General features: G+C 40.5%; 10 protein-coding genes across 12 annotated transcripts; 5 read left to right on the top strand and 5 right to left on the bottom strand.

Annotated features, from left to right (window-relative positions):
* Positions 1-13,040: 13,040 nt before the first annotated feature.
* On the top strand, positions 13,041-25,191 carry LOC131259928 (homeotic protein labial-like). Its single transcript, XM_058261539.1, has 5 exons — positions 13,041-13,184; positions 13,233-14,391; positions 24,474-24,569; positions 24,705-24,886; positions 24,958-25,191. The coding sequence occupies exons 1-5, from the start codon at positions 13,041-13,043 to the stop codon at positions 25,189-25,191; spliced, it is 1,815 nt and encodes a 604-aa protein (XP_058117522.1).
* Positions 25,192-30,399: 5,208 nt separating this feature from the next.
* On the top strand, positions 30,400-33,807 carry LOC131259927 (zinc finger protein 235-like). Its single transcript, XM_058261538.1, has 2 exons — positions 30,400-30,615; positions 30,711-33,807. The coding sequence occupies exons 1-2, from the start codon at positions 30,511-30,513 to the stop codon at positions 33,240-33,242; spliced, it is 2,637 nt and encodes an 878-aa protein (XP_058117521.1). The 5' UTR covers positions 30,400-30,510; the 3' UTR covers positions 33,243-33,807.
* Positions 33,808-33,912: 105 nt separating this feature from the next.
* Positions 33,913-35,171, bottom strand: LOC131259929 (electron transfer flavoprotein subunit beta). Its single transcript, XM_058261540.1, has 2 exons — positions 35,001-35,171; positions 33,913-34,740 (listed from the first exon to the last, which is right to left on the bottom strand). The coding sequence occupies exons 1-2, from the start codon at positions 35,049-35,051 to the stop codon at positions 34,027-34,029; spliced, it is 765 nt and encodes a 254-aa protein (XP_058117523.1). The 5' UTR covers positions 35,052-35,171; the 3' UTR covers positions 33,913-34,026.
* Positions 35,172-38,290: 3,119 nt separating this feature from the next.
* LOC131260998 (3'(2'),5'-bisphosphate nucleotidase 1) lies at positions 38,291-39,693 on the top strand. Of its 2 annotated transcripts, XM_058262875.1 has the most exons (3): positions 38,291-38,310; positions 38,406-38,734; positions 38,802-39,693. In XM_058262875.1, exons 2-3 carry the CDS (start codon positions 38,495-38,497, stop codon positions 39,486-39,488), a joined length of 927 nt encoding a protein of 308 aa, XP_058118858.1. In that variant the 5' UTR covers positions 38,291-38,310; positions 38,406-38,494; the 3' UTR covers positions 39,489-39,693. The 2 variants fall into 2 exon arrangements, with proteins under 2 accessions (XP_058118858.1, XP_058118866.1); XM_058262883.1 differs by lacking the exon at positions 38,291-38,310 and having other exon boundaries at positions 38,352-38,734.
* LOC131260643 (uncharacterized) lies at positions 39,560-41,969 on the bottom strand. The gene is made up of 3 exons (XM_058262421.1): positions 41,735-41,969; positions 41,390-41,600; positions 39,560-41,141 (listed from the first exon to the last, which is right to left on the bottom strand). Exons 1-3 carry the CDS (start codon positions 41,858-41,860, stop codon positions 39,841-39,843), a joined length of 1,638 nt encoding a protein of 545 aa, XP_058118404.1. The 5' UTR covers positions 41,861-41,969; the 3' UTR covers positions 39,560-39,840.
* Positions 41,970-43,588: 1,619 nt separating this feature from the next.
* LOC131260838 (beclin-1-like protein) lies at positions 43,589-45,638 on the top strand. Of its 2 annotated transcripts, XM_058262683.1 has the most exons (3): positions 43,589-44,864; positions 44,940-45,051; positions 45,499-45,638. In XM_058262683.1, exons 1-2 carry the CDS (start codon positions 43,705-43,707, stop codon positions 45,049-45,051), a joined length of 1,272 nt encoding a protein of 423 aa, XP_058118666.1. In that variant the 5' UTR covers positions 43,589-43,704; the 3' UTR covers positions 45,499-45,638. The 2 variants fall into 2 exon arrangements, with proteins under 2 accessions (XP_058118666.1, XP_058118658.1); XM_058262675.1 differs by lacking the exon at positions 45,499-45,638 and having other exon boundaries at positions 44,940-45,437.
* A 14-nt stretch (positions 45,639-45,652) lies between these two features.
* On the bottom strand, positions 45,653-50,638 carry LOC131260475 (nuclear receptor binding SET domain protein-like). Its single transcript, XM_058262208.1, has 4 exons — positions 50,428-50,638; positions 50,058-50,134; positions 46,659-49,975; positions 45,653-46,573 (listed from the first exon to the last, which is right to left on the bottom strand). The coding sequence occupies exons 1-4, from the start codon at positions 50,457-50,459 to the stop codon at positions 46,205-46,207; spliced, it is 3,795 nt and encodes a 1,264-aa protein (XP_058118191.1). The 5' UTR covers positions 50,460-50,638; the 3' UTR covers positions 45,653-46,204.
* Positions 50,639-52,636: 1,998 nt separating this feature from the next.
* On the bottom strand, positions 52,637-53,927 carry LOC131261063 (uncharacterized). Its single transcript, XM_058262964.1, has 3 exons — positions 53,590-53,927; positions 53,403-53,520; positions 52,637-53,326 (listed from the first exon to the last, which is right to left on the bottom strand). Exons 1-3 carry the CDS (start codon positions 53,683-53,685, stop codon positions 52,683-52,685), a joined length of 858 nt encoding a protein of 285 aa, XP_058118947.1. The 5' UTR covers positions 53,686-53,927; the 3' UTR covers positions 52,637-52,682.
* Positions 53,928-54,640: 713 nt separating this feature from the next.
* Positions 54,641-56,176, top strand: LOC131261146 (mitochondrial import inner membrane translocase subunit Tim17-A-like). The gene is made up of 3 exons (XM_058263079.1): positions 54,641-54,759; positions 55,028-55,201; positions 55,278-56,176. Exons 2-3 carry the CDS (start codon positions 55,058-55,060, stop codon positions 55,677-55,679), a joined length of 546 nt encoding a protein of 181 aa, XP_058119062.1. The 5' UTR covers positions 54,641-54,759; positions 55,028-55,057; the 3' UTR covers positions 55,680-56,176.
* Positions 56,177-58,336: 2,160 nt separating this feature from the next.
* On the bottom strand, positions 58,337-62,960 carry LOC131263417 (uncharacterized). Its single transcript, XM_058265618.1, has 5 exons — positions 62,873-62,960; positions 60,116-60,151; positions 59,842-60,002; positions 59,596-59,750; positions 58,337-59,506 (listed from the first exon to the last, which is right to left on the bottom strand). Exons 1-5 carry the CDS (start codon positions 62,958-62,960, stop codon positions 59,152-59,154), a joined length of 795 nt encoding a protein of 264 aa, XP_058121601.1. The 3' UTR covers positions 58,337-59,151.
* Positions 62,961-69,288: the final 6,328 nt, after the last annotated feature.

Here is a 69,288-nt window from a genome sequence, read left to right as displayed (position 1 = left end):
AGACATCAAAAGATGTAAAATATGAGCGGGTATCAGGCGTGGAAATTGATGTTAAATATAGCAAAAGAGTTGTGTGCTATCTACACTCGCTTTAATTTAATTATCCTTTATATTACATCATTACAACTTGCTGATGCCAACGATTATGCCAATGAAGCATCGTTAAATCGTTACTAGTGTATCTAGCCAATATGTTCATCCATTTCGATTAATTATACAATTTACTATCTGTGAATATCACTTATCCTTTTATTTCCATCACTGAAAGCCAACTCAAACAATGATTTGAAATACTTGCAACCGATCGGGTGATCAACGCAAATCACTCCGAAGCTCAATAATCTGGTACTCTTGTTCAGATTTGCTGTTTGAGCTACAAAACAAAATTTAATCCAAACCTGGAAAACATACCTAATCCTAAAACCCAAACATTACCGTACGGTTGTGATAACAAGTTTAAAGCAAAACCCGGGGCACTCCAAATCGCTCAATTATGTTTATCTATACCTTTCCCCCACGAAGGTTCGCTGGTGAACTTATTGGCCTCACGGGATATGCCTCGCAGTGAGCTTAGAAGCCCTGCCTTATAGCACAGGCCTCTTCATCCACGCAGTATTTTACATTGTAAATAATGTGCATACTAATCCCTGTGTACTGTATCCAGCGTACTGATATCTATCTTCCAGGCTAAACTACGATAGGGTCTTCACAGTTCCAGTCGTTCTTTCCACAACAACGCTCCGTACTGAGACGGTTTTTCATTAATCCCCAAGCTAATAGATTTTGGAATTTTGAGATAATCGCAGTTGTCTACTCATCGCCAAGCAGGGTATAAAAAGCGTATATACATATAAAATGGGGGTCCGCGACAGCCGAGCGGTAGCGCCGGTTAGAAAATCGGCCCATGAGCGCCGGGGCTCACAACCTCGACGTCGTGGGTTCGAATCCCAACCGAGACCGGACCCTCCCCTGTACGAGAGGACTGACTATCCACGTACAACAGGGAAACAAGTCTCGTAAGCCCTTAACGGGCCGGCATGACCAAGAGGTCGTTACGACAAGAAGAGAATGCTAAATCAAACGCTTTAAAAAATGGGTAATGAGAAGCGAATAAAAATATGAAACTGCGGAAAACGAAAAACTTTGATAAATTTTTTTGGGAGTCCGTTTAATACGTATGAGAATTTCGTAGATTTTCGGAATTTTTACATAGTATGAGAATTTCAGTTCAAAACATTCTGCTGCTTCTGGTAAAATGTATGTTCAAATTCAGGTTTCCGCATCGTTACTCGTTCACAGGGAATATCATAAAATTGAGCGTTTTTCGAATGCTTTTTAGAAGAACATATGAAACGAAATAACGTTACAACTGCCATAACGCACCAAATTGTAGCACGAAGAAAATGCCACATACATCATACACTCCAGACTCTACGGGCATTTGCACACATACCCGAAAATTATTGATTTTGACAACAGCGATGAAAATCGAAGATTGATTATTTTTCGCCCCCATTGTGTATGACTGCAGAAAACCCCAGGTCCCATAGGGAAGTATGAGACGAATGGCGTACGGTAGTGAACGAAAAGCCAAAAGCGAATTCATAAGCTGACGAAGAAAATAGCGCGATAGGAGAGCCAGTAAGTAGCAAAAGCTACCGCCTCGCATGGACTAGCCACACTTTTCTCTCGCTCAAACAAATATGACCGAAAAAATGCCTCATCTTCCAGTGACCCTTGATGGAGAGCGGAGGGAGCGGCCGTATCTGCATGGAAGCTGACATACAGCACAAAAATGGCGCACGAGACAGTAAGGCAGCAGCCAGATCGAAACAGTACCTCGACCGTTTCCCTTGCCGTGTCCCGAAGACGAGAACAATGGGACGCACAAATCGGTCTCGTAACAGATAGCACGAGAAAAGCTATTCAGGAAAGATTTGCGCAAACATAAGTAAGCACGTGAGAGAAATGATAACGGGTAGGTCGAGATTGTGTCACACAAAAAAATAGATCTGTTGTTTAATGTCCCGGAGAACTTGGTCATCAACGATGGACAAGCATCTTGAGCCAATGTGGCGCGACCACCCAATTCACGCTTCTTACCTTGAAAAGATGGCTCTTGAGAGACGATCAGGAACGCGCTCAGACAGACAGCAGCGCCCTGATAGACTCTGTGTCGAGCCGCGTTGTCTCGTACCGTTTTGTCACTGAACTCCGTTCAGTTTCCTTAACCTAGATATCGGGAATTTGGATTGTTGCTCGTGTAATAATAAAAGAACGATAGCTTCTTGGGTCTTGCATAAAACTGCTAGAAAATCAGTATCGACATCATTCGAGGAGACGAGAAGCGAACGCAATAGAAAAGCAATCACTTTAGACGGTATTGTAAGTGTAAGTCGTTTTCGACGCATGTCGAAACCTACTATAGGGGTTTGCCGAAGCTGTCGGATTTAGGTAAAAAAATCGATCAATTGATAAATCGGGGGATCTTTTTCCTCTCCCCACAACAGGACGCCGTGATCCTCCGCCTAACTGGGTCTCTCCTAACGCGTTACGTGTAGACACATCCTGTCCACCACGCGGTTTCATGTTCCCCTCGCGTACGAACAAACCTGGAAGGCGCGAACTGACAATACTAACCGTGTAGTATTTTGTTATCAGCAGAAGCTAACAAGAAGATGATTAAGCACATTCGACCGGACTGATATCCAATCCCGAATTCCTGCACACCCTGTATACCTGGGTTTCCTCTGCACTGCATGGGTTAGCTCAGTACTTTACCCGAATTTTTTTTTTTTTTCTCAACAATCGACTCAGCCCACACTCCCTAGCCTGTATTCCTTGCAATGCTTATCTATGTTCACACTTTGTCCATCAAACGGACGTTGCAGGTCCCGCAGTGACTTATTCGTTTGTGTGTTTTTTGGTGTTCATTTACTTTTTTACCTTGACAGGCCGTGTCGATTTGCGTGAACTAATCAATCAGTTTGTCAAATGCATCTTCATTTGTTTCACTTGCGTACCTTTGCTCTTCCACACGGGCGTGTGTTTGCCATCACTTCAACTTTACATTACGTCGGTTTTCTAGCATTTTTTTCTCCGGACTCTTCTACCTTCGCCATAGAAATGGTACACCAAAGGGCGGAACTGAATACCTTACTGGACTGTACTGAATGGCCTTCTTCGGCTACGTTCATACTCGGTGGGTCAGAGTGGGAGGAGGAAAACGGGTTGATGGAACCATGGGATACAACGGGGTTTTTTTCTTTATCAGGTGGTTGAGTCTAAAGGTTACACGTAATCGACTATTGACCAATACGCCAAATTTCGAGAACATTTGTTAACGATCACCATGGCATATGACAAATCATTTCCACCTTCCCATTCTTTGGGTGTATGTTAGTTGGTTCGTTTATTGTTTCAGTCAAACATTTTAGTTGATACAGAATTTAATTCTTTTTTGTAATGTGAGTGAAATGATGAAATATTAATAAAAATTGCCAAAAAATACAAATTATGCTGCTAAAGAAAACCATTATCTACATACAAGATTTGTATCTTTAATTGATATATTCATAATTTAGCATAGTTGGTTACACAATCAAATGACTGTTATAGTTATATTTTATTTCTCATTCATTTTAACATCATTCTTATTCATCGGTTATCCCGCTTCTCTACAAAATTCATTCTTAAGCCGTGCCTCAGCTCGGGGTATTGAAACACATTCTTTAAAACATCTTCTCCTTCGAACATCCACCGCTGCTGGCACCTGCCTTGCCTACCCAACTCACATTGTTGCCCTTACCGATACCGGGTGGAGGAAGATTCCTTACCTCACTGTACTTACGACGCCACAGAAGATCGACAGTCGACGATACACTCGACATCACTTTTAGCTTACCGGGTATCGAGTTAATTCTTGGATAAAGATAAATGAATATCAATTCTTGTATCTGTTCTTCACTTTTCTTAACCGGTTGGACCAGCTCCGTCGCCAGCGCCAACCAAACGCCTCCAAGACCGCCACCTTAAGGTTAAGATTGTAACAGGAGGTGCACCTGATACCATCTAACGCCATCCAGCGTATACATCATAATGGGAAAGACAGTGGACTAAACCAAAAATGAGCTTGTGCAAAGGTCACGTGTTTGGTAGTCTGTAAAATCTAAATGTGTGCAAGAGTATTCATGCATGTTACCATCACCAAATTTGTCGCTTACACCAACATACCACTCTTAAATTATTTTGAATTTTACTTTTCCACAATTTAATCCAATCATGTGATCTAGTAATTCTCATAGTGCACGCTGGATAAAGACGAAAATGACATACATCAGAATCAGACAACAACATACCGGAGGAATGGATATCGCAGAAACGTGCGGAAGAAGGTTGGATGTTAGAGACACACCGTCATCCCCGGTACCGGTTCAACAGATTCGATGAATCCAACTGAGTCGAACGGAATCGAATTGAATGTGTCGACCGAGTGTGTAAACCGAAGATGGGTGCGCGCATATATTCCAACTTGTCACTTTGGATTCTGTGTCCGCTGGTGAGACGTGAGAATGACGTGATGTACCCATTGCTATCGCACCGGACAAGCGGACGTATCCACCGATTCTACCGTTCCCAAAAGGACCAGCTAATCACACGCAATCAAGACACAGCGGGAGAACCAGTTCGTTTTTTTAACAGTTTCTTGTTCGTCCCCTCAACCCTCTTTAAGTCCACGGATCGAGGTGCCCTACTATCACTCTCCTGGTAGTCTTCCGTTCGTAAGGCACTGGGAAGCTGCCGGTTTCAGTAGAGTTTACGGTGGTACCGGTTTTGTTTTCAGTCGTCATTCTATTGCTTGCACAACCATTGAATATGGGCGTTGTATTTTCGCTAATTGACCACTTCCAGATCCCATTCAGCTGGAAGGTTAATTTTTTCTTCGTTGCAACGCAACATCAGTTACGAGAAAAGTTCTGAAGAAACTTATTTGTTTTATGTTCGTTTGTTCTTTCGTTATTTCTTTCGTAAGCATACAAACACATCGTAACACACCGTTCCACTTCCAACCTTTCTCTTGTCCATCACCTTGTCAACCAGTTCGGCGAAGACATCGTGCCTGCCAATCTTCACGATAGCCATCCGAACGGCCAGCTACCAGCGAGTAACCGACGGATTATCATTCCTATTATCGTTCATATCTTCTTAATTGAATTTCGTCTGTTTTCATCTCACGTTGGACAGCTGACACACCACTTAGACTGTTAATTAGATATACCGGCGTGGCGTGGAGGAACACACCAGCAAGGTAACACCTCCGCACATCACCGTCTTTCGACAATTAGTATGTTTCAGGAAGCAATATTTCAATAATGTGCCGAAAGTATGAGACTATTTCAACCGAAAGCATAAAACCCGCCAGATAGTTCTAGTCAAGGACATGCGAGAAACAATGTAAGGTCCAAGGTAACGGTTACATGGCTTAGTAGATATAATCCGATTAGGATCAATCAACTCGGTGTTACTGTCCATACCGGGGTAGCCTTTAGCTACCGACAAGAAACTTGAAGCATGACCGGAACCTGTGATGATTATGCCTCCTTTGAAATGTTGGACAGGAAGTTAAGTTATATTGCAAGGACTTCAATTTTATGGAACATTTCCAGAATTTGAAAAGCAAAAAATCGCCAGAGAATTAAGCGAATATAAGCAGTATCATTATCAGTCAATATCTTACACCACAAGATCAGTTGTGGATGTTTCCCAAACAATGTGGTCCAAAACTACTACTGCTTTGAGACTTTTCCGATTTGGGACCATTATCTTCTCAATCAATCCATAGCTTCTATCCCTGAGTTTGTATTTTCGTTCTGAGCAAACACAAACTTTTTCATAACTTGAACATGACTTTCGGAAAAATTAGATCCGTCGACAGACTACGATCGCACAACTTTTCTACCACGGTTCTTTTTCCATATTCGCTGTGCTTGATCCATTGATACGGGGGAGTCAACAGCATACCAAGTGAGTGCGATACCGAGGATGCTGTTAAATGCACACTGAAAAACACGTCTACGTTCCCTTGCCATTCTCATTCTTCTTCCTCGGTCCCTCGTGCTCGTACTGTTTATTTTAAGCCAATCGTCTCGACAGTTGTACGACAGCTTGACGTGTTTATATGTTTAAGAGATTATCTTCGTCAATCTTTTCTTACCTTTTTTCTCTTTACTCCGTCCCATTTACCACCTACTCATTTCGTTTGACTCACTCTTGACTTCTCATAGAATAAAGGCTGGTAGGTATGTTCTGACTATCCTGTTGGCTTCTACTCTCCTTTGTTGAGAGACCTTCGTTTCAGCTGTACATGTGGTTCAATCTGCTGACCGTGCCTCTAATTGCTAGCAATTCCCTAATCGCACGTTCCGTACGCCCATTTGGGAAAAGCGAAAACCAGGAAAGGATTGACTCTATGGTTTCCGTGAAATTTATCAACAAAACTAAGCTAGTGACGTTCTTTCGTACCTTGTTTCTCGTTTCATGCACACACCCTTTTCGAATGCCCCCTGAGGATGGACAACGTAAGGATTATCCGATGACGACATGACTTTCGACCTCTCTTAGCCAACTATATACACGATACCAGCGGTGTTAGATTGTTGTAATGAAGAAATACTCACCAAAACATACAATACTTAGTACTATGAAAAGCTCAATACCGTGATAACATGAGAAAACGATTGAATTGAAAGAGAGAGGACATTAGGGTCGTTGTCAAGAAAGAACATTCTGCCCGTTGTATATCCATTTAACAGGAAACATATTGTGAAACAGCCACAAATAAGTCAATCAATTCAGGTAAGTCTCTTGAAATACCAAGAGGATGTAGATTGAATACGTTAGGGAATTTAGGATCATCTCTGTAGAGACACAGATCACGGACAGACACACAGCCCTTGCCTGGTCAGATACGGGAAATAGATGGATCAGAAACGCAGGAACCTGTCCATCAAATTGCCAACTGTCAAGACATCGTGGTACCAATTTCCGGATTTTTGGATGTCAACTCAGAAGAATTCTTTCTTGAACGAAAATGGTAATCAATTGCACATCCAAACATTTTCTACAACCTTCCACAGGTAGAAACATATCAGCACCCAGAAGTTTGAAACAAAGTCAGTCCTGGAAAATTATGTAATCTATTATCAATATATGTTGAATCAATATATTTTGAAAATTAAACAAATCTATAATTAATAGACACACATTAAGAAGTATAGATTAATAGTGAGGAAAGTTTGAAATATTTAGTGTCATTGAGCAATCTGTAAGGTTTATGTTATTTTCAATCTTATCGAGTTAATTATCGTGTGTGGAATGATAATCACGGCTGGTTGTTTGTTTAATATGGGTTATTCCTTTGCACATATCTATTGACACTTTCAAAGCCAGACTTCTTGCTGATCCGCATTTTTCGTTACATTAAGTTATGATTTTTGTAAATTAGTTCGTAAGACATTCACTGGGACCGCGTTGTCCGTTGAATTATTAATAAATACAAGTGAACGCCGATTATCCGGGGGTGTCGGGACCAGGAGGTCCCCGAATAATCGAATTCCACGGATAATCGAACATATATTAAAATACGTTTATAATACCTGTCTCGGCTAGTTCACTTTTGACCAGTTTCAGTTAGTTGATTAATCATAAAAATGTTTGAATTCTTTTTTATGGTAATTTTTATTGCTAATTTTGATCCGACAAATTTTATTTGGCACTATTCCTAAAAAAATGTTGTGAACCAACCTGATATTCATGGAAACATTTCAACCCGGTTGTGCAGTTGTCAGTTGCAAGACACCCAGATAATCCGCCTCCCGGTTAATCCGGCCCCGGATAATCGACGTTCGACTGTAATAATAAAAAAACTACATATCGGACGGACAAAAAAAGACTTTGTCGTTATCAATGAATCTTGATGACTTTATTGACAATATAGGGGAATTGTTGTTTTTCTAGCCAACTACGTACCTTGTACGGCCCCTGACATAAAATTTTTAAAAGCCGTTTCAATTTGATATATAATATATTTAAAACATTTGTTTTGTTTTACAATTCGCTAATGTACATTTCGTGTACAGCGTAATGTTTTTTTGTAAAACTCTCAAAACCGAAAAAGTTTTATTTTTGAAAAAGAAAATTATCCAAACATCAGCGCATAGCCATTTGCATGATTGCGTTTAAATAATTTCGTAGCTTCCACAAACTCTTTCCATTCCATCGTTCAGCACGAGCTGAAAAATTTTCACTCACCTATCATCAACCATAACCCGTACGCACTTCGAGAGCACACATTTCTTCGACAACATGTCAGTGCTGTCAGCGAAAAGAACACCAGAAGAAAGATTGCTGCTGCACGAGCATGGACTATAGCAGCAATAACAAAAACAACTAAAGCGGCAAAAAAGTGCGAGATCCCAGTAACAGCTATATTAATTCGATTCCCTTCTTGCCAGGGCTTCTTTGGGGGACGTGGTGTGTTGGGCATGCGAGAAGTTGCAACCGGAGCTCTGGCCAGCCTAAAATACAACCACACTATACCACAGGCATGTGCCGTGGACGTAAACTCCCATCTGTGTCCCAGCTCCATGTTCGGAGGTTTCTTTCACCATCCAATCTCGTGGTGGTGAAGTTTTCTTCCCGAATGGTTCAGCGCCTGAGCTGATTCGTCCTACATGGCCAAGATCAGACCGTGGTGCCTCTCCTTCGCTTATTCCTTGCCGCTAGGATCCTTACGATGATTGTCAGAATCGGAATCATAGAAGAAGCAGATTATAAGATTGGATACGGCACATTCGTCGTCCGTAAATACCATATTCTTTCTGCTCCCTACCCCTCACCACACCACATTTGCTTCAGGAACTACCAACTTTTCCAACTTTTACTACCATCTTTCTCCTGGCTGCCTATACTGACAAAAACCCTCTTTTCACAGCCTTCTCTCTTTCCCTCTCTCTCTCTCTCTCCCTCGCTTCTGTCGTCTATCGAGTTCAGATACACAGGCCCGCTACCATTGCGGCACTAGTTGGCGTCTCTGTTAGTGCTTCTGCTTCTGAAGCTACGCGGGGACACCACTGTGCACGAAACGTTCCATCCGGCAACTGGCAGGATTGAAATGGACATTTTCAGCGGGCATTGGATGGAAGAAACGGACAAAAAAATGGAGGAAAAACACCAATCCATCTTTTGCTGTCATGTCACCTTCATATTCAAAATGCGTACATATTCATGTTGCTGTTAAGGTTTGGTTCCCAGTTTCGCTCTCATTCTCTCTGTAGACATCTTTCCCTGTAGTTCTTTCTCCACGCCCGGCAGCAGATCACGCAGTTTCCTCTATTCCAATCTGCCACTAGTCTCAGTATTCGTACATTCCACACACAGCCGAATGGGTCGTGTTTTCAAGGGGGTTGCAATATCTCGCACGTTCACGTGTTCTACTCGCAGGCTCACTCGATCCCAACTCATCCTCTTTACACTTCGGATTTCGCCCTACACCATCATATTCGTTTCTCCCGAGTTTTAAGCAGCAGCTCTACATTGGCGCGCCGAATAAAGTTGTTATATTCGCACAATATACATAAATACTTGTTCACTCACTATCGATCCCTTCAGCTCAATTTATTGTTCGATACATTGGCAAATACACGTAGTAGCCGTCACAATGACAGCAAAAGCTGGGTGAAGCACGAATGGGGAGCGGGGAGTGGAATGGACCATCGATTGAATGAAATGCTTGCCGGTGCTCCACAAATGTGCCTGCGCGATTGACATAGGGTCTTAAAAGTTTGCATCCGATGACCAACGGTCAGCAGCTCTGAATTGCTCATGTCGTTGGTTTAAACGGCTTCTTTAAACATCCTATCTGTAAGTCCAGATCAGGCCGCTTGACAGGTTGTATGGTTGATTCAATTGGTTTAGCCTTCGAACGGAACAACTTCACCGATAACTCCAATTATTTTCTTCCATTTCGATTGCAACTGCTGATTGCGGCACCAAGCGGGCATTGGAAGTGCTACAGACTCGTTTTGAACATCTCGCTAGGTGCATCGTTCAAAGAAAGAAAACGGTTTCCTTATAGTCCGCTAGAAATAAGTTCAAAAATAAACACGCGAACATCATGTGCATGTGCAACGAGATGTGAGTAGTTCCATCCATCAACCGGATCGTGATGATATAACTGTAATCGGGCCATACAATGGGTTGGAAGAGCATGTTTTCAGTACTCTCAACCAAAATAAGCCATCCTCTCATAGTCGTTCCCCAGCAAGCTGCTACAGACAGCGAACAATTAGATTATTAAGGAACGCTTTCGTGGTAGGCCAGAGATTGTATGCAACCGTAGGGCAAAAAAGGAGTGTTTTTTAAATAAAATGCATACGTGAACCAACGATAAAAACGTTACCGCAATTAACTGTTGTCCATTTAACCAACTCGGACGTGTTTTGATTTGATGACGTGGATCAATAAAAAAACAAATTAATATGACACTAAGTTAAGTAAAACCAACCAAACATAATCAGACAAAATTTGCAGATATAATAGAGTGTACAACCAAATCAACAATAAAAATGTTATCAAACCAAGAAAACGATTTGATTATGGTCGTACCGATCAATCGTTTTCGAGCGTAATGCATTAGTTACTCTATATTCAAGTAGGCATACTACATAATTGTCAATAGCAAATTACACAGATGTAACAATAACATTTACTGAATTTTGGGTTTAAACTAGGTGAATAGAAAAAAAGTCAGAACTAGATTTGCAGTCGATTCAAGCTTGATTGTTTTTATGAAGTACAATGATTATAGAAATTACCAATAATGGGTGGAACTTTTTTCTTTACTATTCTACAAAATTGATGGTATACTTGCAAACATTCCAATTTTGTTTTCTAGCAATCAATTACACAATGAAACATTCATACACATTTATAATCATTTTGTGTTCTATTCCACTTGTGTTACCTAAAATCAAGCTTCAACCAATTCTATTGCAACGGAGCTAAGGATTAATTTTTATCTTAGAAATGTATACACTGTTTTTACTGTATATCTGTACTGTCAGTATTATCCCTATAAGATTCTGTGTTTACCTTCTTTAATGTATAGTTGCGTGTCCGTTACTTTTTTGATACAATCAACATGATGTTGATGTTTCTTTAAATCAAAGCAGAGGAACAAATAGAGACTGCTATTCACGCTGCTCATGATAATATACAACCCCATTTCGTAGTATCCGTTCAGTTCATTCATTCATTTTAGTTTTATTTTGTTATGATTATTATTAGTTAAATATACACATAAATGAGGGAATCCGCGACAGCCGAGCGGTAGCGCCGGTTAGAAAAATCGCGCCGGGGATTACCACCTCGACGGCGTGGGTTCGAATCCCAACCGAGACCAGACCCTCCCCTGTACGAGAGGACTGACTATCCAAGTACGCACAGGGTAAAAAGTCTCGTAAGCCCTTAACGGGCAGGCATGGCCAAGAGGTCGTTACGCCAGAAAAAAAAACACACACACACACATAAATGAAGAAGAAGAAGAACACATAAATCCCATATGATATGGAACAGTAACAACTTACAGATAAAATTGAAACAAATATTATTTCATTGTTGACAAGAAACCCATATAATGCATCATTCTTAGCTGCTTTTATAATTTTTCGGAATTTTGTTCATGTAATTTTGAAAAATTAAAGAATCAAAAATAATTTAGAGCTTCACAGACCACACCGCTATAAAAAAAAATTATCGAGATTTTAACGGATTTTGTTTTGAATAGCGCCTTACATAATTTGGCCTGGAAAGTCTACACCTTACTGCTATCATTGTCCTTCGCAACATAAATGTGTAAATAGCGAGCATCTATCCGTTGATCGTTTGATCATACAGTATGTTCGGCAGCCATTACTGCTACTTTCCTTTCTACTCTTCTTGGATGTAATTTGGAATATGTCTCAATTGCTTTTGACGAGGGATGAGGTTTTGTTGAAACTGCTATTCAAACGAATGACAAGCAGACGACAATGGATAGGGAAAGAACCCTTACAGCAGCGGGAAAAATTTCTCTGACTTGACTTAACTATACTGTTGCTTGAGGCTTGACAACTCGCTTCGAACCGGCATGTGTGCATTTGCTTTTTCTCACTTACATAATTCCTTACAAACTTTTATTTTTGCACTGTACTGGCATACGATAAACGATAGGTAAAGTTAACTTTTAAATGAATGTATCGTCACCTTCATTTGAATCAATTTAACACTTTAATTCTACCCGCTTCTCATCTGTTTTCGAATCCCCACCCCATTGGATTTTCAAAGCTTCTGATTCGTTGACCGCATCTCATCGGTAGCGAGAAAAGGGTCAACATAAAAGAGCCTTCTTAGTGTGAGAAAGACCAAAAGTCTACAGTTACGATAGCTCCTCCTACCATGTGCGGGTAAAAGAGAGAATACTATAGGACATGAAATAAAACCGAGAGATCTACACCGCTGGTGTGTGTGAAGGAGCCGATAACACCAACACCTCAACAACGTCCACGCCGACGAGTACAGGGTCGCTTGACGCGTGAGTTTGGCATCAGTTGGTCAAAGACGTTGGCGCGGTTGCGCGTTTTTGACGTTTGTCGAGTCGGTCGTACGAGAAAATAACCCACAATAAGTAAAAGCGATCGTTAGTTGATCGCACATTTTAACTGCCTATAGTCATTGTGGATTAAGTGCGGTGTGCTCGTGGCAGACAATGAGAAGGCTTGTTTGGTCGTAAAGTGCATCTACAATGATTTTTCAGTGATCAGTGGTCGTTGAGTTTCGTGTAATATGTGGTGTTTTTGAATAATATCCATACCTCACCTCCGGGTTCCTGTTGAGGCTAAAGTGGTGGAATTATACGGTTCAGTGTGATACGAAAAATAAAATTCAAAGAATAAATCGAAAGCGACCGTGCCCGCGCTACTGAAGCTGCGCGTCCCGCCAATATGATAGACATAAGTATGTACGGAAATCATTCTTCACACACCAGTGGTTTTCAGAACAGTGACCTTGGATCCGGAGGGTATCCTTACTTTACGTCGGGTCATCATCACCACCATCACTACCACCAGCACCAACGGCAAACCACGGCGGTCAGCTCGACAACCAGTTTAAGCTGCGGTCCTTCCCAGTCGCAGCAGCATCAGCAGCATCCAAATTCGACTCATTTAGCCAACTCGGCGCACAATGTTAACGCGCCAGCAAGCAACAGCAATAGTGGCAACAGTTCCACTGGAAGCACCAGTACCAGCAACACCACCACGACCTCTAGCAGCAACAACAACAACAACAGCACGCCGAGCAGTGCTCCCAACAACTGTTCCAATGCTCCTCCTGCCAACGTGCACCAGGCTTCCTATACGCATACGCCCCACCTTTACAGTCCGTCCGCGATCGAGTACGGCATTACTACCTCGAGTTCACCGACCACCGATTTGTATTTTGAAAGTGGTGATAGCCAGAGCGGCATTTACTACGGCCCTGGCGGTCAGACTGCGCCCACGGTACCCTTCCAAGAGAACCGTATCATTAGTGCGGATAATGGACTCAGCTACACAAACCTGGACTATGCGATGTACCATCAAGCACAAGCGCAAGATTGCGTAGAGGGCACGACCCCGTACCTGGCACACCACGATACCAAATTGCATCTCCATCGCTATGGACCGTCTCCATTTTCCGGTGGCATGGCGGACGATGCCGTTGCCGGTGAACACCATCACCATTTGTCCCACGGCCATCTCCACCACCACCCACACCATCACCATCATCATCACCTTCCACATCCGCACAATCCAACTTCTCCCGGAGTGGGTCCTGGCGGAAATAGTGCGGGTGTTGCTGGAGCTGGCTGGGGACATCCTCAGCTTTACCCGGACGCTGTTGTTCAACAGCAGCAGCAACAACAGCATACCCAACAGCAGCTCACAGTTGGGCAGTGTAATTCCAGTGTTTCGACGACATCGGCACTGCTGGAGTCGCAAGGTTTGCTCGCGAGCGCGAATGTGTCAGACGATGGCGATAGTAATGGTGGTGGAGGTGTTGGAAACAGTTTGCTACACTTACAGCACCACCAACATCTGCACCAACAGCATCACCATCATGGTGCTGGTTTGCATACCACGCAGAGTATGCACTCTCAGCAGCAACAGCAGCAACAGCAGCAACAACACCAGCTTACACATTCCCAGCAACATCAGCACCAACAGCAACAGCAGCATCAGCAGCAGCCAAACCACCCGAATGCACCCACCTACAAGTGGATGCAAGTCAAACGAAACGTGCCAAAGCCTCCAAGTGAGTATTTTCACCTTTCAAAGGTCCCTAGGTTCCTTCACACCTGGATAACCACAATCCTCGGGGCCCGCCCCGCTAGCATGCTAGGGACGTTCGATTGTGTCTGTCAAATGTTGAACTCCCTTCCTGACGGGATACAACTCCCACAGGGAGTACTGTTCCCAGTAGAATATCCTTTTTCTTCGTACCTAACTCACATTGAACCAGAGAAGAAACGATCATTTCATGCCTTTAGACATGCTTTGCGTAAGGTGAAATCACGTTTCAAACCCATTCAACTTCCATTTTCTATGCTGTACGAGACCATCTTTGAACCCCGAATAGATTATGAAGCTTCTTATTGTTTCACATACACAATGCAGTGATGTCGCCGAACCCCGAAAACTTTTAATCAAACTCGACAATCTTACATTTGTTTGCCATAACAAAACACACTAGACCACGTGACACTCCGTAAAGTCACTGGAAAGCGACTGCAAAGAAAACCTATAAATATGGGCAATAAATTATACCGCCCCAAAAAGGATCAGTGAGGTCCGAAGCCTTGCCGCCCATTGAAGGGGTCGTAATTCAAATTTTCAAATGCCCGTAGGCTACGGCCAGGGACTCGTTATCGTTGGCGCTCAGTGATAATGCCCACAAGTGCTGTAAAATACGTAACAAAACAAACAGACAAAATGTGATTTTCACTGACGTCACAGCGTAACAAACATCAACCCGATCTCTTGTGAACATAACCGCGAGATTAACAATCATGTACGCAATCGATGGGAAAATAATGGCGATAAAAGTGGGTACCGGTCAACTTTATCTTTGGTCGGGAGCATAATGAAACGGTATAACGGACAAGTTTTGAATGTCACACGATAACACGACGAACTTAAACATCCGTTTGAGTATGCTGTGGGGCTAAGAAAATGATTGTTCGAATAGAGATAAGTGGGCTAGCAAATTCCACTCCCAACATTATTTAAGTTAATTCCAAACAAGGATAGCAACCTGCAAAAATTATGCTTCTTCTTTGTTTGCGAACGTCTTCGGCCATGCCTATCTCATTAAGGGCTTACTCGACTTTTTCCCTTTGTGTACATAGATAGTCATCCCTCTTGTCTCGGTTGGGACTCGAATCCACGCCGTCAAGGTGGTGAGCCCCAGCGCTCATGGAGCGATTTTCTAATCGGCGCTACCGCTCGACTGTCATGGACCCCTTTTAATGATATAATTGAAATAATAAAAGCAATATGGACCTGGAAAGACACCGTTATAGTGAGATATTAACACGCATTAATTACAATAAGTCTCTCAACAATTCTTAAAACTAGTATACATTAGTCTTTGGGTTATCAACGGTGAGATTATCAGTTACTTTCAAAAATATTTCGCTATAACGCACATAAGTATTATCCACAGAATAATATGTTCTCCTTAAAAAAACACCGTCTATTGAGTAAATTGACAGAAGACTTTTCAAAACTTACTATAAACTGCTAAAAACAAACCCAAGAATGAGTAAGAAATCCAAACTTACTGCTATGTTAATATGAACTATGTTACTTTGTTTTTTTTACTGTGTTTCATTTTCAACTGTTGAATCAAATGTTGACGTTAATTTTTAAACATTTTCCGGATTATCCGCGATAACGATACCATTCATGCTATAACATTATTGATTTTCTAACAAAATAATTATACCGAAGCTTTTAGAAAAATGTTCACGATTTGGTTTGGTACACCAGGTAACCCCAATACAGCGACAAAGGTGAACAAACTTCCCTTACGACCTCTGCGCTATTTCTTACTCATTTGGATACTGTTATTCCTACCCTTCATTCGTTCCGAAAGCGTATGGTGTACCACCTACTGCGGGTGCGTGACTACGCTCTCCCATTTGAATACTATTGCCATTACTTCCAAAACCTGTACCAGTTGGTTGGCTGCCACGATAAGAAGCATACGAACCAGTAAAGGAATCACCTACTTCTTCACGCGCTTCCAAGGTCACTGCCGGCGCCGTTACAGAAGACGAAAGTGAAACGTTCTGGCTTTGACGGAGAAGTAAAGGTCCTGGCACTCTTGGTCTTTTTTGACCGAGTAAAAGGATCGATATTCATGCCGCGAACGGTAGCGCAAAGAACAGCGAGACTGACGCCGACCATTCCATTAGGTTTCAATTGGGCAAACTGTCCACTGTCAAATATGTCAACCATCGCAATAGGCCCAACTAGTCCTCGCAATTGGCGACAGCAGCAGCAACAGCAGCAAAGGCAGCAATTTTGAGTGTCACTCAAAACGAAAACAAACGAACAAATATTAATTTCGTCCCCTGCTCCCCTCGTGTGCTTGACTTTTTTTCTTTTAGCAGAGCTGGTTTCTTTTTACCTGCTTCCTTGAAGCGCTTTCAAACGTGATGGTCAAGTTTCTGCCAATGACCACCTTAAAGAATAGAAGCGCCAGAAGCGTTGTTTCACATGGACACCCATTTGCGAAGTAGTGTCTTTGGTGGCCACAGTAGAAGCAGTCGAAAAGAAAAGTTTAATTCGATAATCACCGCCACTTGCCACGAACCTAAAAACCCAATGTTACCCTCCATTACCGATCGCCAAACGGTGCAACGGTAAAGATATCTCTAAATTGTTTGGACTGGGTTCTATTCGTCCGCTAGGATTACGATCTAATGACAACGAAAACCCACCGACGACACGCACGATGACGACCTTTCAGACGGGCGTCTCAATATCAGTAACATGACACTCTTTCTTAGGACTGGGAAGTTACATAAGGGGCAGGTGAATTTAAGCTTGCGATGGGAACCGGTTTGACTAGTTTGAAAATCTCAAAAGTTAACAAATACTATAAAATATCGCACATGACCCGTTGGTGTTAATTTAGTATGGGACTTCGTCTTTCCAGTTTATTGTACAAATAAGTACAATATGCTTTGAGAAGGGATTCGTCGTGGTATAACGTTCCTATTTTCTAACTCAAATCGTCTACAGTCTAGACACCGGGAAAGTTGTGCTCTGTCCGTAACTGCCCCCCACACGCTGTATAAATAGAAGATTTTATCACGGCACATAATTATAATATTTTCACATCAAGTGACACGCAACGAATCGGTGATACCGAGAGGGGTGTTCGGTCACCGCTACTGCTCAAATGTATACTCCAGTGGCCACCATGGTTAGTTGATTTCTATTTTTTGCTTTACGGTCCACCCTCACCTTCAAAATCACAAACACCGCAGGGATGCGGATTGACGGTAAAAGGTAGTTTTTTATATCATTTTTCTTCAGGGCCGATCCCCATTCTCACAAAGGTTCCATAAAGTAATTAGGAACAACGTGGTGAATTTTTATTTTGTTTTCAGACCCCCTCCACCCTTTTTCCAGGAGTCATGAACACCCGCCTCAGTCCATTCCACGAAACGAACCACTACATTTGAGCGTTTCAAGCGGATCGTAAAAACTAGCCCATGCTAAGAACTAAGAAAGGACCTCAAGAAAACGGTGTCTCGAGGGCGGATTTCCTTCACGCGCTTCGAAACACCAGCTGTTTGCGTGTTTTGGTTCCAAAAATTGTTTCTAGATGTTTTTTACTCATTGTTGTGGTCCTTGCATTGCGTCTCTTTTGCCGGCCCAAAGTCGCTAATGCGACACAGTGCGGCCAATGGCATCAAGTATGTATAGCCTACATACCACAGAGAGATTCCTTCGAAGGTGTATGGCGTGTTACACTTTTGTGACCTTTCGTAGATTTCGAGATTTTTTTTCTATTCTTGAGTTCTAGCCTCTGCACTTTACGATATTTGATATGTGATATTTTACGATAATTGCAGCACTATAAAGTACATTTTAATTGAATAAGTGAATGTTTTTAACTCTAAAACCAAGCCTACGAACGTGATTGGGAATTGAAGTTTCATGAGTGAAAACATTTAGTCACGGACAGTTTCCTGTAGAATTCATAAATCAGATTAAAAAAGCAATATTTGGAAAACCAGTTCACGGATCGATTACGATCCATTAAAACGAATATCAAGAAGAATTGTTTATGAAAAATGTAGCGAAGTTTCTAGAGTGAAACAAAAAGATTTGCTCTGTCGCAGCTGATTCTGGTGTTATTCACCATAATTAATGATCTCATGTAGCTGACCAACAGACACCGGTAACCGGGAGACACATTTATCTCGACGAGCAGAAAGTTTAGTTGATAAACCTGTCCGCATACGCGTGATTTGCGCCGTTAAACATAACACAAAAAAGGAATTATGAATAAAGACAGGTCTACAGACAAGGTTTTACATGGTTGGTCTCTATCTCAAATACTCAAACTTTGTCTGCTTATAATTAAGATAAGGGAAAGTATTGATCGATGGAAATGTACTCTAGACATGCTGCTACGAGATTGATCCTATTTTCCGTAAACAGCCCTACAATGAACAATCCTTGACTTATAATATCGAATATTTAACATTTTTGTAAGAGCACCTGTATAATTTGTACATATGGGTGATTTTGATATTAGATTAGAAAAAAGTTTTTGTGAAAGCATCGGTATTCTTTGCCGAGCGGACAATCATTGATTGCATCCTGCTCGATTCCTTAACACGATCGTGTCTGGTGGTCATTTCTGATAAAATAAACCGAAAGCTAGCAAACAATTGTTCATCTACGGTAAACCGAAAATTTCTACCAACGAATGCCTTTCACGTCCTCGACTTTGTGTCGCTTTTTCTATATCGCACACTGATCGCACAGTTGAAAGGGTCCAGAAAATTGGAATTTGCTTCAAATCAATGCCAATCACATTTCTCTGAGGAATTTCGATCGACCATCGGTCTAGTACGCTTGGCATTTCCCAGGCTGAAGGTATTAGCGGGGCTCCTAAAATAGCACGCGCACAAGCAATAGCTGGACGAGAAATAAACCAGCGCCAGAATGGTGGCCATCGTCTGGCATCGTTCGAGTCGCCTTATCCATTTTCGGGGGATGGCAATAATTCGCCGTTCAGAATAACTCGCACGAGCAGCACGAAAAGTGCTGGCCCATGTTCCCTGTCATATGGCGAATTAATGTATTTGCCTAGAAAGAGCAAGTCGCGGACATCGTTCTCGTTTACTACGCCTAAACTTAGTTCATGAGTGTTGAGCAGGCTGGGTACTGTACTCCATTATCAAATTCAACAAACCACGAAGAGGGCGACAAAAAGGAAAACATTTTATAGGTTAGGTCACAGTTTGTTTCCTTCTTTAGATCAAACTGATTTCATGCATACAGCAAATTCTTGAGCCTTTATGTTGAAATCTAGCTTGCGTATTCCAATTATTGTCCTAAGACGTTAACAATCTACAATTAAAATCAACTTAGTACAACACCAAATATATTAGTATATTGAACTCATACAACTTCAACTAGTCATAAATTTGTCTATACTAAGTTATAAGGATAACTATTGTCGCAATATTGGTTCAATGAATTTTTCCGTCTTATTACGTTTACAATTGATAATTTTTTGACTGCTTTTCTGCATTTGCAATTTTATTTAAAGAAAAATGGAGTAATTGTATGCCTCGTACCACGTACCATCATTGTGATCTGTTTATCGGTGCAAAAGATCTATGGTTTTTTTCGTTAGTGTAACAATCTTAAAACCTGACCTTCTTGAATTAGAGCCTAGCATGAATGATTTGGCGGCCATGAAAAAATATCACTTTGCACGGCTTAAGCCCACCAATAGTTCTCGGTATTAACACGTCACTCAACTTAACAGCATAGGTTAAAGAAATATATCCGCGAACTCTTTTTTTCTCTTTTGTTGAATATGAACAAACAGATCAGTTTCTATATCGCAAGACTTACCGACAGCGGATGCATCGTTCATTGACGCGGCTGTTCCCGTGGCCACACGCTCGGTAATTCTATCCCGCTCATGGCATTGTGTCTTTCTAAGAGATTTGTGGTCGCGGAGCCGTTTTATTTACACTCCACTACGTACGTTAGAGTTACGGGCAACATTGGACGTCCCTACGATGACGACGATCCTGCGATCGGTCACGTAACGACGTGAGTCGCTGTGAGCCGCACGAAAACTATACTCGTACGCAAAGTTCATTCCCCCTGGCCTATCAGAGTTAAAGCGAGCGACATGCGACACGCGACATGAACGAGTTTATTGTTTATCATAGATCGTCAAGTCAAGTGGCTGGTCGATTCTCGGCCGCCGACGCCTACGTTAAATGCTCCAGCAAGCGTATCTCGTGCCGACCGTGAGGTTAGGCTTTTCCCGTTTACCGAGGCAGCAGTAATAATCCTTTCGAAACTCGGAGAACTTTCAGGACTTGTACCGTTAAGAATGGACACCTCGTCAATGAGCCGTTGCGCCATCCATTGTTGACATAGCTGGTTGCATAGCCAAAAGCTATCGATTACCGTACAAATAAACTGGAGGCTTTTAAGGGGTCCCCAGTGCAGTGCGTTGCTGTCAATTATGGGATGGCGCATGTTTTGTTTACGCAAGCTGTACACAAATTCGAAACCCACCCACCCCTAGCTTCGAGCTATTGTCAATATTGGCTATGAGCTACCGTCCGCTTGTAGTCCAGATCCTTTTTGCTGTCCGCGTACTCGAATCCCATCAATTCTCTGACAACTTCGGAAGAAAAGCCGTCGGTACGTGTACAATAGCTCAAAGTTTATCCTCCTTTAAAAGGGATCCAAAACATAACAACAAATACATTGGGGCTTATAGTGAAAACTCAACTCGTGGATTGTGGAGCGCTGATGCGTGTCAAAATTCTATACCTAATATATTTGAACTTTGAAATACCTCTTGCCAAAAAGCTTAAAGTTGATGATTCCTTCTTTCTCTCATAAATTGCTCTCTAATACACCGTCACTTCGACAGCCTGAGCCTAGTCCATCTTCCATGAAGGCCACTAATACAATCATCACCATCACCCAAGATCCCGTTTCAAGTCAGACGGCCCCGTTCCTTCCTTCCGTCGCATCGCGTCGCGATTGGAAAGTATAATCTATTAATTAAGTCTGTCAGTCACCGCACTTGGCCCCCACCGCATGCTGGTTGGTTTCGCCTGTCGGCTTGTCGGCTTGTAAATTAGTGCTCGTTTTGAACTTCAACAAGTTCACACCTCCAACCCCAAATCCATCCGGTTTGGTAGTGCTAAGGGACCGATGATGGAGATAAGCTGGGATGATGCTATGAATCGGAAGTAATGTTTCATCCTTGAATTATGGGGAACAAAATAGATACGATGACATCGGTCGTTACCACCGCGATACTTATGTTCGCTGAGTGTATCTGATAAGAAATAAAAGAGATTTTTTATGCATAGCATCATCTCCCAATGGTCTTTATCTCCATGCATTTAGCATATTCATAGAAAAAGCTAAGTGAATAGCGCGAATTTGTTAAAAGAAGATTGGTCATCTCCTTCGATGTACAAGGTGATTGATGATATTGTTATTCTTATTGCTTCATTGCAAGAGTTGGGAATTTCTTCTTCATCAAATTTACGCCACCCAACAAATCTGTTTGAAATGTCCCATATAAGTATTTGTATGAATCCATATGTCACAACCAAAACCTAAAACAATGTATAAATTATTTTATAAACATTGAACTCTGTATTATGGACTTTATTCTTGTTCAATTTTAAGCAGTGTATGATACTCCATAACTGAATGAAAAACAGACATTCACATCGCATACAGAACGATTGCGATAGAAATCGAAAAAAATGGATAGAAACGATCCATCGGAAACAGTAGCAACGAGTCTTATCAATAAATAAATGTTTATCACAAGTACTGCAGCCCCACATATGCTGGGACCTTTCAACCAGACGATAGGCTGAAAACATTAGAAAAAAGGAAAAAAGAAATCACCTTAGCTACCCGTAATCGTAAGCTTGTACTCCGGTCTTCGACTAGTGCGAGCTGTAATCGCGTCCCGTTGCAGTAGAACATAATAAAGTGTACCAAATATTTGATTTGCTACCGATAGATAAACACAAAGCGCCCATGAGGTAGACAGGGCTGGCCACAAAAATCCACCAAATGTACATTCTCCGAGCCTTGCCGCAGTGTACTGCATAGCGCTGGTATCTGCTCCGATAGTGATTCGAAGGTATCGTAACGTAATGCGACTGCGAGTTGTATCGATGTTTCAGCTCAGTCCATTTGGCCTGCGGATTGACATGATGTCAAGATAAGGTACGTGAAGCTTCCTGTCTGCAAAGTACGGAGTAATCGATCGAGCATACTCATCGCGTCTCAAACCGGACCCGATATAACATACATTGCTTACACTGGATTGGAAACAGTTCTTGATATCTTGCAAAAAGTAATGCAGCTTTCAAGACAATGGTTGCGAGGTATGAGAATAGAATGGTTAATGCATACCCGGATTATGTTTGAGTTCCTAAGAAAAATTAATTTTATTTTGCATTTCTAACGTTACACAGTTCTTTTAAATTCGAAAGTTTAGAAAAAATCCTGTCTTATTCACTTAAATCGTGATCGTGCGGGTAATCGATCAATGCTAAATCGTACATTTCTCTTTAATAGACAGGGTTTGCGTAGATTTCATATTATACTGTGTAGATAGAATTTTGTAAGGAGGATAGAGTTCTGCTCCATTTACAACGTGGTATCAATCATACCCATTTGCTACAACATTTTGTAATACCAAAACATTGGTAAAATGCAACAACTTGAGCGGGTTGAAATCCCATTCAAGATCGGGGTCCTATGTTGCACAATTTATATACGCAAGGGTTTAGTAAGCCTGAGTCGAATCCGAATAATATTTATAAACATTTTATTTTATTGAAGAAGAGAAAAATTCTCATAGTTGTATAAGGATAATGGACATAGATTAGCAAAAGAAGTGTCCTGCACATTTCCAAATATAGTAATTTTGCTCAACATTGTTTGTGGTTTTTCTTTTAACACGTGTTCTCAATAGAAACACTCAAGAGTTGTTTGAGGAATTAAGATACGTGTCCAGATGAGTCCTTGTTGTATCACGTCCAGTAAATAACCATTTTAAATGTAACTATGTCTTGTGAAGCCCACGGAGGCCGACAAGTGTCTTAAACAAACAAACAAATAAACAAATAAACGTGTTTGACGATTGTAAATTTAATTAGATAATTATAAAGAAATAAGTTGTTAGTTTGCTTGGCAAAAACTGATATTCTTGGAAAATTATTCTGTTTAAAAGTTATTGATTGTTCCGCATGAAGTAAGGTTTTGCTAATCAGGCTTTTGGCAATCAAAGCATTACAATGAAATAATATGTAGGAAAATTGTACTTCAATTCAATTTTGATCCTTTATGAAAAATGTGTTGTTTTATCAAAACTGAAATTTTGAAATATTTAGCCTGAGTGGTTTATTGCATGTTTATAAGGCATTCAACTTATAGCTGCTTAGGGTCCCCTGAACGCTTTATGCGCCTCTGACGAAGGGGTTCAAATCATTATTGCGGGCCAGCATCACCTAAGACAGTCGTTACAATAAAAAAGATACACTCGATACAGAAGAACATATTATCAATAGATAATCGCATTCCACGGATAGCCGGGTCAACAGATATGTCAAACATGTATATCATACGTTTATAATGCACGATTTGAGTCACAATGTTAACAGTAACTCAAATTTTAAAAACAACTTAAAAGAAAGAACAAAAACTATGTTTATCAAGCTGACGTTCATTGAAAAATTACCACACGATTGTAAAACTGCCTGTTTTAGACACACGGATTAATCCTCCCGCCAGTTAATCCGGCCCGGATAACTGACGTACTACTCCTATTGTAATAGCACATGTAAATTGCATACATACACAGAACATTCTGATCCTTAAATTAATTTTAGTAATTTTTGTTTTTAATTTATAGTTCTGCTTAAGAACAACCAATTATTTTGTCACATTTCTGCGGATGCATCCTCTACGAAACCGCAGGATAAATATCTGCTAAAAATAAATATTGTTTATGCATACTATCAGAAGTAAGAATCTAAAACATGTTTCCTCCTTGTTTTGTTTTGTTTACAGTGAATAAATCTGGACCAGTACAAACTCCTCCAGAATACCATATCCCCGCACATGTTCTAGATCCCCTACGAGGAGTTCCGAACCATCCAACTGTAGGTAGGTACCAGCATCTGAATTCGCAATTTGTGATCTTATGAAAATCAAACCAATCTAATTTTATATTTTTCCTCTTGGAATGTATCCTTAACGAACGGAATCAACGCTTGTACACATAAACTACTATTTCATCAGTTGCTCCCAGTACCGTTTCACCACATCAGACCAGCTTCCTAATGAACAACAGCAGTACTGGACGAACAAATTTTACCAACAAGCAACTAACGGAACTAGAAAAAGAATTTCATTTCAACAAATATTTGACGCGAGCAAGACGAATAGAGATTGCAAATGCATTGCATTTAAATGAAACGCAGGTAATTAAACCAGAAAAAGGTGGTAAAGCAAACACATGCTCAAAAAAAATCATTTTTCATACTTAATGTAGGTAAAAATATGGTTTCAAAACCGAAGGATGAAGCAGAAGAAACGAATCAAGGAAGGTCTTGTACCACCAGAAGCGCAGAGCCTATCACCGAAACATTCTTCTATGATAAGCAACTCCGAATCTTCGGTGATTACAACAACAACAACGACAACGGCACAAACTACACCAGGAGCCACGATCAATTCTTCCCTCAATGAAAGCAATGAAAACAGTCGCGAGTCAAACACCATCTAAGATAGTCATCTTACAACATACTCCATGTCTCTCTCATTTTATTTGATTTTTTTTCTATTTAGTCCAATCTGTTGTGTATATCAACCGAAGAGGAAAGTAAGCCAGCTTTCGTTCATTAAATCATTACTAGTATTTTAAAACAATGTTCCGATAAAATCTAACCACGCAGTCTACGAGTCACATTCTAGAGAAGTTTAAAGATGTATGCAAATAATTCATGGAAGACACATCGTTCAGATAGTCTCTCTTTTTCACCGTTCTTGTTCCTATTGTGCACATCACCAATATGGGTTGGCGTTTCGGCACGGAATCCAGTGTTGATTAATATGGAAATTATGTTTGTACTCCCACTGCCCAGTTTTGACGTGACAACTTGCCTAAGTGTAGTGAATATATTATGCGATTAAACTATTGTTGAATGTTTTTGTTCAATACATGAATGCTAGTCTTTCGAAACGTAAGATTTATAAGTGACACTTGAGTTCGATGATTCTATGATGTCCAAAGAAAAATTGATGACATCGACGAAATAAAGCACAAAAGAAACATTTTTAAAATAACTCAAACTGATCAAATGTTCCTCTTTGCTAGATATTAAGTAAACCAAATGATTCCTATTCGATAATGAACAAGTAAATGCAGACCCATGTACCCGCATTGCTCGTATTTTAATTCGCAAACTATATTCCTATATGCGCGAAATCTTTCCTCCAAATCATTTGTACGAGCACGAGCATTGTACATGATATTTCCAAAGTATAAATGAATAACTAACCATTTCTTACTATTTTTATTGTTCACTTGTGTAAGATCGATTCGTTAATGTACAAATCAAACAAAAATGTACGATTGTATCAAATCAGTTACTAAGCACTGGTTAAATAAATTTAATTATAGAAAAGACACATTGAAATTCATCATTATTGATGAAAGTAAATTTCTATCGAATACAATGCTGTATTGCAAGATAATTAGACAAACGAGAAATATATTTTAGAAAAAGAAATAGAACTTTGTCATCAGCGCTATTACCAGTCGGGCATCAAACATGATATTGAGAAATTCAATTTTTCAAAATTCATATTTCACACAGAGGATAACAATAATGATTTTTTTTATCTTTGTTTGTGTACGATGGTTTATTCTCATTCAATCCGATCACGTTGTTTTTCTGATAGCCCGTTGGAACGGTAAGTGAAAATAATTATAATTAGTATTATGTGGTACGACATTCCCTAGTGCGACAAGGCCACTCTCAGAAGAGAGTGTTTGTGGCCGAAAGACGGTCTCAAATGGCGTAGCCACGACAGTGATTTCGGCTGTGGGGGCTTCATTTGGGGTTTTAACGGGATTTTACCCAGAGCGTAATCTTTTTAGAATGGAAAGAAAAAATATGTTGAAAAAGTGTTTACCTTGTAAGGACCATTCAGAGGTCACTTTACAGTTGGTCCCCGCAGTACGCGATACTCGATATACGCGAATTCGCAATACGCGATTTTTTAAAACTGACAGCTCATAGCGTTGCTCGAGTTCTGATTAGTCAATTTTACTTTGTTTTGGTAGAATGAAGTTTTCAATATGCACTTTTTAACAGAGATATAATTATGCAATATAAGAAATGGAACGCTTATTAGTTATTTGGATAAAAGATGTGTTAAATAAGCGGTTTCCTCTCAGTGTCAACTCTTCAATATGAGGTATAAACGATATGGCAGAGGAAATCCGCAATACGCGAAAATTCGATATACGCTATTGCGTTCGGTCCCAAACATTCGCGTACTGCGGGGACCAACTGTACTTATATTTTTCACCGATTATTATTAAAACGTTCCGTACCGCGTCACCCAAATATGGGTGACAGCAGTTCTAGTTCTAAAAAGTTTTTGTCCCATAAATAAATTAAAATGCAACATAAAAGTTATTGTAATATTTTATATAAATTTTTTGGAGAGCTAAGTTTTTGCTTGGCCTTCGAAAACAATCGGGGTAACAAATATAATAAACAAATTGTAATTTAAAAAATTGTACTAAAAGTTGTGCTAAAACGCTTGGTACGCAACGTGTTAAATACCGTAAACTATGGTTCCAAACGTAAAACAGTCACGACGAAATTTTTTATTCTATTTTTCCATATTCCACATTTCAACTTATGACCACAGGTCTACACGGCGCTGCGACACTCCTGCGACCGGGAGTTTCTTGGCCTTATCACACTGGTCACCAATGGTGGCATGGCAAAATCACTGGACTGTCAAAGCTTGATGTTGGCATACAGTTTGATATAACGGTGCCTCTTGGTACTGTGACAAGGCAGGCCACCTAGGAGTGGGAGTTTATATTATTCACCTTCGGTTCATGCGGTTTTAGGCAGTTCAAGATTGAAATGCAGAAATATTATAAATAAAATATGCATGTAATTGATTGTTACTAAAATCAAGAAACATGAATCACTTTCAAATCGAGCTTAACATGCCAGATACAGCAAATTCCACACAATGGCAGCTCAGTTATATGAGCAAGCTCATTTCACCAACGGACCCCCAGCCACTCCAACGTCATTCTCGTTTGACAATCCAGTGTGATAACCAAGATGATTAAATACTGAATATAGTGTGTATTTATCTTGGTGATAACGCAGTCTGCGACACTTTTGACATACACGATGGCCGACTTGGGTTATTTTTTGATTACTTTAACACTTCCGTGGCCGCGGAAAACTCAGTTGCAGGAGTGTCGCCGTGTAGACCTGCATGACCCTTGTTGTGTCACCACGGGACCACACTACAGCGTACCAAAACCGATTTTGGTATGGTGCGCTGCAACAAGTGCTGGATGGCATTTGGTATGGTACACTGTCACTTGACTGTACCAGTTTTTTGGTATGGTACGCTGTAGTGTGGTCCTGCGCTTAGAAGCTTTATTGAAGTAACCTTGGTGAAAAGGTAAATATTTTGCTTGGCGACGACAGCCGAATAGTGGTGGGTATTGAAGCTCCGAGATAGGATCAAATGTTTAAACTCCAAAGGAGCAACAAAACAAATTCCGGTAAAAGAGTAAATGAGGCCCCGGGCTTGATTCTCCTCTTCCTGCTGGTTCACATTTAGCGCCTGAAGCTATACAAAGCGCGACACATGCATTCGTTTCGATTTTTGAACGCTAACGGTTCGCTTAAAAGAACATAACGGTTTAAACTAATCACGCAGTGGAGGTTGAATGCGGGTTAACATACTTTTACATGTTAACCTTCAGATCTACAACCGCCTACCTGGGTAAGTTTTGCGCTTTTATTTTGCAATTACTTCGAATTGAACAGTTATATCGACTCGAAATTCCTGGAATGCCTCAAGCAACATGTTCTCTATCATTCTGCCGAAAACCGACTTTTTTTTTTTATTCTAAGTATTTTTTTACACCATTTTTCTATTTATACCCCTTAAATCTACAACCGCCTACCCGGGTAAGTCATACGTTTTGTACGAGAGTTTATATTTTCCTGTACCAAGACAAACCACCAGTAGGTGAAAGGAGGTGCCCCTCGGGTTTTTCTTTTTATATTTATATTGAAAACAATCCAAATTTATCTAAGACACACTATGAAAAACTGTTTTACTCCTCGAACTCCTCGAACAATTAGTAATAAGATAAACTCGAAGACGATGTACAAATATGCAAATTATGCTACATTTTGGACCACACAGCGGCAACGAAAGCATTCTAGGTGAACTTTCATAATTTGCTACACAAAAAATAATTTATTAATTGCAAGAAAATCATGATCAACGGGTTGAATTAAATACAAAAGAAACTGTTATCGTTTGAAACAAAACGATCGAATTTATGTATATGAGCTAAGTTTTAAAATGTTAAGGCTTAAATATCAGTTGTTACAATGTATAATGAAGAATTTCCTCCAGATATGCCACTGAATTTACTGAGGAACATGAACATTTCCAAAACGTAAAATTTAATAGAAAAATATTTCTACATCGTTGAAATTTCAATTTATAAGCAAAAATGTTGAAGGCACCAAGAAGTTACTTCACCAGAAACTTAAGAAGTATAAACAAACACAATAACTTATTGAAAATGTATGGTTTACAGAGTTGGCGATTGTAGATCTATGGGATAAAATATATTTGAATGAAAAAATTACTTACTTATCGAATTTTTAATATTATTATTTGAATGGGATGTGTTAGAAAACATTCTTAAGTATCATTACTGAAAATTTCAACTCACTACGGCATCTAGAACAAAAGATATTAGCTTTGAAGCACAGCAAAATGCAAACCCCCATACAAAACGTATGGCCTACCCGGGTAGGCGGTCGTATGTTAACGTAGGTATTTTTGGTCGTAGACCTGAAGGTTAAGTTACTAGTAAGTAAACCATACCACACATGATGGACAGCATGAAACAATGAGTTTAGCCGAAGAAATGATTTGGAAACGGCGGCGCGCCCGCAGCGAGCGCAGCGAGCGGACTGCGCTAGGGCTACCGAAAAAGAGAGTTTGTTATAGTTTTGAGAAATAAGGCAGTGGGCCCGTGGGCCCCCCTCATACCGCACCCCCTAGGTTGATTGCACAGCCGAAATTAACGGTACACACTACAGTTCAAATATTCGTAGGTTGAATTTAACGAATTAATGTATCACCAATTGCATACATTCAGTTTAAACGTCCACAAGAGGTGTAGCCACGATCGAAAACATGGCGGCCGGGGCCTCATTTACTCTTTTACCCAAATTCCTTTGCTATGGGCCACATTACAGTGGAACACAAGCTATTTTGGTTCGATCGGTTGTCAAAAGGTTTTCCGTTTATCTACGTCTGCTTTGGCGTATCGACCGTTATGTGCCATGCATATCGATTAAGAAAACACTTAGCACATTATTATTGCGTACGTAGATAATCAGTTGGTTCGTACATAAAAAGGTCCGGAATCAAACCTCACACATTCCCGGATGAAAATGCGTTTTGATTTGGGATCGAACGAATGTCTAAATTCCATTCGCACAAAAATCAAATTCTTACCACGAAGAATGCATGCAGCTCCTCGGAAGCTAATTAAGCTAAAGCTGGGATCGGAACGTAAAACTCCTTATAGGGATCAGATAGAACCCATGGATCAATCCAGCTCCGACTCCGCAACACTAGCGCGCATGCGCGAAACATCGAACTTTTTTTTTTTTTGACATAGGATGGGAAACATTCGTACTGAATTGTGAAGAAGTACTGAAAAATTTTCCCATCCAACCGGCAGTTAGTACAGCTCTACTTACACTGAAAAACGACGATCCAAACATCCACCGGCCATAAAATGGTCCATTTCTGCAAATTGTGCCAGTTGCTGCACAAAAACATGGACTTCATCCAGTGCGATGAGTCCAATGTTTGGCTTCTGGAAGCTGTATTTGCCGTAAAGGTGCGTGGTACAAATTTTGCTAATGAAAAATAAACAGTAAGTCGCTACCTCGACTCGTGGAGTTCTTATATGTTGTTTCTTTTCATCCAACACAGATAACTCCACTTGATGGACGTGTCGAACCAATCTGCCGGAAATGCATACGCAAGTATAACAAAGTCATGAAGGATCTAAAAAAATCGAACGGTGGATTTCCCGTTTCTCGGCAGACGCTGGCGGAACATACCAAAATTGCGAATGGCGATGTGGAATCTCTTGCCATAAATTCCGGCGAGCAGCAACAATTTCAGCAGGCCGCATTGCAATCACCGTTACTGCCATCGCTGACACTGAACCAAGGTAGCCGCTCGTCGGAATCCCATCCGTATTTGATGGACGACGAAAGTAAGGAACTGATGTTTACCGGTGCTTCCGATCCGGTGAATGGTTGCCAGAATGGAAGCAATGGGTTTGCATTGAACATTAGCGGTGATGCGGCAACAGTGTACCGGACGTCGTTGGGTGACACGCAGGAATCTTCTGACGACGACAGCTCCGATGGGAAGAGCAGTGTCCCAGATGAAGACGATGAAGAAGATGATAGTACCGAGGAATCCAGTGAAGACGACGACGACGATGATGATGACGATGAGTGCTGCACTGATGATACTGACGATACGAGTTCGAGTTGTACCAGCAGCAGTAGTAGCGGAGGTAGTTCCTCCGAAACCGGTGCCAGCCTCCGGTTGGAAGAACATATCGAACCAAACGCGCAGGAGTCTACAGTGCTTTATAGTTCATATTTGCAGGCACCGTTGATGCAAAATCTTCCGGAAGGAAGTCTGCTGCAGTGTAACGGTGATGGGCTTGTTGTCGAAGACCAAATACCGCCGGATAAGACAGGTGATGATTTAGAACCGTTGCAGCTCGAAGAACCACTAGCGCAAATAGAGAACGACGTTGACAAGAACGGAGACAAACCTGAAGAAGCGATTAGTGAAGAAAACTCCAAAAAGTCTCGGAAACGTAAAAAACGACCTAGTGGGGCGGCAGTTCAGACAAAAAACTACATATGCAATGTGTGCCAAAAGCGTTTTTCCAAGGCAATTTATCTGAAGGTGCACTATCGGACGCACACCGGAGAAAAGCCGTACGCGTGTGATATCTGTTTCAAAAGTTTTACCCAAGCGTCCAGCTTGAACACGCACAAACGTTTGCATTTCAACGTGAAACCGTTCGTTTGTGAGATTTGTAACCAACAGTATACGAGCGCAGGGAACTACAAGGTGCATCTGCGAACGCACACGCAGGAAAAACCGTACGCCTGTAGCTACTGCGACAAACGGTTCAGCCAGCATTCGAGCAAGAAAATGCACGAACGGGTGCACAGTCAGGAAAAGCCGTACCCGTGCCAGGTGTGTCTCAAGGCGTTCAGCAACGTGAGCAATCTAACGGTGCATATGCGCATCCACCAGGGTCTTAAGCCATACAAGTGTGATAAATGCGATAAGAGCTTTGCCCAGTCGCAGACCCTAAAGACGCACTACATCTCAGCACACACCGACGTCCGGCCCTTTCAGTGTGACCTGTGCCCAAAATCGTATGCGACACTATCGAATTTAAACAACCACAAACACACGCACATGGAGGAGAAACCGTTCGGTTGCGAAGAGTGCGGAAAGCGGTTCACACAAAAGTCCTCGTTGAAGACGCATATCCTTTCGCATAGCACAGAACGTCCATTCCCCTGTACCGAATGTACCAAGTCGTTCAACTCGCAGGCCATGTTGAATACGCACCGCCGTAACATGCACTGTACAGTGCGTCCGTTCCAGTGTACCCAGTGCACTAAATCGTACGCACAGGAGACGCGGTTACGACAGCATATGCTGAGCCATGCAGAGATAAAACCGCATCCGTGTGTAGAGTGTGGCAAAACGTTCGCGACTGCAACGAACCTACGCATACACCAACGGGTGCATTCGGGCGAAAAGCCCTATTCTTGTCCAACGTGCGGGAAATGTTTCTCGCAGAGATCATCACTCCGAACACATGAAATTCTTCATTTGCCCGTTGAAATGGGCCCCGATTCGGCGGCCTCCAGTGGAGGTGCTGTTCCGGGCGGGGGGAAGAAAAAGCGCAAGTCAAAAAACCTCGAATGTGATCAATGCGGAAAGCAGTTTACGGTGCGGGGACGGTATTACAACCACATGAAACAGGTGCACCAAAAGGACGTCCAGGGGGAAGATGGGCAGGATTTAGGAAATTTAAATCACCACAACGACGACAACGAGACAAACAATCAATGTGTAAAAGGGGACGAGGCCATGGGAGAAAATGAACACGATCTGGATAGAAAGCATACAATTAGTAAGGAAACTATTGATGGTATTCTTATAGCTTCCGATTCCGCTGTTTCATATGGCATCGATATGCCCGAGGGAGGAGGTTCTCATGAACATACCCAAGATACAGACGACGACGAGGAAGACGATGACGATGACGATGAAGATGAAGAAGAAGATGAGGAGGAAGCTGATGAAGAAGAAGAGGATGAAGATGAAGAAGGTGATGATTTGTTGGACAATTCTAGTGTGCCCTTGCAGGAACAGTTCCATTATGGACAGTTAATGTCCGAACAAAATTAAATTCAGGTCTATTATCATCCTTGGTCTTTAATTCCTACTTTCCCTTGGTATGCAAAAACAGCCTAGAAATAGTGCAGTTCGATCATTAGCACAGCGTGACAAAAAACTAGACCCAGATCTCTTAGCATTCGGTAAGCTCGTTAAGTTATAATTTTAGGTTAAAAAGAAGTATGATCAAGTGCAAATTTAGTCCTCCATAATTACATCCCCTGGATAGGGAATCCTCATTTTAATTTGTTTTATGCCTCCTAGTTGTTAAGCAAAATGTGCAATGTTTGCCCTTTGTACGCATTAGGTTTAAAATGAAACCTGCAACGAGCGGTGGAAAGGACTATTTTATATTGTTTCCGGTATTTTATGAAGCTTACTGCTCGAATCCCAACGTGTAACTAAGTGTATTTATTATGAATAATTTTATTATTTTTCATGAGATGATGTTATAGCAACAAACACGTATTCCAAACAACTAACCCAAAAAACTAATTGTGTGTTGTACTGTCACTTGAAGAAAGAATGGATCTAGAGAGAAAAAAATAAATGGAGTTTAGAGAGTTATTAAAATATTACAAAAATCTAGAAGCATTACCGAATGAACATATATATGTGCTCTCCCATCATCGGAAGCGTTAGTATACGAATATTAACGTTAGGTTGGTAAACGCGCATCATGTGAATTCCAATAACAAATTATTTTTATTCGCGCAATTTACGATTGCAGCACTTCATTGATCGCGAACTTTCTACCTTGGAATATGCCAACATTTTCCTTGCCGTGTACTGGCAACTACTTGATATGACCGCCATCGCGCAATTTCGTCAACAATGTATCCACGTCGGGAAGAACAGAACCGGCCTGTCGAACTGGTGGATCTTCAACGGAAACAATTTCGATGCGGGGCGACGTATCTACGCCCAGGTCTTTCGGAGCAAGCTTTTTGATAGGTTTCTTCTTCGCCTTCATGATATTGGGAAGGGTGGCATAACGGGGAGTATTGAGACGTAGGTCCGCACTGATGACTGCCGGCAATTTTGCCTTGATAGTTTCCAAACCTCCGTCAACCTCACGCACAACCGTCAGGGTATCGCCGTCTTTGTCAACCTTCGATGCAAATGCACCCTGCGGCCAGTCAAGCAGGGCGGCCGTCATCTGCGCCGTCTGATTGCAATCGTCGTCGATGGCCTGCTTACCCAGGATAACCAAATCGGCCTTCTCGTCTTGCGCTAGTTTGGCCAGTATCTTCGACACATGGATGGGTTGCAGTAGATCATACTCCTTGCCGGCCACTTCGATGTGGATGCCCCGATCAGCCCCCATCGCGAGTGCCGTTCGCAGTACCTCCTGAGACTGGGCCGGTCCTACAGACACGGCTACCACTTCGGTGGCGATCTTTTTCTCCTTCAGCTTGACCGCTTCCTCCACGGCTATTTCATCGAACGGGTTCATTGAATGCTTCACACCCTCGGTAACTACACCTGATTTGTCTGGTTTGACGCGAATCTGTAAAGATGAAGAAACGTAGCATCATCATGAAACAAGAACACCGCTTCGCTCTTAGAAACAATCCGAAAATTAAATATGTTGTGTAACTAAGCCTGCGAAAGCACTGTAATTCATGCATAACATTCCAGTGTTTGACCTTTAAAATCTTATCAGTAACAATCTCGCCGTGCCCATGCTATCTCTTCCATAAGCTACAGGTGCCGATTCAGAAATCATGTTCGAAATAAAACAAGCGGATGGTAAAAGATGGTACTCACCTTCACGGCATAATCAATAACGCGCTTAACACCAACCAAAACTCGAGACATGGTGATCGTCTGTTGGTCCACAAAACAGAAATAACTAGTAAATTAACGGCAATAAGAATTCCGCCCCACAAACTCAACTTATTAACTAAATTGACGTAAATCGCACACGCACAGTGCTCTATTCCGCCAGGACAAAGGTCGACCGAGTTTGTCTCCTCACGATGCTTTTGAACGGCCTGTCTGTGCCGAGAACATGAGTACACAGCGTGCATGATGTTGTGGATCTTTTGTGTAAGTAACGTTTTACTGAATATCTTCTTGAACACCTCGCACCATCAATGATAACCTCGTCTTACGACTAGTTCGCTTAAGCCCAAACTAGACGAACGAAACATAAGTTACCGCTACACTGCAACAAAAGGTGTTCAGCTACGTTACTGCCTTAGGCTGGTGTCAGTGCTTTACCGCACGATGTTTTGTTGGACGACAGTTCCGCCAATTTTTCTGTATTTTTTTAAATTCTAAGACGATCAAATAAATTTTATTATTTTTCTTAGATGAAAGCCACAACTCCGAATTTATAAAGTCCAACTTTGTTGACAGATAAAATCGGATGCGTCCATCCGATAAAATCAAATGATTTTGATTTTATAGTGCGAATAAATCGTGCGAACCTTGCAGCTGTCAAATCCCATACATTTTCGCCTGTCAAAACCTAACGCGGTAAAGCACTGACACCAGCCTAAGCTGTTCGTTTCGGTTGTTGCTTGCCTTTGGGTATTAAAAATAATATGATCTTCAAAATAGTACAGTTGGTCCCCGCAGTACGCTATACTCGATATACGCGAATTCTTGAGTTCTGATTAGTCAATTTTACTTTGTTTTGGTAGAATGAAGTTTTCAATATGCAATTTTCAACAGAGATATAATGATACATTGGAAGAAATGGAAAACTTATTACTCGGGGTCCACACTACAGCGCGACGTCCCATCACGAAACGCGACGTCGCCTGACAGGCGGCCGAACTCCATACAAAAAAAATGTCGCACAAATCGCGCGAGTGTAGAAACAGCGAAAACCGCGACGTCGCGCTGGCTCTTGTCAAATGTCAATTCGAAATGTAAACAAACCGACAGCTGGACAATACGTAAACAAACCGAAACACAAACGGGAACAAAACGATTAAAATTCTTCACAAAACATGGGTTTTTTCGTTGTACAGTTGGTCCCCGCAGTACGCGAATGTTTGGGACCGGACGCAATCGCGTATATCGAATTTTCGCGTATTGCGGATTTCCTCTGCCATTTCGTTTATACCTCATATTGAAGAGTTGACACTGAGAGGGAACCGCTTATTTAACATATCTTTTATCGAAATCATTAATAAGTGTTCCATTTCTTACATTGCATAATTATGTCTCTGTTAAAAAGTGCATATTAAAAACTTCATTCTACCAAAACAAAGTAAAATTGACTAGTCAGAACTCAAGCAACGCTATGAGCTGTCAGTTGTAAAAAATCGCGTATTGCGAGTTCGCGTATATCGAGTATCGCGTACTGCGGGGACCAACTGTACTACTTATTTTTAGGCTTCACAAATGTAATTCAGTTATCAAACTCCGTTTTAATTGATATTTTTACCAAAGTTTTTTCGGGTGCCGAAACATAAACAAACTGCTCTTCAACAAGTAGGAGATGATGTGGAAATATATACTTCCTACGGCGGGCCAAAATATCGTCGTTGTCTGTTTAAGTTTGTTTTCTCAGTGAATTCAAATGAAGCGCCAAACTCACTCAGGGTGCATAAAATACGTAGCTAAACAAATATCATGCATTACTACCTCAAAATTCAATAAAAATTTTAGCCGAGTTTGCGCCCCAATGTGATACATATTTCCACATACTCTCCTACCTCTGTCGCGCTTGGCTTGCGCGATTGTTCTGCCGAAACTGGGCTTCTTTTGAAACGGGACGTCGCGCTGCAGTGTGGACCCCGAGTTAGTGATTTGGATAGAAGATATGTTACTCGGGGTCCACACTGCAGCGCGACGTCCCGTTTCAAAAGTAGCCCAGTTTCGCGCGACAGAGGTAGGGGAGTATGTGGAAATATGTATCACATTGGGGCGCAAACTCGGCTAAAATTTTTTTGTTGAATTTTGAGGTAGTAATGCATGATATTTGTTTAGCTACGTATTTTATGCACCCTGAGTGAGTTTGGCGCTTCCACATTTGAAATTCACTGAGAAAACAAACTTAAACAAACAACGACGATATTTTGGCCCGCCGCAGGAAGTATATATTTCCACATCATCTCCTACTTGTTGAAGAGCAGTTTGTTTACGTTTCGGCACCCGAAAAAACGTTGGTAAAAATATCAATTAAAACGGAGTTTGATAACTGAATTACATTTGTGAAGCCTAAAAATAAGTAGTACAACGAAAATTCCGATATTTCGTGAAGAATATTGCTCGTTTTGTTCGCGTTTGTGATTCTTCTTCTTCTTCTTTCGCTATGCGAGTCGGGGTATATCCTCCTACGCTAAGTCGAACGTTTGTTCCCTTACTCGTAATCAGAGGCGTACCGACTCTGTCCGAACTCCTATGAAGGGGCTCGTCCTTTAGGACCGGCTATAAAAGTCATATGTCCACCCGCCGTCCACGGGAGGGATATTTCCTTCCGTTGTCAGGATTCAAGAACTCGTGGTCCGCTTGATTGACTCAAACAGCACGAGATGTGCGGCAGCTAGGATTTGTCTGACCTGAGCTCCAGCTCGGCGTGACCACGCGGTCGTGCCGTAACCTTACTTTTCCGCTAACCCTTTCAGGAAACTTGTGCACTGCTAACCTCCGCTCTGATTCACTACCGAACTGGAACTGGCGTTTGTGATTCGGTTTGTTTACGTTTTGTCCAGCTGTCGGTTTGTTTAGGTTTCGAATTGACATTTGACAAGAGCTAGCGCAACGTCGCGTTTTTCGCTGTTTCTACACTAGCGCGATTTGTGCGAAATTTTTTTTATATGGAGTTCCGCCGCCTGTCAGGCGACGTCGCGTTTGGTGACGGGACGTCGCGCTGTAGTGTGGACCCCGAGGGAGAGCAAACGAAAATCGATAGACGTTACATGCTTTCTAGACTGCACCGTCGCGTAACGCGAACTCCACACAAAAAAAACCTAGCGTGATTTGCGCGACACCGCGCTAGCTTTTTTAAATGGAGTTCTGTGAAAGTTTGTTACGTGTAACACGTGCTTAATGAATTCATTTGACAAAGCCGGATCATATTTTAATCAAAACAAACTTGGAAAAATTTGTGTCTGGCAAGGTAACATTTGTGATAACAGAAACATTACGAGACTGTTCTGAAATTGTTAAATCAGTGTGACATAACGATAATAGTTACCCTTTTATTCAACACAGGGAGTTATTGCTGATGAAATCAACGTTAAAAGACCACCAGCGCTTTTGGCAATTATCTGTACCGAGTTTGAACACCCGAAACCCTTGCGATGGCTGGCACTGCTCCACTGGTAATGCGTGTTGTCGGGAGCTCGATAAAGATTGCTCACCGTGCCGGAAAGATTATCCGGGACGTTATGTGCCGGGGAGATTTGGGGATCGTTGAGAAAGGAAAAGACGACTTGCAGACAGAAGCCGATCGATCAGCCCAACGGTGTATCGTTGCATCGCTTTCGAAACTTTTTCCCAACGTTACCATCATTGGGGAGGAAGGACAAAGCGACTTAAACGTAAGAAATGTAAACGCTTTCGAAAGCAACGAAATGTTCAAGGTTGTTTTATTTTTAACAATTACAGGTTCCAGACGACTGGTTGATAACTGAGTGCAATAAGGATTTTATAGAGAAACACAAATGTCCCGACACTCTCAGCGATCTTAAGGAGTCCGATCTGGTCATATGGGTCGATCCACTTGACGGTACGAGTGAATATACTCAAGGTTTCCTAGAGCGTGTGACTGTCTTGATAGGCATAGCGGTAAATGACCGTGCGGTTGGTGGTGTCATTCATCAACCCTACTACCAAAGCGAGTCAGGCGATGTCGGTCGCACTATTTGGGGACTAAAAGGATGCGGCACCGGGGGCATTCTTCCAGCTAAGGCTCCGTCGGATCGTTTCCTCGTGACTACTACTCGTTCACATTCCAACACAATCGTACAAACGGCACTTGATTCTCTTTCGCCAGACGAAGTGCTGCGTGTTGGAGGTGCAGGGTATAAGGTGTTGCAGCTCTTGGAAGGCAACGCCCATGCGTACGTTTTTGCCAGTGCTGGGTGTAAAAAATGGGATACTTGTGCTCCAGAGGCCGTGCTAGAAGCTAGTGGTGGAATGTTGACAGATATGCTAGGACGTCATTATCGCTATGGTAAAGATGTAAGCTTTCCTAACGGCAGTGGTGTTCTTGGTACTGCGGCAGGAGTATCTCACAAGGATATTCTTTCGAAAATACCTGATCAAGTAAAACAGGCTATGGATAAACCCTAGATATAGTTCTTGTTGTTAACCAGGGTTCGTATTGTCTTGTTGGGAAGAAAAACCGTGATAAATTCGGAAAATTATCACCATACACCTGATTTTATTTTCATTGAATTATGTTGGTCGAATAAAAATTATTGTTCACTGGCATTCGTTGTAACGTTATGTAGGGGAAAAAATAAAGAAAAGTATATGAGTAATGATTTGTCCTAAATTGAGTTATTTTTGGTCACACATTAAACTACCACACTTCTTTTTCATATAATTAACCCATAACCCATGCTCTTACGAGATTCAGTAAGACGACTATTCTATCTTTATAAAAAGGAATTTTTCATGGCCAGTCTGACTGATGATTTACTTAAAGTTTTGATTTCGGGCGATTCAACATTGCGCGAAGTTCCCTCCTCAAAATCTTACCACTAACATTTTTTGGTATTTCTGAAACGAATCGCACGCCGCCATGGAGTCGCTTAGCTGGAGACGTTCGTTCAGCCACATATTGTTGCACTTCAGCCTCCGTCAACGTAACGTTCGGTTGGTTAACGACGAATGCCAAAGGAAGCTCTCCAGCCGCCTCGTCAGGTACTCCAACTACTCCCGCATCTTTGATTTTTGGATTAGTCAACAGAATTGCTTCAATCTCGGCCGGGGGTACTTGATAGCCTTTGTACTTGATCAATTCCTTCAACCGATCGATGATAAAAAATTCTCCATCCTCATCGTAGTAGCCTATGTCCCCAGTGTGTAGCCAACCATCTTTATCAATCGTTTCGTTAGTTGCTTTTTCATTCCCTATGTAACCTTTCATAATCTGTGTACCTTTGAAGCACAGCTCGCCTGGTTGATTAGGACCGAGAATTCTTCCCGTTTCCGGATCGACGACTTTTGCTGTTGTGCCAAACAGCAGTTTACCTACGCTTCCTGGTTTGTTGCAATCGGCCGTCTGTACCACCATCGCTAGCGTTGTTTCACTCATTCCGTACCCTTGCAGGATATTCTTCACTCCGATGCGCTGCTTCACCAAGTCTGCCGTTTCTTTACTGAGCGGAGCAGCTCCGCAAAGTAACGTGTTAAGACTGCTGAGATCATAGTTATCGACCAGTGGGTGCTTTGCTAGGAATACCATCAATGGAGGTACGACAAACACGAATGAACAGCGATAATTCTCAATGCAACTTAAGAACAAACCCTCTTCGAATTTGGGCAATGAAATGAGCTTTTGTTGATTACACAGCACATTAATCAGAGTCAGGCAGCCAAAGGCATGGAACCAAGGTATAACTCCCAGGATTATTCTCGGACCTTCAAAAGAAGATTCCAGTTCCGACAGAAGCGGAAGGCTAGCTATCACGTTACGTTGGGTAAGTTGCACACCTTTTGGTAATCCGGTTGTCCCTGAAGAGCACATAATCAATGCGACATGCTCCTCCATGTTAGTCGGTTCGATCCAGAAGGTATGGGGATTGATAGCGGGTTTTTTGGACAGAAACTCATCGTATAGCATTACATCTGCTCCATAGGGATTATCCTCGCCATAAAGAAAAACCTGCTTCACAAAATTTGTGTTACGTCTAGCAGCCTTAATGGCCCGGTCAGCGGAATATGGCGAAACAAAAACTATTGTCGGTTTCGATAAGTTAAGCGCATGGTCAAATTCTCCTGAAATTGAGAAGAACAATTAAATGACACAAATAATTTAGGCAAAGTAAGAAAAACCCATTGCAAAAGATAATAAAAGCTACAAAGGACAAGCTTGTTATCTTAATGACACAAGTGATAATTTGTTTTACCATCTACGATGGCGCTATAATGGATCAACTTTAATGACAATGACTTTAATATTATCTTGGCAGATTATTAGTGTCCTGATAAGAGAGCAGCATACATTTTTTTACGACTCTACTTACTCTCGGTGTATGTGAGGTTGATTGGAGCGACAGTGGCACCAAGGAAAAAGGCTGCGAAGAGCGCAACCGGGAATTCCAGACGGTTTTCACTTATTATTCCCACGACATTTCCCGGTCGCAGACCAAACTCGCTTCGAAGTGCATCGGCCAAGCGAACAGCTTTTTCCAACAACTCCAAATATCGCAACTCGCTTGAATAGACACCATCGACCTGGAATGATTTGAAACATAAATTAAGGCCAGTATTGCAAAGGAAGACAAGCTTTTGGAAAAATGCTAAGTAGTTGTCGGATCCAAAGTTCATCGGAACGGTTGATCATCAAAATATTCAATTTCATTTCTTACCAGTGCTACATTATCTCCGTTGCGTAGAAGCCGTTTTCGCAGTAAAATCCCCAAGGAACTACATCCCTCCGTAATATTCACTGGTTCGGGTCTGCCACTGATTATAAACTTGTTACTTTGATCCATTGCAAACGGATTTTATTGAGTATAGTAGACCTCGATTTGTGCAGACAGTAAATACGATAGTATGTCTTTGAGGAACTTAAACTTTGACGACGACTGCCTTCACCTTTTGCTATCGACAAACGAATAAAAACTGATTGTGCAAATGTACACGGTATTGCCGGCTCGACCGCTGAACAATGTTTACTATCTAAAACCCCCCACACACGAAACCATCTTTTTCTGCTACTTTTGCATGTCACAAACACATACTTAAGCATTTCGCAAAATTCTGAAATGTATCGAAAATATGTGACTGCTTATAAATTCGGTCGTTTGTAGTTTAATAAAAACACACTTGCTAATAAATCAATTTCAACTTGTTTTATTATACAGTTGGAAGACATTTTTATCCAATTATCAGGAGATTTCAGTGAATTAATAAATGAACGAACCTGGATTAAGTTAATTCGATTCTGATTTCAACTGACACAGTTATAATAAACATGATTGCCTTATAAAATCAACTGATACAGTTGGAATATCATGTGCTGCAGTTGGAATAAATGCTGCTAATGTTATGATATCATCTGAAAATCCCTGTGATATCGCAAGATACTTCCGTCCCTCTCAAACCTATGTAGTGGTAAGCGGTGGGACTCATCATCATCATCATCATCATCATGTAAACAAATCAATGTCGGTCTGGAAATTGTGTACAGTCTGTTCTCGAGTTACGCGGTTCGGAGATACGCGGTTTTCAAAATTTGACAGTAAATTGGGTTTATTACATCGATTTAAATTCCTGAGATGTACAACCACACGAATAAATATGTAAATTACGCATTTGCATAACTTACGCTGTTTATTTCGATTGTTGCAATTTATGTTGTTTGAATACGCTTGCATTGCATTCATATTAATGGACAAAGAAAAAAATTGAATATCCTATGATACATGTACACAAGAGCTCGATCTCTTGTTGAAACTATGTGTCAAGCAATATTCGAGATACGCGTAAATTCGAGATACTCGGGGTCCACACTACAGCGCGACGTCGCCTGACAGGAGCTGAACTCTATATAAAAAAAACCTTGCGCGATGTCGCGCGAATCGCGCTAGATTTTTTTTGCATGGAGTTCAGCGCCTGTCAGGCGACGTCGCGTTACGCGACGGTGCAGTCTGGAAAGCGTGATACGCGGATTTCTCTGGTCCCCATTATCCGCGTAAGTCGGATACTGACTGTATCCTAATCTAAATCCCCAGAATCCGATTCAGAATCCGGTAAAAATGGTCTGGTCCTGATGAAATGGGTTTGGTTGGGTAGAACAACTCGGATAATGGACATTCTACTGTATTTGTTTGTAAAAAATAGGTTATAGGAATTTTTCTAGAGCCTAACTTGCAAATCGCGCAAAAAACACAATCTATGTCCATTGGACATTCTACCCAGCGTTCGATTTGAGTAAACTTAAATCAATTACATTGTCTCTAGATCGAATAGTTATGTGATTAATTCGACTCAAATCATTGTGAGTCGATTCAAACAGCTTAGGATCAAGTCAGAATCGAATCAAATCGATTCCCAAACCAATCAAATCTGATTCGAATCCTAATCGAATAAAATCTTCAGAATCCGTCAGATGGGATTCGAATCTTTAGAATCTGTCAAATGGGATTCGAATCTTTAGAATCCGTCTAGGGATCGAATCTTCGAATCTTCCGAATCCCGATTCTGCCAACACTAATATACATTTTACAAACAAAATTACGATTTCTTCGAAAGACAGTTAGGTGAATGTGGATATAGTTTGCGAATACATAAACGTTTGGATGCAACTAGTTAACACAAAGAATATTTTTTAAAGATGAACGACGCCAAGGTAAGCGTCAGTTTTTCTTGCCAACGTTGTTTGCAGCCCATCCATGTCGATGACGCATTTGCTAGTCTGGGCGAGCATACGCTGGCCGAACTGGCCCTACCAATTCACTCCCACTTGGAAATAGACCTGGAATCGCAGTCGGCCAGCTTCGACCACTTCGTACCGCCGTTTCGAGTAACAGATTCTACGAATGATACCAATGGATTTATGTTGCTCTCCGATGGCCCCGATAAAGAATCGCTTGGCCATAGTCTTCGTATCAAGGCGGAGCTGTTTGATACGCTATCTAATAATGCAGAGATTGACCATCCACTTTGTGACGAGTGCACCGACACACTTCTTGAACTGATGGATAAAGAACTAAAGATTGCTGAAGACGAGTGGAACGATTATAATAACTATCTCAAGAAATTAGAAATGACGGATGATGTGCCAAATATTGCAGAGCTTGAACAAGAGCTTGCCACATTGAAACTCGACGAAAAGGAGCTGCTGGATGAACTCGCTGAACTGTCGCGCGAAGAACAATCCGTTCGTCAAGCGGTAGACGAGCAGGAGAAGGAAAGACAACGGCTCGAATGCGAGGAGACCAAGTACTGGCGAGAATATACGAAGCATCGACGCGATGTCATAACCACCGAGGACGAGTTTCGTTCACTTGAATGCCAGATGGCATATGCTCAGAGTCAGCTAGAGAAGCTGAAGAAAACCAATGTATTTAATGCCACTTTTCACATCTGGCACTCTGGGCACTTTGGCACTATTAATAACTTTCGTCTTGGGCGGCTTCCGTCAGCACCGGTGGATTGGTCCGAAATAAATGCAGCTTGGGGTCAAACCTGCCTTCTTCTGTCTGCTTTGGCGCGCAAAATGAACTTCACTTTCAAGCAGTACCGGCTCGTACCGTACGGAAATCATTCCTACATTGAAGTGCTTGGCGAAAGCAAAGAATTACCCTTGTACGGTAATGGTGGCTTTCGTTTCCTGTGGGATTCAAAATACGATGCAGCAATGGTTGCATTTTTGGATTGTTTACAGCAATTTAAAGAGGAAATCGTCCGGCGAGATCCAGATTTCTGCCTGCCTTATTTGATGGAGAAAGGCAAGATCGAGGATGCATCTACTGGAAGCAGTTTTTCGATCAAGTAAGTATCATCGTTTTGATTGCTCGTCATCAGCTCGAATGAATCTAATATTTTTTCTTTGTTCGATGGCTATAGGATTCAGTTTAACTCCGAAGAACAGTGGACGAAAGCACTAAAATACCTACTGACCAATTTGAAATGGGTGCTGACATGGGTATCATCCCAGTTCACCGAAGAAAAAAGATAGGTGCGTTTCTATTGGGTCAACGTCAATCAGGATTTGGAGATTATAAAATGTGATATTACCACCCTGGTAGTTATCTTCAATTTAGGGCAATACCAAACTACAAATGTTATATAATGGAATAAACGGTAGGGAATGATACAATAAAAATACCGAGTTAATATATTGTACTTTTCATCATAGTAATATGGATAATCAGATGTCAAAACTAATTTCTAAACTTGTTAGGGTGATCTGTGACAAAGTGGCGTTTTCCTTAGCTTGCAATCGAATATTTCACTAGAAGTTGAAAGCAAGGTGGGTTCTAAGGGGGATAGTAATCACTTTGGTTGAAAGAAGTAAACAGACCAGCGGTGGCAACGTTTACTTAGAATTTCAGTATCTCGTTGTTCAGGGGAGTCCTGTTGGTAGAACAAGCTAACGATCACTTTCTTTGGGTATTTATTTTAGGTGGACAGCAAATATTTTCGGAAACTTTGAGACTATAGCATGCGGAGAAGTGACCTGGGCTCTGCGGCCATGAGCGGATCACGCGAAATTATTATGTATATATATTTATCTCAGTAAATCTGAAGCAATGAAAATACGAAAACGTTACCAAAACTTGAAGTACCAAGTTATGTTTTATGTCATTTCAATATGAAAAACATCACTTTTAATTCGTTGCTGTATTCACAGTGCACCACAAAGCATCACGGATCTGTAAACAATGATTTGATGACATGATGACAACAATGATTCGTCTTTATGTGGTCATTACACTCGCTCGAGCTCAGTATCGAAAAAGTCAAATAGCTTTAACAGTCTTAAGATATCTACATTGGTATTCTCTATGATAAACGCAACTCATTTCATCGTATTGCCGATCAATTGCAGCAGAAAGATTTTCAAACATGTTTGTACTATCATTACAAATAAAAAAAAAAACAACTAAGATTATAAAACTAAAAAAATTATAAATGTAAAGCAAACAAATTTTTCCTGAAAAAATGGTGATGATAGAAAATGATAATAAATATAATATTTAGCATCTTGATGCAGACGACCACATAATACGATGCGATGATAATTATTATATGTTTCATGTGCTTTAACTACCATCCCTAAGCAATCGTTATTCCTTTCAGTAGCCAATAAAATGACGACTTTTCTTCTCTTAAGTTTCGATATCGTTGTCTACTTTTTCCGTCTTGATAACGAACGTAGGTGATATCGCTGTGTAGTCTAGATCATCTAAATTGATTGTTTCAGGCTCAGCCTTTGGCACAAGCAAAATATCATCGTCACTTTTCCTTTTGTTTGGTTTCCCTGCTCCTTTCAATAAAGTTTTTTTCTTTGCTTTGTTTACTCCTATTTTTTTAATAGAAAGCAGCGACGGTCCACTGGAATTGCTATTGTTTGTATCCTTCTTCGGCGAACGGTATTTTTCACCTATAAAGCCGGAGCACTTGGAAGTTCCACACAGACATACCCGTTTCTTATTTCCCAAGCTCTCCAAATTGTAATTGAAAGTTAGCTCTTCACCCTGAAAAATATGTGAAAATAATAACAGAACATGGCTTTATTTAAACCGCCTGAGCGCTTGTTTCATTTTGAATTGTTTCACTCACCGGGTGGATATCTTTTATCGCAAACAATCCAATGACGCGTGCATTTCCAATGGTCCATTTTTGAGTTTCACAATTCGGCTCGCAAGAATGGTTTATAAAACGTGAAATATTGCCTTTTGTCCCGGCATCGATGGTCATGTCGGGATCCACCGTAAGAAAATAGTAGTTTGTGATCTTTCTCTCCTGGATCTCCTTAATTCTGCGGTTAAACTCGGCCATGTTGATGACTTCTCCAACGTACTCTATAACAAACGCTCCGCGTGCTATGGCTTCCTTTGCCACTAGTCCATAACCCTTGTCGGCAAAGTGACGCACCTCCAAGGATGGATAAATGCGCTTGGCAAAACGTTGATTTGAACAACGATTCTTTGCTGGGCAGGTGTTAGGAATACATTCGAACATCATTGTTCGGTTGATACATGAAGAGGTCGGGCCACAAGGATCCTCATCGTCTGAACGGCAGTAGCAGTTTGAATCGTCGTCTGATTGTGGTTGCTTAAGCGGGGCAACGTAACGGTTTGTTTTAATTTTTTGATAAACTGGAGTGGGTATTTTCTTTTTCCGAACAACCGGAGCTGTTAACGTTTTCATCTCCTGTATTGTTTGGTATATTTTGCTCGCTTCGGCCATGGCAATACGATATTGTTTGTCTAATGATCCCGATTTCTTCGTGTCAAGATTTTCCGAGTCATCATGCTGGTAAAGATACATCCTCCTTCTATTCATCCAGGCTACAGTATGGGATTGGAAGAATTTTACACAAATGGACGAAGCGCTTGGCTTCTGCTGCAGTAGATAATCCGATATCTCTGATGGTGGCATAATCAAAGCTGGCCACCAACGAAACGAACTATACTTTGCTATCACAATCTCATTGTACAAAGGAAGCCGTCCGGATTCACATTCTTCGCAAAAGTATTTGCCGTCCGGTATTTGGAAAGGTAGACAATCCTGGTGGATTGCGTTGGGGCACGTTTCGCAACAAATTAAATCTCCTCCTTTGCAACACAAAAAACACCAATTCACATTGAGAGCTATCTGATCAAGGCTGTGTTTGGGACATATGAGCTGCTGCGTGGTAAGCATTTCCGACCCGGCCGGAATGCAGCGCAGATCCGGATGGTACGAAGACGGACACTTGATACATCGTACTAGAGCTGTTTTGTCGTTAGAGGCTTTTCCCCTTGGATCGTCGGCGACGCAAGTATGGCACACGTGATATGGACAGATGATTGACTGACTATTAATTACTGCAAACTGTGGAAAAAGGCGTAAACATGAAATGTGGTACTGGCGAACGCACAAGCTACCAGCACAGCGACACTTCGTTTCGTTTTTGGTTTCTTCCAACTCATCATTGCACACAAAACAGCTTTGTTTCACGAGAACATCCTTCAACTCGCTACCCGAACAGTCGTTACAGTTAAAACGACGCTCATCCACCATTGTTTGCAGCTTCACTTGCTCCAATAGGTCGGCCGTCATACAATGCAAATGCATGTGACGATGGCACTTCATACACTTTACCACGCTTTGTGGGTGTTTACAAATGCAGCACACGTTGCCCTTCGGCAGACCCTTGGTAATGGATTTCGGGTCGATCTGGAAAATAAATTCTTCTTCCAACGTGGGTTTTTCTTTTTTAATCCGTACGGCAACAGAATCACCATGTTCACCACTGTGCTCTGCCATAAATTCATCAAGCATGTGGCATAAGTTACGCATTTGAGTTAATTTACGCAAGACCACGGTGCGCTTGCTTTTTTGATGATGAGCTCCGTCACTTTTGAGTGAGGTAATTTTCCTTGCATATTGTTCAAGCATGATTGTCTTCTCATCAGTGCTTTGATCATCTAGCAGGAATGTGCGCCCCAAATTCACAATCAGTTTGAACGCCAGCTCTGTGTAATGTTTGGAATCATCACTAAAAAGGGTTCCTTTCTCTTCACTTCCATGCATCGCTGCATCGGACGGTCCGGCTATAGTATTTTGTAACGTGGAGATTTGCTGCAGTTTCATTCTTTTTGTTGTATGTTCTGTTACAATCGGAATTACATCGTATGACGGACTTTCGGGAGTGGGGGAGCGTGTCCTCTTGTTCTGTTTTCCTTGTCCTTTTATAACTCGAATCGATGTCAAACGGACTCTTTCCAGTTCAACTGATAAGTCGAACTTTTCCAGGCGCAACTCAATGTCAATAGCGTTAAATTCCTCTGCCTGCTGTGATGCTACCTTCCAGTTATTCCGCAAAGCTACCTTCAGCGCTGCTTTCACAGCCTTCCCATATTCATAATTGTCCACTCGGGAACAATAATCAGCGAGTCCTCGAAATGATGCGATATAGGCCTCCCGGATCCATCCGCGGCGTCCCCGATCGCCAAAGAATGCAACATGTATCTCTCTTTGATTTGATCGCATTCGAATTATTTGATTCGTTTCTGGATCTATTCGTACGATGCATGGCCAATGAATTGTTTTCTGTGTTTGTGCTCCCCAATATATTTCACCAACGCGGTACTCTCCTACCAAGTCGATGGAGGATCCTTTCGCGCTATCGACATCCGATGGGTGATTATGATCAATCGTATTTTGTGGAAGAGCATTCTCCAAAAAAATATTGTCGTCGTTGATATTTTCGAAACTAACGTTCATTCCAATAATGTTGATCGCATCCATATCGAGCACATTATCTCGATGCTCCTCTAACATTGGCAACATTGGCGGCAATTCATTATCGACAGAAGTTTCTGCGGGAAAACTAGTTCCCAATTCTTTCACGTCTGTTGCATGTGCCATGTTCACTTCTAACTGCTGTACATCAGGCCCGATTTTAATGTCAATCATTGCGACCTCCTTTTTAGGTTTAATTTTGGCTGGCGATTTACCCACGAATTTCATTAGCTCAACAGGAACATAATTAATATTTTCTTTTTGTTTTTGGTGGCGTCCATAGCGACTCACACGACGGTTCCCATCGATGTTGATCTCAGTCAATTTAGGGCTCAGCGATGTTTGCAACTGTTTTAACAAATTCCGCCCCGATGGAGATTGATGAACGCTTTTTCTGTTGTCGTCGATGGAACGGTACACAACTTCGGGGTTCTTTTTTCCCGTATTCAGAGATTCATCGCTGTAATCACCTATCTCCGAAATGCTATTACTGTTCATGTCGGTGAAGGTATTTTCTCCCGTAGTTTCTAATGCGGGCTCATTGTTTTTCTCCCGACCAGATATTTGTTGCCCTGTAGGTGTACGCTCCTGCGATTTTACTCGGCTTTTTGTCGTTGTCGGCGAAACAAACATTGCTTCGATGTTTCCTGTTACACATAGTCAAAACATAAAAAAAAAACAGTAACAAATTAGGAATCTGCTTAAGAAGTAAATGGCAATGCATCTTACGCTGTTCCAAACTGGCATTGTCCTGAATGTGTTTTGTTTTCCCACTGGATGCTGATCGTTTTCGCGCAGCTGGTCTTCTATCAAATAAAGCGTAAAAAGTATTTTATTATTGTAATAGATCCATGTTTTCACTGTTCGAAACGTATTCAACAAGTTCGAAATAAAATACCGCCAAAATGGCGCGTAAAGACCACGACGCTTTGACAGCTTACCCAATTGCGTTCTGAGAAACAAACAAAAGCTAGCAAACTTGTTGCATCGCCGATACTTTATATTATTAGAATACTTAACATATTCGTAAATATTTTAGAATAAAATGTGTTTTTTGAAGAAATTGGTTAGGTTAACCTTATTTAAAACTGATACTTACTTTTCCCTAGAACGATTTGGCCGACCCATCATTTGTCGCGTCCTTTGGATGATTTCTCTCAAGATTCTGTCCGAAAAGTTTTAACGCGATTATCGACGACGCTTATTATGGATTACATTAACAACGCAAAACAACATAAGCAAGATAAACGAACGAATGAAATTTCACAAAAAGAACAAAAAAGATTAATACATAAAATTGCTAGCCGACTGCAAGTACTGACGCACAATGAATACCACGGTCGTCATATAACTGGGTAGCGTAATGTAGACCAATTTGACACATATTTACCAGCGGAATTTCAACACGACACTTGCCCAAGGTCCGTTTAGACAAGGTCCCATCAAAACGATAAAAACAGATGCTCAAAACTATTGAGGCTATCAGGATTAGAAGGACCGAAAGCGAGGGTAAGAGCCCCGCTACACGACCCGAAAACTCAAAAACTTCTCGGCGAGAAGAGGGGAACAACCGAGAAGTTAACGTCAAAAACTTTTCAGCTCCGTGAGCTGAAAACTGCACCCGAGAAGTTTTTGGCAGCTAACCGAAAACTCAAATGCGTCAGAAGAAGAAGACGAAAAAGAAATAAATGTAAACATAACAAATCTCAAAAACAAAATAAACGAATATATGGTGATAAATTTACGTGTTTCTTTTGTAGTTACGGTTAGTTAATATTTTGTTATTTTATAGCTAGAATATCAATTATAAATTCACTATAGATCAGGGGTTCGCAAAGTCCGGCCCACCAACTGATTCCAAAATCTAAAAGTTTCAAAAAGTTTAATGATAAAGATTAAAATATTTTATTCTACCACTTTTTATGTAACTTGAGAACATCAAAATCTTCCTTCTTCATGCGAAGAAAGTTAATTATAGTTTCATTTGCTTGCTCTGCTACAGTATTGTCCAGCAAACGGTTGCCATCTTCTTGCCTCCGCACAATACGCCTGTTGCGTTGTTGCAAGTTTTGGGTACTCAACTCGATGACCCGCGATAGGGTAGTTAGCCACACTTCAACAGATTATCCATCTTTTACTTTTTGTGTGAATTGAAATAAGATCTTGTTTGCTTTGAAGGAAGATTTTTGAGTTAACTGAAAAATCAAAAACAAAAACCTCGTTGCGCCGCAAAGTTTTGAGTTTGCGGCTCGTGTAGCGTGGCTCACAGAATTGGTACCACAAAACGCGGCTACACGAACCGAGAAGATTTTGACGTAAACTTATACGGTTTTTGAGTTCTCGGTTGGAGTTTTCGGTTCGTGTAGCGGCCCGGTAACTGTCCAGTTTTTTCGACGATGTCCCATACAACACGTAAACAACAGAACAAAAAAGCGAAAAAAAGGCTTCGTTTCCGCGCATCGTCTCGATACGTAGGTGACGTCGTTTTGAATCGTCGAGACGGCCAGCCTAATATGATTTCCCAACGAGAAATTTTGGCGTTATTTTGGGGTAAAAGAATTCCCTTCAGAACTGCCCGCTCTTCTTTTCAGAATTCTTTTACTCCTTCTTTTGCAGCAGATTTCCAATGCAATCTAGGCGTAAACCGACTTCTGAAAAGAAGGGTAAAACAATTCTGTTTATACTTGCGGGACGCCTCAAAACAGCCGGGCACGACCGGTTCCGATTTTCTTTCGACTAGTATGTTTATGTCAAAGATGCGATTTGTTTACTTTTTGCTCTTTTTTTTGCAACAGATTTTGTTCATTACTCTAGGTTGAACAATACGCTAAATTCAAACATGAAAATGATCAAATAACTGCAAAACACATTTTATGGAACTTTGCGTTATTACACGAGCGGACAGCATTGTTATGTCAAAAGCCAATTTTGGCAGAAAAATATTGGGCAAAGATGACAGAAAAAGACCTCGTCTAATAAGGGTATTATGCGGAGTCCATGTCTACCAAAAATACACTTGGCAAGGTTCTTTTTGGTAGGCATGTATACCTTTGGTAGGAAAGTGCAGCAAGGTTCTCCTTGGGATGTACAGTAGAATTTTTGCGGTTGTTGGTTTATCGAATCCCATGGGAAACTAGACTAAGAGGTATACCATGCAACATTTAATTCCCTTTGTACAACGGAGTATCTCAGCGTAGTTGATGATTTCAGCGTACATATAGTATGAAGTCACGCTTCAGATTCAACTAATTCGGCGGTTTTCTCTAATTATTCGCGTTTGACTAAGCTTTAACAATCAGTTTCGACGTCTCAAAGGTGCTTTTCTATATTTATTCTTTTTCCATATTGACCAGCTTAATACATTATGATAGTTAAATCAGACCGATCCACATCTATCGTAGTTGGAGGAGGTTCTCTGTTGATTATATGTCTACGCCAAATGAGCAGACCGATATTGGAGCAGTGCAGCAATATTGGCAAAAATAGAACCCAATAGCAAGCTCCAAGGGAAGCTAGCCCCGTTGAACTGTAGGGTATTTGAACTGTCAATGTATCCGTTACGGCTATGTTATCGATAAGCGTACTGCCGAAAAGTGCGCCCCACATAATCATAGTCAGCGCAGTAGAGGCAATCACTATTCCATTCCAAATGAATAGTCCAAAAACACTAAAAATTGGTTCAACGGGATTGAAAAGTACATTAATAATAGAAAAGGCGGCCGATGCACTGGCGAACGCGATTGCAATTCCAAGGAAAACAACTGTCGAAACCCATAGGCCAGAGTTGATAAAGTTGCTGCGTTCGTTAACAGACAGGTCTTGTCGGTTCATTAATTGCGTTTTTTTGTCGGACATGCTCGCGGTTGCCGATTTGGAAGTTCGTATAGGACAATCTGACGGGCGTAAACCTTTCAAAAGCAGTAAAACCTCTTCTGTTCGGCTTTCTTCAGTATCTTGACAACTTAAAGCGCAGACATACTCTCGGTAAAGACAAGTCACTGAAGAAAATAAAGAGAAACATTAAATAAATTCTTCAAAGGCATCGTGTTTGTTGTATCCGCGCAGAAAACTTACTTGTTAAGTCGTAGTATCGTGGATTGGGGAGAAAATTCTGCGTCAGGGATCCAACAAACAATCCATAGTTGATTTCACTATTTTTGAATGCACTACTTTCGTAGGCTTCGGATGAAATCTGTAAAAGATCAGTATTATTGTAGCAAATTGTGTATCTACTCCAAGAACTACTTATATTACACATTACCCAGTAAGGAGTACACAGAGAAACGATGAGAACGGCCAATGAACCGCAAGATAAAATGAATGTAGCGAACAGCAAATTCCACTTTGTTTTGGCCATTTTGAGACAACCGTTGCAATCACGTTTGATATGTTCGATTTAGAAACACTTAAACAAATGAACTAATTTATTCGCATTTTTACACTTTCTCATCCAACATTTGATGGCCTCACAGAGCTCAAATAGTTGTTGCAGTAAAACTGAGTCATTTGGCCCGTAAAGTGGGGTTGCACCTGTGATGGATGGCGCGTACGAGTGAGACTCAGATAAGAGTTTAATTGGCTATCAAAGCTTGATAACGATTGTTTGTTATCGATGTGATGAAGCTTTCACACTTTCATATTCCCATGCAGTAAGAGTGTAGGTTTCGGTTGCTTGCCGACTATAGAACTACATATTTGGAATGTCTTGAGACTGCATTCCACGAGAATCAATATTTCGAATCGACAGAAAACGATCTTTCTAGGCGTGTATGTTCGGAATGATATTTATCTAAATCTTAAATATAATACTGCGCAATACTAGCGTATTAAGTCAAAATGAATTTCATATGTTGATTATAATACAATACACGAAAACAGTGATATCAAGAAAAAATAAAGATGCTATAGTTCTTTTTTTAATTTCCTAATTATTCTTGAGCCAAAATTTGTATTTAGCTACATAGGCACATGAAATGAGCAAATCACATTTGACAGCAGCATTTGCTCTCATTTAGTGATAGTGATGGATAGATTGTTGAGGATCCATCTTTGTAGATTTTGTTTTGCAACGATAGGAACTGAGTTTGGTTCTGCAAACGAATCATGCAAATCATTATTTCAAATACTGCTGTGATGCAGCATATTTCAAGCTGAAGTTTATTTATTACTTTTGTTATAATTTGTTCTTTACATTTATTTTATTTCAACTCTGGACGGAATATAATTCCTGCAGTTCACAGGTCCAATAATTGGATCGATATAGAAATGCTGGGTTCAGAACTGTATCATCAACTCTACTTAGTAACATTTGACAAGATTCCCGAACGAACGATCAAGTAGAACGAACGAGAAAAGAATAAAAAGTTGATGTAACAAACGTGGGTTTTAAGCAAATCCTTGTATAAAGTCTGCTTCATTTCGTGTTTCTAGGGTAGGTGTGAATAATAAGCTTGATTGAGTGCGTACTATGGAAACGCGAAGGGATAAGCAATTTCTGTGAGGTGACCGGTGGATAAGTTCCCATGATGTGGTTTTGCGTAATAGATGCATGCTTTGACAACCATACAAATCTGAGACCTATGCTCTTTGAGTGTGAAAATAGTTGTAACTATAAATTAGAACAATTCATTGTTACTTTTTCGTGACAAATAGAATAAGTAGAATAGTTCAATACATCAGTGTGTAAATTTTCTTTTTAGGTGTAAAACAATAAACAAAACTCGAGGACCATGGAGGAGTACGCACGTGAACCATGTCCGTATCGTATAGTCGACGATTGTGGCGGTGCATTCGCAATGGGATGTATCGGTGGCGGTGTGTTCCAAGCTATTAAAGGATTTCGGAATGCACCATCTGGCTTCAACCGGCGTTTGGTATGAAGCTGCTTGCTTTCACAGAGCGACTCGTAGGATTCGCAACAATTGGACCTAATTTTATTTTTCAATTTAGCTTGGCAGCTTAACAGCGATTAAAAGTCGCTCCCCGATTATCGCAGGCAACTTTGCTGTATGGGGTGGAATGTTTAGCACCATCGATTGTACACTAGTTCACTTCCGGAAAAAAGAGGACCCTTGGAATTCCATCATAAGTGGTGCGGCTACGGGAGGAATTTTGGCAGCACGAAATGGTGTCCCGGCTATGATTGGAAGCGCGGTGATCGGAGGTGTTCTATTAGCTTTGATCGAAGGTGTCGGCATTATGTTTACCCGTATTTCTGCTGAACAGTTCCGAAATCCTGCTCCACCGACGGACGATCCTTCGGCTCTCGGTGACCCGGGGCAACAACAAATGCCTCCGTCTGCATCGTCACCCTTTTCGTTCGGACAAACTGGACAAAATAACTATCAGTAAGAATCCGCGCAAGTCGGACGATAGAGAATAATGCCGTCAATGTCAGTAGGGCGTATATGATTGAATTGGAAACATCTCGGTCATACATAGTGAAGTTGTTAAGATCGTTTTTTTCTGGCTAAGTGTACATTTTAGGATTTAGTTAAAATTCATGAAAGCTATGATGTATGAGATTTTGTACATTTTTACTACCGATTATGTGTACCTCGTTCATGTGCATGCGTTCGTTATTATCCTGCTAGCAAGACCGAATACACATTTTCTACAGGCAAAAGTATAGTGTATGAATGTGTTTGCTTGGAATGGCATCTCGTGTAGTAATTGATCATTTTCGTTAACTGAATTTCTTTCCTGTGATGATTTTATCTGAAAGCTTTGACCATACGAAAATGAGATATTACTCGACATAAAAAAACACACATGGATGAGAGTATATATGAATGTGGTAAGACGATTTGTAACGAACAGAGCTAATAAGAATTGGAATACACAATCAACGTGAAATGGTAAACAAAAGACCCGATACTCTTGTTGGGTATGTGTAAATAAAACTGAAACATAGCACAGATTGTGTTATTCAGGCACAGAAAAACATAATCTTTTTAATTTTGCTCTAACAACATGTCAACGCATAGTAAAAAAAAGTTTATAAAATTGTCATAAAATAATTGTAAGAATATAAATTCATTAACTCTATCCCCCGTTGTACTTTTCTAAAAAGTCTTCCCTCTATTCAGCAAATACATGCTAAATAAGTCTTGTAGTGATGCTTAGTGAACCGCTGAGCGGTTGTAATCTTGTAGATGTCATTTAACTCTGTTCATATTCGTCCGCAAAATTTTGTTCAATTCGGTATTTCGATTTTACTGGTATCTGAAATCACGCCTCTTTTAATTAGCTTTCCTTTGTCCACCGGCACGACCTTAGTTTATGACATGGATCGTCTGGCGTCATTCAGATGGCATGATGAGATTTTTATGAACATCGACATCCCCAAGAGGGACAAGGCCTCTCTCCGAAGAGAGTTTTCGGTGACCGAAAGACGGTACAGTCGACTCTCGATGAGCAAGTTGCAACGTGATAGAACGCGCCACATTGAGGGTAACCCCCCGTAACATTCTGTTGAAGATTTTCGTCCGAATTAGATTACATGGTGTAGACGGGCTGACGGACATATTTGGGGTACACATGCTTTGTAGGAAGGTGCACAAAGAAAAGTAAATAAAAAACAGTTAGCGAAAACGGTGGGTAAAGGCACAACGTAAATCAATACACGCATACTTATTTCTAGTTCATAACTCAGCAACCGTAGCTGCTTATTTCCTACCACTATTGATAATTCGAACTCTCGATAAATCGAACTTTTTTCTGGGTCCCTCCAACTTCGAATTATTGAGAGTCGACTGTATATTATAGATCGGTGGTCAGCCGTTCGTAACACCGGGGGGTGCCAGACTCGAGATTCGATCCCACGCCTGTGGCCTGGTGTTTCCTCGCGCTACCGCTGCTCCATGGGCACCCCCGAAATTGTATTTTACAACCACTTAAATATTGGTAGAATCGTATGGTCTACTGGTAGAATCATTTTTATAATACTCGTTACAGAGTAGTCGTCCAGCTTCGTATGTCCTAGCGAAAGAGATGATGGTAACGAACCTTTCTCCTATTGGCCGCAATAACAGACGACTTCGTGGCATTATATTTTATGATAGCGATAGGTTGTTATATTGAAGCGGAGTTGTTGGTATTACAAAAATAACATGTTCAATATTACTAAGTTTTAATTTTAGGATGCCTTAAATTACCATTTTATATTTTCTTTTACATCCTCAAGTTTCAAACAAAAGAAATGTAAAATACATACAAGAATCGAATCATTTTGATAAAATTATATTCAAATAATTAATTTTACCACTCATTTGGTTACACATGCTCGGGATTGTGCCTAGGGTACACTTTAGATTTTTTTTATAGACCACCAACTACCAGTACAAGGAATTTTAATTCTTTCTTACCCTAGCTAGTGCGCAAAATTGATTAAACACAGGTTTGCCCGAGCTTCATTAGCGCAAGCTAAATCCCTCAGTAAGTTCCTTATTTTGTCTCGCATAAAAGGCATGATGACCGAAACTTGATATTTTAGATATTCATCACTTGTTTCGTATAATATTATTTTGCAAATAATAAACATTTTTAATAATAAAATATTGGGTATCTCAATTAATTATTATCAAAATATTATTTGTACTTGAGATAACTTTTTGCAGAATCAGTTAAAAAGAAAAATCTGAACCATGCGGTATACGGACTTTTGTGAACGAACCTCGTCAAGAAACCATTCCATGCACGGTGGTGTTATCGAAGCTGCCAGCAGAGGACACGAAGCAGAGCTACATACTTTCAACAGCTTCGGATAGAACTTCGTGAAGTCAAGAAACCCCTTTTTTATATTCAGAGAGAGAGTGCCTACGGTTCCATAGGAATAGATCTGAACCGTTAGACGTAAGTTTATTGGATAAAAACGTGTTGAAAAGCTCAGGAAAAATCAACAGTATAAATATAGACTATTAAATAGTATGTTAAATGAATGCAAAAACAATATAAATGACGCGAAAACAAAATAATAATAATAATTCGATTGATACAAATTTTGCTGGTTTAACCATTGACTTTAATTTATTTTACATCCATATTTATCTGTTGTATAACTCGCTCTTATAATCTATTTTTTATATACAAATTGAGGAAAATTATGGAAGTTCGTGTGTCCCTATTTCACTGTTTCTTTCTTCTTTCCTGTATTATGCGCAGGATTCCAGGATAATTTTGCACAAAATCCACGACGCAAAAAAACCCTTTACGTCATTTGAACAGATAGTCTTCCACGAATCGTGTTTGATAAACTTTACTTTCTTGTTGGTATAACGTCTGGAATATTTGACCAAGAAAGTGATGTTGGCGCCAAATTTGGCGAAGGAAATGAGTTTCTATCACCATCCCAGCCATCGATGAACGTCGCTAAATATCCAGCCATGTGCAAATTGCAGTTAAGTTTGGCAATATTCATCTATGGTGATAGATTGTCATTTCAGGGTTTGCGCTATCACTTCGGGTCCGTAAGGTGTGCGTTTGACGCGATAGTGAAGTAAGCGATAAAAGTCAACATTAGCACCCGATTATGGGCTTACAGTAATCCACCAACGGCAATCCTGGCTCATAAAAGTAGATACTTTTAATCGTCTGCAATGGTGCTGCACTAACTTTCCCTCGAAGATTCGATCTCCCGTAGAGTATGATTACGAGCCTTCGACAGGTCCATTACAGAGGTATAATAATTTTAAAAGAATGAGAATAACTAACGGAATTAGCAGACATGGTAAGAAAAATAAAATCTTCCTCCGAAACCCAGACAGAGTGGGATCTGTTCCAGACCTGATTGACAAAAATCGACTAAATTTTTTTATCGAAGATTTCAGGCGCTCATCGATGCTCCATTTTTGGAACTTGTACTAAGCAGTTTCCGAGTGAACGAGCCAGTTGAGCCATCAGAATCCGACGGCACTGCAGCAGCGGCAGCTGCGGCCGCATCTAGCAGCAACATTTGTCCTATTTCCTCGTCGGTCGATGCCATCAACCGGTCCGCAGTGGGACTGTCGTCGTAGCTGGCGTCGACGGTGGCATACGGAGTGCGTGTGGCCATGGAAGGCTTCTTGCTGCGACCATGATCCCGACGGCGAGTAGCTGCGGGTCTACTGGATGTGAGGAGTTGCCGCTCATCTCCTAACACGAGACCCAATTCAGGTGATGTTAGTGATTGTTTGTTAGAGCTGCAAAGAAAATTAAAACCGAAATCAACTCCAGTCATGAGGAAATTATTCGCGGACCCGTTGTGGTTGTGCCACCCACAGGAACGTACTCATTGCCTGCTTCCGCCGATCTAGCTGCAAGTTTAGTGCTTGCTTCCTGTAGCGAATCTGTTTCGATTGCGTCCGTATCGTCGGTAAAGTAAAACGGTGCCGCCGCTAATGGTGGCGAAGGATGCATCACCTTGCCAAATGGATAGTATGGGTTCTTGGTAATAGAAAAACCGCATGATTATGAAATAGCATGAACGTATGTATGCGATGGAACTATGTGGTTTGCCCTCTTGGAGCGAACTTACCTTGTTCGGGAGAACCCTGACCAAAGCCCACCGGTCAGCGGCGGTTAGAATAGAAGGAAGATTGTTGGTTTGGTCCGGAGCAGGTAACCCACGAAAAACCAACGATGCTGGAGCATCATTCGAAACTGCACGTTTCGGTGGGCCACCTCGTTTGCCGTGTGCTGCATAAGAAATGAACATTAACCATGTGCGTCCAACAAGTAGCATTTCACATCACTGATGCAGTCTTGAGGCAATTTTGGGACACATTGATTGGTGACCTAACATAGCTTACCTCCCCAACAGGAGTGTCCATAGCTCAGACAAGAGCCTGCATTACCACAAATGGCGAGCATTATCGAAGGGAAGAGAAAACAAAATACATGAGAGAGCAACGAAACGAACAACGTCCGTTAATTGGTTTTCAGTTTTGACTACGATAGCTCACGTTTGAATTCGATGGGTGAAAAACTGTTGATGGATGGATGGAGTGCAAAGGAACGAAAGAAGTGCAAAGTCTCAAAGAAATTAAACTCTGTAGTATTTCCCATGGCCCTATGTCCTAAAATTCCCTAATCAAAACGTTTGTTTGGTCACATGGGAGCGCCGTTTGTTTACTTCCGTTCAACGCTGACATTAAAAGTACACGTATGCCTTAAAATATGATTGGCCACGAAATATTTAGCTTTTGGACAAAAACACGTGCATCGATTAAAATTTCAATGTATCTAAGATTATTATTAATACGAGAATTAATATCTTCTTAATGAACAGATTTGACCCTTTCACTCTAGAACAGCACGTACTCAGGGATAGTTTTGTAAGGAGAACCTTCGGAGTTTGGTGAAATAACAAAATGAATCAATAAGTGCTCAAAACATCGTTGAAAATTCTCTTTTTTAATGATTTATAGAAGGATTTTATGGGTTGAAAATAATATTTAATAAACATTTCAATGCAACGACAAAGAAAACAATAAAATTACATATACACGTGACTCTAACTTGTTACGCTGCATGACCCTTTTATCCAAGTACGACTCCTGTTTGTGCTTTCTTGCTATATGAGCTCATAGTTTGACCACTGATAAAAGAGTAATTACTATTTTCGGGGAGGTTTATTGCGAGATCTGCTACATGACTTGATAAGCTAGGATGTTATATTCGGATACCAGCAATAAACCGTAGCACATGATTAATTTATGGAGTCGACCAGCAGAGTATATGACATCGGCAAGTTGTAGTAGTCAGCATGCTATCGATTTATCAACACTTTCTCATTCATTTTGCTACTCCAGGTGTTGTTCGAACTTTTGCTATTGTAGTCCTTCCTTCCGTAGGCTTCCGATTTGAGCGTACTTTATTTCATCTACATCTACTAATGTAGTAGTTTTTGATATCTTTGCAACGATGACGCACATTCAACCATAGCCAGCAGGGGCATGGAAAAGGTACAACCTTGGTCAATTAGGTAACATGACACATTGCACCAATTTTGGTCGATACGGAAAGATTGTTTGAGTTGGTTTCAGTTTTCAATTTGGATGATTCTGGAATATATGTAACAAATCCAGAAATGTTTAGACATCAGAATCAAGATTATTATAAAATATGAAATAAAATATTTGAAATTTTTTTTGTGCTCCACGCGTTTTGAGGTCATTCTTTATCCATTCCATAGATCAGGTGAAATTGGAACTGCATGAATGAAACATGTTGTCATGCATTGTCATCTTTATAACAAACCCATCACTTTTCATAAGCTTTAGTAAGTGCGTTTATGATGTGACGCGTATTGTTTGTCCCCATATCCTCAATATTATTTTTAAATTTCACGAAAGTGCATCCTTATGTACATTGGGGTTGGTCGATGTAACTGAACGGAACTTGTCTTAAAGGATGGCTTTCGGGAACAGCACGGCCCTTGATAGTCTACCCGATCTAACGAAAAGTTGATTTTTTTTTCTGAACATCGAAGTATAAGAACATCGTGGGTGGGCTTGCGGATGTAAAAAATAAACTATTTACATTTTTGTGTCTATGCAACCCGTATTACACACAGCTCATATTAAACATATCCGCTGAAAAGTCCTATATGCACCCATGTGTTGACCCTGAGTTAAAATATTTGTCGTCGCCGTGGGCTTAGATCAATGCAAACAAATCGAAAAAGACATAGCAGAAGCTAGTAGAAGGGTTTGTATCTTTTCTGTATCCCTTAAGCTTTTTATGGAGAAAAAAACTGAACAGGGTTAACTGAGGAGAGAACAAATTTCTCCCCAACTCTACCGGGTTAAGCGGGTTGGTGACGTCACCGAATAAAGTAAAAAACCCTGACTGAAAGGAGCGAATGTTGAATGAAAACCGAAACGCAACAGAAGACATACATGACGCAACCTTTGGTCGCGAATGTGTTCTTGTCGATGGGTTCCTGATGGTAGGCTGGATGGAATAATGCGCCTTTGAGCAATTGTTTTACGGAGGCTTTGGCACTTTGTGTGCAAGGTGCTATGTTGACGGAGCACGCCTTATCATCATAGCCTTCGAGCTTGGCCTTTGGCTTCTCGTGGATAAACAAAAGGGTATCAAACATGAAAATGAATTCTTCCACATACACTGGTGGTTAATCAAAGAACATTTTCCTTTCATCGGACGTAGAGAAAAAATGGAATCGTGTATATCATATCCAGGAAGATTTTTATGGATAATTCCTACTTAATGTAGCAAAAACCGTTCTCTATACTGTATAACAATGTGTTGACTATGTCTTCTAAGCCATACATCCAGATTTTCTATGTAACAATCTTTTGTTATCATGAAATGTTCATCAATGCACAATTATATTTTCATTGAAAACCAATTAAAAAAATAGGTTTGCGATTACCTTTAAAAATATATTTTAAGGCTCTGGCTGTGTATTAAACACATGGAAATTAAACCAAACTTAGAGCTGTTAGAATAGACGTAAGGGAATCATATAAAGTTAACTTTTCAAAGCCATCAATTTATTTAATACATTTTCTATGTTGCGGTACATATACTAATTTTAATACCTTTCACGTGCTGAAAGCACAAACATGTGATCACAAGTATCGCCATCATAACCCGGAGTCTTGTCCCATAACGACACTTGCTGATCATTTTCACTGGCTAGTTTTTATATGCTTAGTTTTAAATTTATTATACCTTAAGGGTATCGTAGTGTAGTGTAAAATACAAGCGAATAAATTAATTAAAAATCCATGTGCTGCAAATTGAATTATAAACGCTATTTTCACTATTGCTTTTAGTTTGCTATATGCAATGCTCTTTCACTTCACAATCCGGTCACACACAAAATGCTGGTAGTCGATGCACGCAAATGAAGTAAACGAAAAAGATGAAATAGTTTGTACAATTCCACTAGAAAATGTTCACAGCGCTGGACACTACCCGAAACGAAAGTAATACCTCTACTGATTATAGGGAGCGTCGATGGCAACGTACCAACAGTAACTGCCAGCTTTGCGCGGGATCAGCTTTGTCTTATATAGGGAGAACCGAAACATACAACTCCACCTACTCGCAGCATGATCCAGTTCGCGAATCCTTCCAGTGATAACGATTTGTAGGCGATTTGAAAATTTGCAACATGCGCAACATGCTGTGACATTCAATGATGCTACATTATATGTGTAGCAGTCCGACGAGACATTCCAACAAATCATATTTCTACAGAATTTTTCCTTAAAGTATTTCTGCGTTTTATCGTACTTGAATAAACAACAAAATTCAAGGTTACAAAAAATTATGCAAACACCTCAAGAAGCTTTATTTGAATTCTGTATTATATGCTAAATCAACTTTAGCAATGTTCCAAGACAAGAAAATATTTGGTTTCAGAAAAAATGTATTTGAAAATTAGCTTTAAAGAAAAGGAAATGATTAATAGAAGAACACATTATTTTTGGATCATGCTTGCTCAAAAGTCAAAAGTGCGGACATGGTACCCTTTCTTTTCGGGACTGCTCTCTCAACAAAAATTTGAAAAATACCCGTAATATAATTTCAGGTTCTACAAATATACAGCGTTTGGTCTGAAAAAATATTCACCCGCCAAAATATATTGTTTATATTTTTATCCAAGATTATTTTAGGTTTAACAAAACGATATTTAAAGTTGGATCGAGTCTAAATGCAGATGCATATTACTGTAATTTTTTTTGTTGAACATTTGATTCAACTTGGAAAAACTCTGTAAACACTCGTCTGTAGAATAGAGATCTGGTAATATTTTACGCTGACCGGTTAATGGTAGGTTAATAGTATAAAATGTTTAAGGATGTTTATATATTTGCTTTTGTAGAAGTAAGAGACAATGCCTCATTCTAATCATGATCGAGTTTTTCGCAAGTAAAATTTTCCATAATAATGTAGCATGAGTATCATATGTTAACATCCTATTTATGTGTAGCTTTGAATGGCCATTTTTTTAAATTAATAAAACACTAACCACCACGTGCAACTACTTCTGTAGTCCCATTTCCATAGCGTTCCTAGGGTTAGAAATCAACAGGTTCGCATCTGGAGAATTCCTGTGGATAAAATATCGTACAATCTCTAGCGACCATAAATTCTGTCACGACACTGCATGAACAGAGTTTATGGGTACCTGGCAAGTACGAAACTATTGAATGTGTATGCTTTGTATGTGTAGTAGAGTTTCTTTCATGTTAAAGAAAGGGCGAATGTTGGACTATAGTGTGGTTCTTTAGCGGTTACGCATGCATTTTGAACTTAATCAGATTGGATTAAGAAAACCCAATAATGTAGCAATAAAGGACATCTTTAGATTCTCAAATCAGTGAAAAGGGTTAATTTTGAGCCATCACGTGGAAGTGATTGGTGTTCCCAAAGTATATCATGCCCGGTATGACCATCGTTTTTGTATGTCAACGGACACGGTAGCATGTAGTATTGAACAATCCTTCAAGTTAAAGGAATGTAAGAGAAATGCCGTTTCCTTTAATTTCCCAACGCTCGTTTGAACACCTGGGGCTTCGATGGGTAAATGGTTGTGGATAAAAAAGTCATCCATATTTGAACTCCTTCATCAAACACAAAGCCACCTGTCGCTTAGGGTCGTGGTCGGTTCGCCACATTTATACGTCAAGGCTTTAACTTAGAATTGATAAAATACTTGAGAAATATGATAAACATATTTAAAGGACGAAACAAATAACCAACACCCGTTTCTGAACGATTTGTTATTTTGGCTTGGGTGTTGTACGATACGAAAACTAGAAACAGCAACGCTGCCAAAAATAGCGTTGAAGTGTTGAAATGAATATTTACGACTATTGGAACTCAATTTAAACGCCTTAACGTTTGACACTGATGCTGGGTTAACCGTTGGTTAGAAACTTTCTTTCGCTAAATTGATTTGCCACGTATCGAGAGATGATGGCAGGATCAACCGTTCCTGCACATGGCTGTTTTACGTACAATAAAAGGTTTGTTTATGTCGGTTTAAGTGTCGTCGGTTTGCCAGCAAGCAGGAAGGAAATGGGCAATCCGAGGCAACAATTCAAGATTGAGCGTTATCGATGCCGGGCGTGGTCGTGGTAACATGGAGGTTAGCGAGCGGGCAGTTCCTATCGGGCTGGCCATCAAGTTGTGTTTGGGGTTGAATGATGCACGAAATAACCAATGATGCGTGGGGGTAACTTTATAGGTAAACGATGACGGTGGGTGAAATTCTATTAAATTAGCTTGCGCTTGTTACGCGTAAATATTTGGGAAACACGTGAGAGTACCAGAGCTCAACACTGGTTGCACCATGCCATTCCGTCCCCATCCTTTTTCAGTGGATACCTTGATAAAAGGGATTGCTCTGTGCTTAGCAATGATTCCTTTTTCATACAATGTAATTGTCGTATTTCTCCACACTTAATGGCGGAAGGCACTAGGAATGGTGTGTTTGTTTTGCTGTTAACTAGGGTAGTCAAGTTTATATGCTAATAGTTTGTGTCCTCAGACATTGAACTTTAATAAACCACAGTAAAAATACAAATGGACATGTAGGCACATGGACTGTACACTTTGTGCAGTTGCTATAAGACTACCTGGATTTTCACGATTTACCATGAACATATTGGTATGTTAGCTCGCTCTCGATAATTTTTTGATAGAAACCTGCCTAAATTTCTTAAACAAATACAGAAATTGATAGTTTATCATAATTTCCCAAAAATAATCTGATAAAACGTTGAAAGTCGATTCAATGATTGTTCAGTTGCTATAATACCAGTAGCGGACTTTTGATGAAATAAAAACCACCGATGATATAATCGAGATTTTGATGAAAGAAAACTGATAAATAGAGCTCGTGGCAGCATAAATTGTGTTATTTTGAGCGATAAATGTTGGAATGTGAGAGAAAAACTGTCCCTTTTGTCGTTCTTAATTGTTTTGCATGATCCCTCTAAAGGTTGGTAAAAACTGCAAAAATATTTTATAAATCACAATTTTCTATTAAAAACAACTTTAATTTCATTAAGATTACCTAGACTTTCTTAAACCTATGAGACAAATGTACAAACCATGGGTCGAACGTTTTTTGAGTTAGTGTCTCTCGAATGTAATCAGAAGTCCTTACAAAATATTAACAAAAAAGATCCCGGTTTCTATACTGACACAAAAGTTAGTAACAAACTACCAAATGTTGTTAAAAACAGTGTTAATACGATGGGAAACGATGTAAGACAGTTTTATTAATCATTTGTTACATTGGCGAACATTGTTATAAAGCTGATAAGTGAGTTGCTTAAGAATATTGACTTCACTTTCAGATATAATGTTACAAATCATTGTTTGATGCTTAAAACGTTTATTTGTGATGTTTAAAATAGAAGCTATCCGTGACATTCATGCATGTCGTATACTGCAGTAGTTAAGACTTTATTTTCGAGCTGGCCATTATATTATCTAAAAATGACCTGTACCTGTATATTGATGTACTGAACATTCGTTTGCTATCATTAACCAAGCAACTTTGAAAGGAAATCTTGTGTTTGAACAACTTGTTTGTACCATAGCAGCAAACAAATCATTCAACATTTGGGAAAATGTGAAGTTTTTCGATTGGAAATGGTTAAGTAAGCTCCCAATACATTGGGGATATTAAATAAGCTGTATTTATTAAAAGGAACATGGTACGCAACGATGTTAGAGCTAGTACGGCCTATTTCGACACGTTGGACAACCTTTGAACTATCTCTGCTAGTTAACTCCAATCAATCTAAACTGATTGAAAAGTATGTTTACCAGTGGCGTCTCGTGAGAAAATGAGATGGTTGTGCACCTTCAAAAAAAGCAATACCTTCTTAGGTACGTGGTTTATTAGAACCAGAACGACACGACACACCAAACGAATTTGGTCAGGTTGTTAAGTGAAAGAATAGTTTGAGGAACTGAATGGTCTATTTAGTTCTGCAATCTTTAATTGCTACTAAATGGATCTACATTGAAACGAGTTTAACAGCTCATCTACGATGTACAAATTGACTGGTAATTCCACGCTAAATAGAACAATTGCATGAAAAATCTTTCGAATGAAACTGTGTGCACCAGCAGTATTGCCCAGTGCCTGTTTAGACCTTTTTTAATTAGCTTTAAATTGTTGGCTATATTTGCGTGTTTGTTTCTTCGATTTTATTCCAAAGTTTTATTTTATTCCAAATTTACTTCACGAACGTCAATATCTACTCGATAAATATATCCGCGGTTAGTCAATGTCTGTGAATCAAATTCTTATTTGGCAAGTCAGACTCACTTCGGGTCCGGCCTGGGTACAATCAAATGTGCACAGGAAAGGCACCTATACATCGACAATTTCACATGGACGCATTCAACACATGCACGAGAGAACTAATGTGTACATATACGATTGGCTAGTGCACTGGCAGAAGTGCCCACCCGTAAACAAAACTGATCGACTTTCCAACAGGATTTTGACTCTTGCTAATAAGAAAACTAGCGCTTCTTCACCGTTCGTAATGAGAATGGTATTATGAGACTGTTGTTAAGAGAACTGTTCTTATTTGATTAAAGATGCTCGTTTGTAGCAGCGGTGCACCAGCAGAAGTGCCCAGCGCAACGTTGTAAAGCGTTAAGTAGATTTTGAACGCAACTATTGCGGGTGGAAATAACAATACCATAACTAAACAAATAATTTTGTGATTCTTTTTATAAATTCATGACTGTGCAGTGCACAGGTTGCTCAGGTGGACGAGACGCCACTGATGTTTACACATATCAAACTTAAAAATCTTGTCTACATACACAATAGTTGGGGATAATGCCTTTTAAACCTGATTGTGCTTAAGTGTAGAATCATTGAATGCACTTTCAATGTTTTACTATATTATTTTTGGAAGGCTATATTGTACTATATATTTCTGCATAGATTATAGCGAATTTGGCAGGTTTTTACTAACAAATTATCAAGAACGAGCTAATTTACCCAAATTTTCATTGAAAATCGTTAAAATCGAGGTGGTCTTATAGCAACAAAACAGAGGGTAGATACAGTTGGTCCGTTTGCTCTTTCAAAATCTGACAATAGATACGGAGTCAGTATACAATGTGACTTGTCAAAATATGTAGTCGCCGACTTTCGAAAAATGCATTTTTTTATTAAGGCCTGCGAAAGCCAATAAAATGGACCATGAAGCAGAGTACAAAGGGGTATTTGAGGAAGTTTATAAACTGCTGAAGTTAAACACAAATGCTCAACCGCATACTATCTGCAAACGATAGGGGCGTTAGAAAGGAACCACAAAAATATCGTTGCCTTCGAATTTTTGCAAACGATGGCAAGGTTGACTGGGGTAAATGGCTTCCCTACTATTTTGTTTCAACTATAATACAATGACCAATCTGGCACATTATTCGCATTCGAACATTGCAACAAAACAATAATAGCATCCATATATAACAAAGAGGCATATGAATAGGAAGTAAAATACAGACTACATAAAACATACCACATCAGCGAGCGAAAATGTGAAGAAAACTCATTTAAAATTAGATCTAAAGTAGATCATATCTTCCAGGGTCCCTTTACTGTCACTGAAATAGATTTTCCTATAATAAATTCCTCCTATAATAGATTCATAAGCAATAAGCATAAGCAAAACCAATTTATGCATAAATCTAGATTAATTGAATAATGCAATGCATTTTCTTAAACGTTCATCTATACACGTGTGTGCTGTACAAAATAACAAAAAATGAGGAATGGAAACCGTTGGTTCGAAGTAAACGGAAAAAATAATTCAAAATACAAAATTCGAAACATTTCAAATTACTACTATAGTAGAGTCTGGACTCACTAGAGGGCGATAGCAGTAATCACACTTGTCCGGTTCGATGACCTCTGTCCAACAGACTCGCAATTTTTTGACCTCTTATTCCCGGTGACCTCTAA

Source organism: Anopheles coustani, chromosome 3 (genome assembly GCF_943734705.1).
Source record: "Anopheles coustani chromosome 3, idAnoCousDA_361_x.2, whole genome shotgun sequence".
NCBI classification, from domain to species: Eukaryota; Metazoa; Arthropoda; class Insecta; order Diptera; family Culicidae; genus Anopheles; species Anopheles coustani.
Note: the sequence above shows the minus strand (reverse complement) of the source record. Positions and strands in the feature narration are given on the sequence as shown.

What these genes read in the sequence shown, in the direction of transcription:
- LOC131259927 (XM_058261538.1), top strand. Translation starts at nt 30,511, where the DNA reads ATGGTCCATTTCTGCAAATTGTGCCAGTTGCTGCACAAAAACATGGAC. An exon ending in AAGCTGTATTTGCCGTAAAG is followed by an intron (nt 30,616 to 30,710) that starts GTGCGTGGTACA and finishes CATCCAACACAG; the next exon opens with ATAACTCCACTTGATGGACG.
- LOC131260998 (XM_058262875.1), top strand. Translation starts at nt 38,495, where the DNA reads ATGGCTGGCACTGCTCCACTGGTAATGCGTGTTGTCGGGAGCTCGATA. An exon ending in AAGGACAAAGCGACTTAAAC is followed by an intron (nt 38,735 to 38,801) that starts GTAAGAAATGTA and finishes TAACAATTACAG; the next exon opens with GTTCCAGACGACTGGTTGAT.
- LOC131259929 (XM_058261540.1), bottom strand. Translation starts at nt 35,051, where the DNA reads ATGTCTCGAGTTTTGGTTGGTGTTAAGCGCGTTATTGATTATGCCGTG. An exon ending in TTATTGATTATGCCGTGAAG is followed by an intron (nt 34,741 to 35,000) that starts GTGAGTACCATC and finishes TCATCTTTACAG; the next exon opens with ATTCGCGTCAAACCAGACAA.
- LOC131259928 (XM_058261539.1), top strand. Translation starts at nt 13,041, where the DNA reads ATGATAGACATAAGTATGTACGGAAATCATTCTTCACACACCAGTGGT. An exon ending in AGCACCAACGGCAAACCACG is followed by an intron (nt 13,185 to 13,232) that starts GCGGTCAGCTCG and finishes TCCCAGTCGCAG; the next exon opens with CAGCATCAGCAGCATCCAAA. An exon ending in AAACGTGCCAAAGCCTCCAA is followed by an intron (nt 14,392 to 24,473) that starts GTGAGTATTTTC and finishes TTTTGTTTACAG; the next exon opens with TGAATAAATCTGGACCAGTA.
- LOC131261063 (XM_058262964.1), bottom strand. Translation starts at nt 53,685, where the DNA reads ATGGCCAAAACAAAGTGGAATTTGCTGTTCGCTACATTCATTTTATCT. An exon ending in CTCTGTGTACTCCTTACTGG is followed by an intron (nt 53,521 to 53,589) that starts GTAATGTGTAAT and finishes GATCTTTTACAG; the next exon opens with ATTTCATCCGAAGCCTACGA. An exon ending in ACGATACTACGACTTAACAA is followed by an intron (nt 53,327 to 53,402) that starts GTAAGTTTTCTG and finishes TATTTTCTTCAG; the next exon opens with TGACTTGTCTTTACCGAGAG.
- LOC131260643 (XM_058262421.1), bottom strand. Translation starts at nt 41,860, where the DNA reads ATGGATCAAAGTAACAAGTTTATAATCAGTGGCAGACCCGAACCAGTG. An exon ending in ACGGAGATAATGTAGCACTG is followed by an intron (nt 41,601 to 41,734) that starts GTAAGAAATGAA and finishes AAATCATTCCAG; the next exon opens with GTCGATGGTGTCTATTCAAG. An exon ending in CAACCTCACATACACCGAGA is followed by an intron (nt 41,142 to 41,389) that starts GTAAGTAGAGTC and finishes TCTCAATTTCAG; the next exon opens with GAGAATTTGACCATGCGCTT.
- LOC131261146 (XM_058263079.1), top strand. Translation starts at nt 55,058, where the DNA reads ATGGAGGAGTACGCACGTGAACCATGTCCGTATCGTATAGTCGACGAT. An exon ending in CTGGCTTCAACCGGCGTTTG is followed by an intron (nt 55,202 to 55,277) that starts GTATGAAGCTGC and finishes TTTTCAATTTAG; the next exon opens with CTTGGCAGCTTAACAGCGAT.
- LOC131260475 (XM_058262208.1), bottom strand. Translation starts at nt 50,459, where the DNA reads ATGATGGGTCGGCCAAATCGTTCTAGGGAAAA. An exon ending in CAATGCCAGTTTGGAACAGC is followed by an intron (nt 49,976 to 50,057) that starts GTAAGATGCATT and finishes TATGTGTAACAG; the next exon opens with GAAACATCGAAGCAATGTTT. An exon ending in CGATAAAAGATATCCACCCG is followed by an intron (nt 46,574 to 46,658) that starts GTGAGTGAAACA and finishes CATATTTTTCAG; the next exon opens with GGTGAAGAGCTAACTTTCAA.
- LOC131263417 (XM_058265618.1), bottom strand. Translation starts at nt 62,960, where the DNA reads ATGATCAGCAAGTGTCGTTATGGGACAAGACTCCGGGTTATGATGGCG. An exon ending in TGGACACTCCTGTTGGGGAG is followed by an intron (nt 60,003 to 60,115) that starts GTAAGCTATGTT and finishes TTTCTTATGCAG; the next exon opens with CACACGGCAAACGAGGTGGC. An exon ending in TCAGGGTTCTCCCGAACAAG is followed by an intron (nt 59,751 to 59,841) that starts GTAAGTTCGCTC and finishes TCTATTACCAAG; the next exon opens with AACCCATACTATCCATTTGG.
- LOC131260838 (XM_058262683.1), top strand. Translation starts at nt 43,705, where the DNA reads ATGAACGACGCCAAGGTAAGCGTCAGTTTTTCTTGCCAACGTTGTTTG. An exon ending in GGAAGCAGTTTTTCGATCAA is followed by an intron (nt 44,865 to 44,939) that starts GTAAGTATCATC and finishes CGATGGCTATAG; the next exon opens with GATTCAGTTTAACTCCGAAG.